The sequence below is a fragment of the Cryptomeria japonica genome, chromosome 1, assembly GCF_030272615.1.
Source record: "Cryptomeria japonica chromosome 1, Sugi_1.0, whole genome shotgun sequence".
Classification (NCBI taxonomy): Eukaryota; Viridiplantae; Streptophyta; class Pinopsida; order Cupressales; family Cupressaceae; genus Cryptomeria; species Cryptomeria japonica.
In genome coordinates this window covers 263854578-263926666 of record NC_081405.1, presented here as the reverse complement: position 1 = coordinate 263926666, position 72089 = coordinate 263854578, and positions in this window count along the sequence as shown.

Here is a 72089-nt window from a genome sequence, read left to right as displayed (position 1 = left end):
ATACTAGATATGCTAATGAAGTTGCATAGGATACCAAGGAAATTGTTTAAGATGAGGAAGATGAAGAAGAAATGTTGAAAATGTAAAAATGTTGAAAGATAGTTCTAAAATTTGTAGAGGAACTAGGATTGTGATATGCTAATTATTTAGATAATCTAAATATAGAAGAATCAATTGATGGATAGATTATCTGGAAGACTATTTTGAATACATGAAGAATTTATACAGATGATCCATAAAAAGTTAGATTTGCTAAGACCACGTTATGGGGACATGATACTATTTAGTGGAAAGAGGTATAATTGGAGAAAAATAGGAAACATAAGAAAAATAAGAAAAATGGGAAAGGATGGTTGCAAAAGTCTAAAAAATAATAATTCACACCTTATTATTACTAGTTGTGATTGCTAAAAAGATTTCAATATCTAAGACAAAAGGAAAAGATTGTGAGGGATTAATTGATGAATTTTACAAGTTGATCATTAAGATTAAACATAGTGAAGTAGATATAGAAAAAGTGGCAAGACATGCCAACAAATTGAGATGATCTATTCAAGAAGAACCAAGAACTATAAGGATGCAAAGATAGACAAAGAATTATATCCATTTTCGTTGATGACATAAGAGAAGCTAAACAAAATATTTGATCTCAAATATAACTAGCAAAGAGGAAGAGGAGGACAAATCCAAATAGGTAGAAATCAATATAGTAAAAAAAGATCATGTATGAAATATGTTAAATTAGGAAGAATCACTAGTTCATACTATAAGGAAAAAGATAATGGAGGATATGTCACAAGTTTGCAAAGATATTTTAGACAAGTTATTTTTAGATGTGGAGAAAGAAACAAAGAATTGAATGTTACCAAAGTCAAGGGAGCATTAGTACAAGACTTGAATGTGTTCCGAGAGTTTTATGTGTTGTTGAAGAGCCTATCAAAACATGAATTCAGGTAGAGGACCCAAATACATGTGAGTAATTAATCCAAAAGATAAATTTATTCAAACCTATTAACTAAATATGAGAAAGAACTAGTATAGACACGTTTAGTCTAGATCCAAAACCACGCTATCGTATGACTGATACTTTCGTGTTATGCAGACACAAAAACTATAGAATAGGCATAGAATGACTGTGGGACTTGGTAGAAGCAATACGGCTACTTTCCCCAGATATGTGCACAAAGATGGTGGTCAGAAAAATGGACACTACCCAAAAAAAACATGGAAAAACAAGCAACGTGTATGCGGTTCTAAATTTTGAAATGACTGCGTACACGCTTAGGTTTTTTGTTCCTGAGAGCCTAGAAAAGGTTGTGTGTATGCGCTACCTCTAGGAAAATGAGCGCATACACACTACTTATAGGAAAATGAGCACATACACACTACTTATAGGAAAATGAGCGCATACGCGCTAATAATCCCTAAAGAACCGTGTATGCGGTACCTATCAAAAAAAGTTTTTAAAAAAAAACTGGGTCTTATTTTCCTGTGAAAGGCTGTTTTTATTTTGTTTTTTCTTCATTTTCTCTCCTAAACCACAAACGGGGTGCTAGATTTCTCCTCCAGACACTATGGATCAAGGTTAGTTTTTGTTAATTTTTGTCTTTCTTTCCCATTTGTTCAATTTGTTTTACATTTTGAATTTAATTTCATTAATTTTGATTAGGTTTTTTTATTTTTTGTTTCAAAAACCAGATTCTTCTAATCCACAACAAGAACAACCAAATGCACCTCCTGAAAACCCACAAGATACACCCCCAATTCCTGCTTTTGACCACACACTTGAAACACAAGAGCAATTAATTAATCAGTTAGGAAAAAATACGTCTAAAATCAATAGACTGATTGATAAACTGAAAACATCTGAGCTTGAGCATCATCAATCCCTCGCCACTAGCCTAGAAACATTAGCTAGTGGTGCCATAGTTGTTTCCACACAAATTACCAAATGGGGAAAATTTAGGGATAGGTGTCGTCAATTCTATGCCAATGGGCTATCATACGAGGGAGTTAAAAATAAAAATATTAGTATACAAGAAATATGTGCCCTTTTCGTTATCCCAAAACTGGTTAGTCGTTACCTCTTAATGCAAAGAATTTTCCCATACATTGGTGTACCAATGTGTAGATGAAGAATATTTTTTGGCAGAGGTGGTGGATGGTCTTTGATGATCCACCTTGTAATAATTATGAGGTGCCATTGTATTTGTTGAGAAAAGTATACTATAAGTTTGTGCTTAATTTGCAGCCAAACTATTTTGACATGAGAGAGTTCCATGGTAGAGGTGGCGTCTCTGCCCAAGATAGACCTAGAGCCCATAAGCGATTACCCGTGGAGAGTCGCTGCCCCCTAGCATCCAAACCTAAGGTGCATCAGGCTATCCCAGTAGAGCTGAAAGAGTCAATGAGGCTACAGACTCTTCAAGCAGCCACAACGTTGACTGGTGCCATTATCCAGCATGGGACGTCATTAGCACACCCTATTGTACTGGATGATGAGCCATTAGTTGCTCTAGGTGGCAACAGAGAACCCATCCAGCATATGTGTGTAAGTTGCTTGGGGATATGTTCAGGGATAAATGATGCAGATGGATCCACAACTCATTCGTGCATGATTTACAGGAGTAGATGTCAGGACCGCATGACTGAGGATTTTGTGTTGACAGATGAGTTGATGGACATGGTGTTTGCCCATCAGCAATAGAAACAGGTGTGTTGATTTGAATTCATAACATTTTATTTATCAGTCACTTTAAATTTGTAATTACATAAATGAATTTTCATTTATACATCGATTTAAATTGAGACAAATAATATGCATTTCAGGATGCAGCAACGGTATCCCATACTCCTCCCCTAGTTACTACAGCTGCAACTTTGATGCCTGAGGTATAAATTTTGTAACATGTTAAAATAGAATAGTACACTTTGAATTAAAATAAAATACAAGATACACTAACTATCTTTAATGCTTGGTCCAAGTTTTGGTTTGTAGGTGTTGATAGGGGACCAAATGTCCTAGATTGATGACATCATGCTGTCAGCGATTGATTTTGGCCTACAAGGCTATATGGTATCATATTTTGTACAACCCTTTTTATGTATTGTTTTGATGGAATATGCAAGTCATTTCATTTTTCAATTTTTAAAATTATGTTTAATATATTATCTGTACTAATATCTCATGTTAATTTTGTTTTTTTAGGGTACCCCCTACACGTCTAGGGCTCATCCTAAGAAGAAGAATTCCTTGAAGACACCAAAACATGGGAAGAAGGTAATTGAACACATTTTTAGTTGTACGATTGTTTGAAAATGTTGAAATCAAGTGTTAGTTGGGGTTTGTAGGTTGATTAGTGTTTTTCGTCTATTTTACATGTACAATGACCATTGAGCTATGTGGATTTGTTGAATGCACCTGATTCGGCCGTGGATCAAGAGAGGGCGGAGGTATGTATCTCTACTTTATTTTCTCGATTTCATGATTATATGCACACGTACATGTGAACTTGTAATATATTATAATCTTATAATTTTTTCATAAAGGAAATATCGATAGCTATTTCATCAATGGTGAACCCTCCTCTGTGTACTAGAGAAGCATCTTAGGATCTGGTACACTTTTGTTTGATATATTGCATTAATTGTTTTTAACCTACAATACTTATCATTATATTAATTGTATTTAGTCTTTGATCATTTTTTGTATAGGTAATAGCGACAGTTTCTCCATCGATGGTGAGCCATCCTTAGTCCATTGGAAAAATATCTTAGGCATGGGTACGTCATTGTTATCTATATTAAAGATTTAAGTGTTTTTGATATATTTATGTTAGTACATTGTATTAATTGTACATTTAATCTACAATAGACCCCTTCGCGATACAGCCATAACGTGGATCCTTTTAAGTATGTCTTCAAGAAAACAAGAGTGACAAGGAGAGGAGAGCGAAGACATTAGCTCCTAGATCAGCTGATGAGGTAATCTACATTTCAATTGCAAAGGAATTATAGTTAAATGCATAGTTATGTTGTTAATTGTGAACTATTTTCTACAAAAGAATTCTAACTTGGCTTTTGAATTGTGGTTTTGCAACCATCTACAGAGCCGCGTACTGCATCGAAGAGGTTTGATTTTGATGGTCCACCACAAGTTTAGGATCATATAGTGTTAGTTTTGGTCATAGAATGACCAATACATGTAGATATATTCTACATTTTTATTGTATATCGATTTGGACATGGCATATGCCACATTTTTGTAATACTTGTATTGACTTGGCAAACATGCTTTTTTTTGATATATATAAATGATATTCGATCCAATAAATGTGTACTGAATTCATTATTTTATATTCGTTGTATTTTGCAGCTTTCCTTTTATAAATTTAATTGATCATTTGCCTATGTAATCAACAATATGAATATAAACAACAAAAATATATGATATAAAACATTGCAATCGTCGAATATGATTTGATAAAATTTCTAAAATGTTGAATTAACCCTAAAAAATCTCCTTGTATTCAGTTCATTTATATGTATTCACTGTATTTTGTGGCTTCCCTTTTATAAATTTAAATGAATATTTGCATATGTAATCAACTATATGAATATAAACAACAAAAATCGATAATATGAATATAAACAATAATATGTGTTTCGTGCGAGAGCACCCTCACGCTCGCAATGGTCAAGTTTTGGTTGTCTTGTACACAAACCGATGTCACGAGTGTGTCTAGGTGTGCATTTTTACGCTAGGAATGCTCCTGTTGTGCATCCCAAAGTGTCAGAACATCGAGAGTCATACCCTACAGGGTGATCTCTCAAGTGCCCCGAGTCCAAAAAATTATCAAACTTTGACAGACAATTTCCAATCCAAGACACATATGATCAATCTATTTGAACCTGTGGGGTTGCGTGAGGCTCCTCTATAATGGCCTATCTCGGTTTTTGACGACTCAGAGCCATTTTCAATTGGTAGCATTTTTTGCTTGTTGCAAAAATTGTCAGTTGCATGCAATGCAAAGTTGTAGGATAGGCTAGAATTGATTCGGTTTGGCATGTGCACAAACCAACATCATGAGCACATCCAGGTGGGCAGGTTTACGCTAGGCATGCCCCTATCATGCATCCCAAAGCATCGGAATATCAAGAGTCATACTCTACCAGTGTGATCTCTCAAGTGCCCTGAGTCCAAAAAATTGTCAAAGTTTGATGGACTATTTCTTCCAATCCAAGACACATATGATCAATTTGTTTGAACCTGTGGGGTCATGTGAGGCTCATCTACAATGGCCTATCTCAGTTTTTGATGATTCAGAGCCATTTTCAATTGGTAGCATTTTTTTGCCTGCTGCAAAAACTATTAGTTGCATGCAATGCAAAGTTGCAGGATTGGCTAGAATTGATTCGGTTCGCCATGTGCACAAACCAACATCATGAGCATGTCTAGGTGGGTAGGTTTACACTAGGAATGCCCTTGTCGTGCATCCCAAAGCATCAGAACGTCGAGAATCATACCCTAGCAATGCGATATCTCAAGTGCTCGAGTCCAAAAAATTATCAAAATTTGACGGACTGTTTCTTCCAATCCTGGACACATATGATCGATCTGTTTGAACTGTGGGGTCGCATGAGGATCCTATACAATTACCTATCTTGGTTTTTGACGACTTAGAGCCATTTTCAATTGGTAGCATTTTTTCCTCTGCTGCAAAAACCGTCAGTTGCATGCAATGCAAAGTTGCAGGATTGGCTAGAATTGATTTGGTTCATCATGTGCACAAACCGACATCACGAGCATGTTTGGGTGGAAAATTTTATGCTAGGAATGCCCCTGTCATGCATCCCAAAGTGCTAGAACGTCGAGAGTCATACCCTATCGGGGCAATCTCTCAAGTGCCCTGAGTCCAAAAAAAGGTCAAAATTTGATGGACTGTTTCTTCCAATCTAGGACACATATGATCGATATGTTTGAACTTGTGGGGTTATGTGAGGCTCCTCTACAATGTCCTATCTTAGTTTTTGATGACTCAGAGCCATTTTCAATTGGTAGCATTTTTTCGCTTGCTACAAAATCATCAATTGCATGCAATGCAAAGTTACAGGATTGGCTAGAATTGATTCGGTTCACCATGTGCACAAACCGATGTCACGAGCACATCCAGGTGGGAAGGTTTACACTAGGCATGCCCCTGTCATGCATCCTAAAATTCTGAAACGTGGAGAGTCATACCCTACCGGTGTGATCTCTCAAGTGCCCTGAGTCCAAAAAATTGTCAAACTTTGACGGACCGTTTCTTCCAATCTAGGACACATATGATCAATCTGTTTGAACCCATGGGGTCACGTGAGGCTCCACTACAATGGCCTATCTTATTTTTTGACGATTCAGAGCCATTTTCAATTGGTAGCATTTTTTGTCCTGCTGCAAAAATCGTCAGTTGCATGCAATGCAAAGTTGTAGGATTGGCTAGAATTGATTTGGTTTGCTATGTGCACAAACCAACATCACGAGCACGTCTGGGTGGAAAGGTTTACGCTAGGCATGCCCCTATCATGCATCCCAAAGTGCCAGAACATTGTGAGTCATACGCTACCGATGCAATGTACAAGTTGCTTGACAACTTTTTTGACAATTTTTGCTCAAATTGTATCTAGTCTCAATCTATGACCCCTATGAACCGATAATGACTCAAATAATTCTCCATGATTATACAAGAATCAAAAATTCTCATGATTGACCTTATCACATCACATATACTAAAAACATAGTCACAAAACATTGACACAAAAAATAGTTACAAAACATTGTCACATATTATTCAAAAATTTGCCTCTAAATATGGTCAAATCAACTCTTGGCTATTTGATTATACAAAAAAATATCTTACAAATCATCTCATTGGCTTTTATACAAAATTTGTCATTACAATATGTGCGATTCAGCTCATCACCATTTTAATATACAAAATTTGGCATGTACATATGTACAAATCAGCTCATTGCCATTTAAATATACAAAATTATGCCCCTAAACATGTAAAAATCAGCTCATAGGCATTTATATATACAAAAAATGAATATAGAATAATTCGTCGATGATTTATACAAAATTCTCAAAATCATTCTACTCTGAACCTTAGAATCAATCAAGTGAGCCTTCAAGATCGACTCTAACGTGTATTGTGTCAAGTATTGCCTCGTGGTCAGATTCATGAACTTTCCATAAAATCTTGTTATGAGGTCTACCATGATACTTCATCAAATGAATATTTTTTGCAACAACAAGGTTAAAGAAATGAAGAATATGTCTATGTGTTTTAAAGTCCTTGAACAACCAAACATTCAAATTCCTGATAGAGTATCTCCGAAGCCATGTTCCTGTCACGACAACAGACCCTATTGGGTACTCAATACCCTCTCCATCAATGATTGTGGCTGTCAATTTTCTTTCTGGCTCAACACAATGACACAAATAGTAATCCATTCCTTCTTAATTGTTCTCTTCTGCAACAATTGCATACACATGACCTGCATTTTATAAAGTGTTAATTAATACCAAAAATAAAGTATGATGTACAACAAATTGAACCTAAAAGAATACTTGCAAAAACATTAACTCAAAAAATCACCTAAATCCACTAGGTCGGACACATGGTCAAAATCCACTAATGTCTCCATTTAGCTCAATTGTAGTGCTCTGGGAATTTGATATGTATCAATGGGAACCAATGGTCTACAAGACCATTTGTCAAACCACTCTTGTGATTCACATTCTTCCCACAAACAATACATGCATGAAGAGAAAAAACATAACATCTGGTCTTGTATAAATTACGAGTGAACTTGAATTTGAACTCATAAATGAGTGCATGCCACTCGATCTTGCAACTGCACAACAATCTAGAAAACTATCAATGTTAGATTCAGTGATCAACCAAAAATATCTACAAACCATTGACGTACCTAGATTACCTAGACCCATCGTAGACTTACACCATCGCACAATTGTTTCTACATCTATCAACTCAGCACCACCTTCGTACTTCAATTCTTCTCTAGCTAGGGCTCTTTTCACACATGATCTTGCACCATCGTGCTCTCCCTTACCATGTCCAACCTCAGTGAAATTCCAAAAATGCTGTACACCACTTTTCATATGCATCCTTATCAACCAATAAAACATCCTTGCATTCTTGAATTGTGCGGTGCAATTATTTGACCATATTAAGTGTTAGTTGTATCGGTTGTATCCTTGTACAAACTCTGATGAATGAGTACGATCATCACTTATGTAGAAGTGATACTCTCTTACAACCTTTCTATCCTCCTCTGTGCTATCATCTGCATGCATGAATGCTATGTGTACAAAAATAGAAACTTGTGTAGAGTGATAATACATAGATTGCACTTCATTTTGAGGTTGTAGTGTATAATTTTCAGCGAAATCAATGATAGAGACAATGGTGCCAAGAGGAAATGTGTCCTTACATAACTTGAATTGCTCATCTAACCATCAAGCTCCATGTGTATGCATTATGTACTCACAAATTAGTTTCTCTTGAAATATTTTCATAAATTCAGTTACACATATATCATTTTTCATTAGCTCACATCTCTTAAATCTTTTCCATCTTTAACTCCATATGTGTCTGTCTTGTATTTTCCAAAAGAAACTAGTTTTGTTCCAATTTCACGTGTGCTCTCCAAATGTACGCATCTTGGTAAACATTGCAAACCACCACATATAGCACAAGAACCTTCCAAACAAGACATCTTATAATAAATGCAACCATCATGTCTATTACATAGCACACTTGAAATAAATTCTCTTACTGACTTAGGAGGTGCTTGTATATTGTATTCCTACAAAACATCGTTAGTGTGAAAAGTAGAACAAATATGATGGAAAATATCATAGTGCACGAAAAATTCAATATGTATCCTACAACAACACGTGGTGCGTACATGATTAATCTTAATATAAAAAGGTTTTGCCATTTCAAAAAATCTTTGATAAATTCTTATTTGAGGAAACTTTTGAAGGAATCTTTCATAAAATTTAGTTTGAGTCATATCCAAATAGTGTTTGACATGTGGCTCATGATTTGTAGACCCAATTCGCGTTCTAACAACATCTCTTTGGTTGGGCAAAACTCTTGTGTTGTCATGCCAAAATTTTCAATTAATGTTCTTAGTGCATCAACAATAACCTTGTCTTTGCGTGGTAGTCTATCCGAGAATGCCCAAAGAGAATTATTGTTAGGTTCCTCTATTTTTTTCCACCTCTTTAATGCTTTAGTTAATGTTGTTCTACTAATGTTTAATGACTTACTTGTTTTGCTTATCAAATGATCTTTTTTTATTTTCTTGCTCATTATGGTTGATGTAATGACACATCGAGTAGCATTAGAATATTTAGTACGTGATTTTGAACCAATAGCTTGATATGCATCGAATATATTTACCACAATAGTTCTTTTCCAGTTACTTTTAGATGATCTTAGGCCTAGAATTTTCATTGTCTCTCTAAAATTCAAATTTTTAATCATTTGAACAATTAATTGACATCTTGCGGTTTGATTTAAGTTTTCAAAATAGTTTTGCCATATTATTTTAACCATTCTCCTATAAGTTTTTTCATTCATTTTATTGGGCATTGGCTTCAATATATTCTCATCAATGTCAATTAGATACTTTGGTTTCCTACAAATGATTCTAGGAGGTGTGAACATCGGTGCATTATGTACATTCAATTTTTCAAATAGAGAAGGTGTATGTTCATCATTTAATTGATTATTCAATGTGGTATCTTCTTCAATTGAATTAGGTTCATATGGTAAATAAAATGTCTCTTCTTCAATTGTATTAGGTGCATTGTGTTTGTTTGGTAAGTCGAATTGAGTTGTTGAGGATGACATACCTTCTTCTCCCATTGTTCTTATGTCACATAATTTCTTCATACGCTACCTTTGTCTTTCCTTTTCAGCTACTTGTTGTTCCATCATTCCTTGCTTGTCCTAAATAGAATCATATTACATATATATGTAAACAAAAGTTCATAAACAAACAAATAACCATAAATATGCATCTTATCAGTATTTTTTGGAATCAAACTATTAAACAATCACAATACTATTGACAAAAATAATAAGAACAACAGTTCAATCATTTGAAATAATTGAAAAATAAAAAATTCACTTACTTCTATGTATAAAAAAGTGATAGAAGTACACACACAGTTCCAGTGGGACCTTCAACGACCTCAAAAACTTATTCTAAGGCTGTTGACGCTCTTGGGCAACTAAAACTATGTCTACGTACCACATACGCGCTACATTAATAACCGCGTGCGTGCTATTAGTCCATAAAATGTTGGCAAGCCCAACGATATTTTTTTCCCCATTTTATACTAATAAGTAGTGCATATGGGCTCCTAAGCCTAAAAAATATTATGGCAGGGTAGTGAATAATAGGCTCAGTACCCTGTACATGCTTATAAGTAATAAGTACCGTGTATGCGCTCCTATGCCTTAAAAAAGTTATGTCAGGGTAGTGAACTAATAGGTTCAATATTTGATACACACTATTTGTAGTAGAAAAAATGTGAATGAAAAGGGATGGAGGGAGAGAGAATAGCACAAAATAGCCCAAGAAACACATCTTCCAAAAAACCAAAACATCCAGGTGTAGACACCTAAAATTAATATTTAATTAATTTAAGCTTGTCAACATAATTAATTGATTGTGTTATCCTTATTCTCCTCTGTGTTAATTAAATCCAATTTAATTAATCCTGTCACTATTGTCCAATAATTAATTTATCAAATAAATTAATTGTTCTTGTATTCTTCTAAAGTCCCTCCAATAATTATTTCCTCTAAACCAACCGAGTTAATTAATTTTAATTAATTAACCTAGTCATGTGACTCCTACAAATCACTTTTCCTAATCCCACTCAACGTAATTAATTCTTCTAGAATCTCTCTTAATCCCACTTATCATTATTTCTCCAATTTTAAATTCCAACTCATGTCACATCAACATTGAGCCTCTCAAAGAAATTCAAATTTCTTTGAATCCCTCCATGCATCCTTTATTTTGGAGTTTTTAATTCCTCTCCCCTTTCCCCAAGGAATTTTATATTGTTGTTTATTTTTCCAAGGCATCCTTGATCCATTTCAATCATTTCAAATCACTTTCAACCTTCCATAACCAAATCAATCTTGGCCCTTCATTGGCCTCCTCCAATCTATAAATTGGAGGATCATTTCCTCACAAAGGGATCCACTTTCTCTATAGAATTCACATGCTACTAATTTTCTCTTCTTCTATCATATCCTTATCATGTCCTCATAATTGTTCAATATTCTAATCCAAATCTATCCAATCCATCATAATACCGAACTCAAATCCATATCCCCAGTCTTGTTGAGAAAAGGAGAGAAATACACATCCACATCAATAAAGGAGCACATTAAGTGGAGCATCAAAGGGGCGCATCTTACACTTCATCAAGCTCAATCTGAGAGAGAGGTGAAAGAAAAGGTATAAAGTTGGTTGTTTTCATTTCTCTTGTGTCTTCTCTGATTTCTTTGCATTCTAACATGCTTTGTCCCTTCTTCTTCTTCTTTCATCTTTTTCCCCTCTTCATTCTGGCACGCCTGACGGGACCCACGTCCTTGAATTTAATGGTTTTTGTGGAGTTTTTATGAAGTTTTAGTTGTAGGTGTCGAAACAGCGCGAGCGACTACAAACTAGCACGTCCGCCACGGGATTGGCATGAGCATTACCTACTTTGGCGCGTGCACACGCACTTTAGCGCGTAGTATTTAAATTTGAAAATTCTAATCTGCCTTTTTTGCAGGTATACTAATCAGCGTGAGCACTGTGGGAACAACATGTCCACCTACAACATCATCCCATCCATTCTCCTCTCTCCTATTCTTTCACATTCTATTTTGTTCCATAATTAGTGATTAAAAACACACCAACAAGGCAAAAAATTTTAAAAATAAAAAAAATTAGTTAGTTTTTGCGTCTAACTATCTTTTTTTATTTCGGAAGTGTCTCTTTAGTGCAAGCGCTCTGCAAATAGCGTGGGTGCTCTGACAGAATCCTGACCATTTTAAATTTTTTTAAATTTGAATTTTTTTGTTGTTCTAACCTGCTTTAGCGCGAGTCCATGAATTTCGATGCGACTTGCATTAGAACAACACGTTCACCTCAGGTATATTCTGTATTTTTTTGAATTTTGTACTTTTCTGCATTTTCCTATTTTCTCTTTTTGGGCCCCACTACAACACGTACACAGGTGTGTTGTCACTTGCACGAGCACTTCAACACAGGTGTTTGCAAAATAATGCGAGCACTATTTTTGCAAAATTTTGTCTATTAATTAGATTTTTGAGTTTTATAGGTCCTACCTGAGTGGCCCAAGACATAAAACAAAACTACTAATCTGATATTTTGCAGGTTGCCTATGGAAATCCAACCAAACATTGTGTCTTTCTTAATCTTTTTATTCTAGGCACCTAGATCTAATTAGGGGTGAAAGAACAACTTGCTTTTTGTGTTTGAGGAAAGCGCAGAGGTAGGAGAGTATGCTCTTGTCTACATAGACAATCAAAAATCCAGATCCTCAAATCTTTTCTTGTTTGCTTGCATGCTTTTACCCTTAGTGGACTTGCCCTCCCAGTTTAGTGAGAGGAGAACGACCCAAGTGAGTATGGATAAAACCCAAGCATTCCAACTCACTATAATAAATAGGCCTCTTGGGATGAAAATTCTGTAGGATGGAGCAATTTTAGAGTTCACTCTCATATTGAGCACTTTGTAGGGCCCCTTGAGGTCTCAATCACGCTTGCGTGACTACATCTTGCTTAGTACTTTGTAGGGATATACGCTTCAAATGGAAATCCATACTAAGAACCTTAGGATTAGAGACCACCCGATTCACCTCTGAAAGGTGGATAATCTTTGTGCAAGGGAGATAGTAATTCCCCCAAGAGACTTGTCATATTGTGACCCCATTAGCATTTGGAGCCAGCTAATATGATGTTGGGAATCCGTTACGCGAGACTTAGCAACCATATTCTGATTAGATATTGGGTGTGTACCTGAGTCAACAAGCAAAGGTTTTCCTCCTCATCCAACTTCCTAGGATAGTGCACTATGTGGTCAATGTGTATTCATTGCTTGATATCTCTTTCCAAACCCATCCTTAAACTAATCAATCTTTCCTCTTTCAATCATCAAAACAATCCCCAATTAATCTATCCAAGTAATTCTCCAATCCCCAATCCACTTCCATCTATCTAGACAATCATCCTTCTTCAACCAATATTTTTGTCCAAATCATTTATTCAACTTTGGATTAGCCTCCCCCTTTATTCTTCCTATTATCTATTTATTCTTCCATAATCATTCTCCCTCTTATCCAATAAAATCTCCAAAATTCCAACCAATCAATCAATCCATCTTTCTAATCCGGTTATCCAATCTCTCATTAATCAATCATCCAATCCTTTAATCCAATCAAATCCAATCTATCATCAATTCCTATCTAAGTCCTAATCTAAAGGCTAAGGTGTCATCCTAATCCAATCCAATCCTAATCCAAGGACAAATCCAATCAAACCAAGTCCTAACCCAAGGACCAATCCAATCAAATCAAGTCCAATCCAAACCAAATCCAATCAATCCTCAATCCAATCTATCATCATTCAAATCCAAGTCCTAATCCACATATTCATCCAATTCCAATCTAATCCTTCATTCTCAACATGGCTACCCAAAATTTCAAAGCTTAGTATGAGAAGATGCTCATGGAAGTTCACGAACCACCTAAACCTGCCTACCAAGTCAATCCCATAATTTCTCATCCACCTATCATACCTTCATCCATCCCACCTCAATATATTGCACCTAATCCCAATCTGTATCATATCTCCTATCTTTCCTCTACCTTTGACAAGGGAAATCCATCTTATTGCCTATCTATATCTTCGTATTATCCCTCATCCACATATATACCTTCATCTCTCCTCCCATCTACATCCCAATCCCCATCCTTTAACAACACATTCATTACCTCTACTCCCCATCCAAATCCTTTACCCCATCATCCTCCAAGCATTAATCCTAATTCCCCAATCCATTATCCTAATCCTCCATTCAATCCTCATCCTCCATCTAATCCTAATCGTCCAAAATCTGTATTATCCATGTCCTCCAAGTCCATCATCCATAATCTTATCCAAGACATGCTATCAAAGGAGACAAAATCTTCTCAAAAAAAAGTTACCAAGTCTCCTCAAGTCCTCCATCCACCCCAATCACCTCCACCTCAAAAAAAATCTCAATACCCCACATGTCATGATACCCCCACTCCTCCATCTACTCACATCGAATCTTCCGTATCCTCCTCCATCACACAATCCCCACAACTCCAAACATGTCAAAAGCTTGTTCCAAAGTGTGCTAGCATAGAATCCTCTCCATCTCATGGTGCATCTCCCTCCACTCCATTTAAGGCTCCCATCCCCTCCACTTCCTCTCATGACCATATTATTCCTCTATCCAACCCTCTCCCTCCATCGCATGATCCTCTTCCATCTCATGATCCAATCACCCCTCCCTAATCAAGATAAAATTATCCCTTCATCTCCATGTCGTGATCCTAATCCATCTAAAGATTCCAATCTTCCTTCCACATCTCACCCCCCTCAAAATAGACTCGCATCTTATTTCTGAAATAATAATGGTCCTCAAGCTAATTCTCAAGGTGTTGGTACATCTCATATTCCTCCTAAATCCAAAAATACTTCATGCAAATCAAAATCCCGTCATCCCTCATCTTCCACATCCAATTTGGGACCCTATATTCCAAACCTAAATCCTCCATTCCTTCCATCCATTCTAGGTCCTTACGTCCCTCCATCCACCCCTCCATCACCTCAAATAATCCCTAAGAAAGATCAACAAAGGCACACATCATTGAATTCCTCCCAACACTCTCCTTCCATCATCCCATCATTTATAAAATCTTTAAGTCGTTCATCCTCATGCACCCGTCCCATTGCCATTGGAAACAATTTGGATGCCCAATCTAAAAAGCATAAAGCTCAAAATCAACAAAAATCAAAGGATCAACATGTCCCCTCAAAATGACATGCTCAAAAGAAAAATATGATCCGAAAGAAAGAAAAATCCAAAAGGCCACAAAGGCCCCAAAATAAAAAATAAAAAACTATGTGGATTCCCAAACTACTCAAATATGTAATGCATCTCAAAGTAAAATCCAAATCGACATCCAAACTTGCTAATCCAAAAGCTACATCCATTAATAAGTCCTCCAATCCTCCATCTAACACTCCATTTTCAAAATCCATTTTAGGTCCTTATGTCCCAAAATCCACCATCCCAACTCCATCACCCCCCTCTTCTATTTTGGGTCCACATTTCCCAAAATCCACACTTTATCCTCCATCTAATTCAAAACACTCTCCTCCACTACTCCACCACCCTTTAAGGTGTGTGCCAATGTTGATCTTCCATAAATTTTTCAAAACCCCATCCATTATCCACCATCCATTTTTCATAATCCCATTCTGTTAGTCCAATCCTGTACAAATTCTCATCTTCCATCCCCTATCCATTTTATCTCCCCAAGTATTGTTACCAACATCTGAGAGCATACCTCTAGTTTAAAGAAATACTAAGGGATACCATCCATGGAACTAGATGATTGAGTCCTACCTTCCTCCTTCACAAACCCACTATCTTCCATATCCACTCAACCTCATCCTTATCCATCCAAACTATTCCAAAAATTCAAAAATTCAAAAAATCAAAAGATAAAGAAAAATACAAAAAAAAAGAAAAAAGAAAAAGAGGCAAAAAAGAAAAAAGAAATTCACCCAATGGTGAAAAGAACTCCTTGTGGCACCTTGGGTAAGTACCATGATGAAAACTTGGCAAACAAGTGTCATGTGTAATCCCCTCATCCTCTTTCATTCTACACTTGGGGGAAAGCTTCATCCATGCAATCCTACCATCCATCTGCATCCTATCTAAGTCCATCCTCCTTCCTTATCTTTGATCTTGACTATCTTATCCATATCCTCCATCTCATATCCCTCATCCTATCCAAATGCAATTCTTCATTCTTATCTTTGGTCTTGATCATGTTATAGGCAAAATATTGTATATGCATGCTTCAGAACATACAAGCCTTAATCCCCTACCATCCATATCCATTACACATTATATTTCCACCTCACACATTATTATCCACTATCTTTCCTATCCTTCATTCCACTACCTTTAGTGGGGAATTTTCCTCCTTCGCAACATAGTCCTTGGGTCTCCATCATCCTACCCTCCATCCTTTATTCCTCCATATACCATCCATATCCATCCACTTGATCCATCTATCTCCTATCCAGACAATATCTCCCTCCCTCCCTCCCTCCATTCTCTTACCAATCTTTGGTTCTCCCTTGTTATTGGTTCCAATCAATCAAATCCTATCCACCAATCCACCCCATCCTATCCAATTTCTAATCCAATCCTATCTCATCCAATCATATTCTTGATCTCTTCCAATTCAATCATTAATCCCATCCCCAATCCAATCATACTCAATCATCCATCCCCTTTTTTCATCCTATCTAATCATTTATCGTTCTTCCATCCTATCCAATCCATCAAACCAAGCTTTTCCCATCTACCTAAGCTTACACTGACTTGTGCCTAATCCAAACACCCATCCACCCCATGCTAATCAAATCCAAGCAACAATCCTCTCATCTACAAACCTTACACATCCAACTTGTCTTTTGTCACCCATCAATCTATCCACCCCTTGCCCATCGGGATGAATCCTTCCCATGTCTGGCATTTCATCCAAATCCATCACTTGCCCATCGGGATGCATCCTTCCCTTGTCCGACAATTTATCTAAATCCATGTCCTACTCTTGGTAAGAGATGTCAATTGGTCATGTGCATGTTGTTCTCATGCTTGATCTTTTCCCTTTAATTTTCATCTCCTGTCTGAGGACTATACTTGTTCAGGACTGCCTTGATCATCCTATATCTTGGTACGTCTTGGTTGGTGTATAATGGGGTATAGTATTTATGGCATGGTGTGTTTGAAGGTTTTCCTTGTATGAACCGACAACCTTGCATTAGTGTTTATCAACACTTGCATGATTGTGTGTAAGGCATACCTGTTTGACTAAGCACCAGTCCACACATCAGATCTTCATATCATCTTGGTTCTTATAATTAGTGGTGTAGACTATCCATGGAAATATCAAACCTAGGCTTTCTCTCTATATTTTCTCAACAAGAAATCCCATCCATTTATCGTCTCTTTATCTCATTTCATTCACAAGACTCCAATCCATTAATTTATTCCCTCTTTCATCATCTTCATCATTTCATCACGTCATCTTCTCATCCTTTTCGAGAGCACACCCATGTTCTTTGAACCCATATTTTCTCTCGAGGGGGCATACAAATACTTCCTCATCATCCTTCCTCCTCGTCATTCTTCCTCATCTTATGACTAGGGAATTATGCTACTAGTCCTTATCCTTTTATTACACTATGTTTTATTCTTCTTTGATATAACATCATTTTACGATGCTATATCAAAGAGGGGAAAAATGTAGTCACCTAAAATTAATATTTAATTAATTTAATCTTGTCAACACAATAAATTGATTGTGTTATCCTTATTGTTCTCAGTGTTAATTAAATCCAATTTAATTAATCCCGTCACTATTGTCTAATAATTAATTTATCAAATAAATTAATTGTTCCTATACTCTTCTAAAGTCCCTCCAATAATTATTTCTGTGTCGACTTGAATTTCATCCTCAGAATGTTACCAAAAGTTAGTTTCACAAAATACAAATGGAAATGCATACAGGAAATCCAAATTCAACCAATGAAACTACATGAAGTACATATGAAATAAAATACTAATATTACCTTCATGGCTTATGTCTCATTGTGTCCTAACTCCACTATTCCTAGTTGTAGATGGTGTGCTCTCAAACAATGCACTGATGGCTTCCAAGATGGCATATGAAGAATGGACTGATAACTTGTAGTTAACTAATATTATGATATGCAAATACTACATGGTTATGCTAAAATGATTATGCTAAATGATACTATATGATAATTGCTATTTGTTATTTGCTATTTGCTTCAAAAACTCAAGGATGCATATGATTGATTTGAAGAATAACTCTCTCTCAATTGAAGCTCTTGATTTTATAGACCTTGAGAGGATTAGATGATGTGGCTCAGATCAATAGTCCTAATTAGATCTACAGATTTGAATGGCTGTGAGAAAAGGTGAAGGTTGAGAGAAAGGGGGAAGGAGAAGACAAGTGTCACTCATCTCATCTTGATTGGGTTGCTGACTGAGGGAATCTAGGGATGGTTGGAGGAAATTTAGGCATGAGAGGACAAGTGGACTCAAGTCCTTCCTAAGATGTAGGGGGGTGTTGAAGAGAATATAGGAGATGGTTATGAAAAATGTGTACATACACAATATTCATTAAGTTTGGAGGTTGGAGATAAATGATAAATTAATATTTAAGAAATATTAATTTTCTTAGCCACATGTTTGATGAGTTGGCAAAGGGAAGATGAAGTGGAGATGGAAGGTGAGTTGGAAAAGGGATTTAAATAATATTGAGAATTATTTAATATTTGAGACTATAGGATAGGGGAATAACTATTAAATATTAGATATTTAATTGTTTGGAGGAGATAATTAAATATTAGATATTTAATTAAATTGGATAAAAGAATAATTAAATATTAGATATTTAATCAATTAGAGGAATAGGATAAATGAATTAATTAATAAAATATTAATTAATAGAAAGACATGAAAATGAATTAAATAAATTAATCTTTTCAAATTAATTATTTAATAGAAGAATGATTATTAAATAAATATAAAATATTTATTTAATTTCTCATAGCCAATTTTTATGTGTATACATTTTGCCCCTCTTTGAAATGATGTCGAGACAACATTGTTTCAAAGATTAAATCAAGTCTCAATAGTGCGTTTGATAGAGATGAAAATCTTGACATTTTGCCCCTCTTTGAAATGATGTCGAGACAACATTGTTTCAAAGATTAAATCAAGTCTTAATAGTGTGCTTGATAGAGATGAAAATCCTGATTGTGTGCCCCAGATACTGATTTTGGATATTGATTTGATGATGATGCCCCCTCGAGAGATCATTTGTGCATTAAAGGAATGAATGATCTCTCGATAGAAGAATACTGTTATATGAAAGATAGATGAGTGAATAGATTGTAGATTGATCAAATGAATTAGATTTATAAGACTGATTGGATTGAGATCAAGTCTGGTTTCCAGAAGGACACATCCCATATAAGACAAAATATGATCAAAACGTCTGGTTTCAAGAAAGATACATCCTGTATAAGACATGATAGATGATGATTAAAATGTTTGGTTTCAGGAAAGATACATCCTGTATAAGACATGATAAATGATCAAAACATATGGTTTCAGGAAAGATACATCCTGTATAAGACTTGATAGATGATAGTTGAATGACTGATGAAGATATTTAATTGAAGAATGATTCCATTGGATGATGATGCTGGTGTAGGTGTTGCAAGTGATCCAGTTGTTAGACCCATAGGCTTGAGAGGCAGTCATGATTCTTGACTTGATTTGTATTGATGAGGCACTTGTATTTTTGATTTGATATCATTGTATACTTGGAATTTTATTGTGTTTATGATGATTCTATATGTAGACATGGATTCTATATGATGATGATTTTTATTATGCATGTTCTATTTGATGATCTATATGCCTTGATTATATGGATGATGATGATTTTTATTGTGCATGTTATTTTATGTGATGATGATATGGATGCAATGGTTATATGTTTTTGTTTTGATTTTTGATTTTGATGATCTTGGATGCAAATGAAAATGATTACTATCTTAAATGATGCAAAATGCAATGATTGATATGGAAATGTAAATGAATGATTTGATTTGCTTATGATGATGTAAATGATCTATATGAAATGTTTTTGATTTTTATGATGCAATTGAAAATGATGGGAAAAGGCAAATGCAATGATTGAGTTTTATATGTAATGCTTATAATGATTATGAATCTAAGTGCACAGATGCAACTAAATGATCTTAAATGAAATGATAATGCAAACTATAATGATGATACACTATAGGATGAATAAAATGCACTTATTTGAATGCAAACTAATTCAAATGATTTATATAAAACTAAATGAAATGGATAATGATTTAAAATGATTCTAAAATAAAAGCACCTATAATGATTAAATATAAATTATTTTTGTTTGTCCAAGTATACTCAATCTTTATTTATGACCGTTGATCTATTAATGAAATGATATGCTTATAATGCAATTGACAAATGAATGCTTATAATGCAAATGAATAATGAGGTAATCTAAAATGATCTAACTAAAAATTGTATTGCCATTCTTCATATGTTATCTTGTAATAGTGCTTGATTTCATCATTGAGCTTTAAATGTTGTAAGAAAATACAAGCAACTTGACATAATGATTCAAGATGACCTGAGTATTCTTACATGGATTTTGATATAGCAAGTTAATACAAGAAACTTGATATAATGGATCAAGTTGACCTGAGTATTGCTTGTAGAATAGACAAGGATTATCTCCTTTCATGCATGACTTGGAATGTCCTCCTTGATCTTTTGTTGATCATATCCTTAGACAAGTTCATACCGTAGTAAGAGATAAACCACATACAGCAATCAAATAAAAATAATCATACCCCATAATAGCTTCTCTAGTCATGGACATCCTTGAGTTGCATAGAGTACACGATTAGCAATAAAATCAAGATATAAACACTGAATCTTGCATGTCATTCACATGTTCTTATGGTCATTAACTGATATAATCATCTTGATGAATGATCTTTGATAATCCTTTATTACTTGCTGATTGATTCTTCATTTTCCTGAGTTTCATGATTTAGTTGTTGATAAAATGCCTTGATTTTCATTGCTTTGTTGCTTGTTATCTGTTTCAAAATCCTAGGCGTTTTTGGTTTTTCTAATTTTTTGGAATGTTTTGGGATTTTCAAATATTCCAAAGATCACCTTAGAAAAAGGAATTTGGATTTTGCCCTCAGCGGAAACAAAAATTTATTATGGATGTATGAATTGATCAAGATCCAAACCATGGAGGGATACAAATGCAGATATGATTGATGTTGATAAAATCTAGGATAGTGACTACAACAAGTATGTCAAAGATTGATAAATGTTGGTAAGCTGCATATTTCTAGCTAAATGGTTCAGAGAAATGGATGCGAAAGATGGATTGGATAAGCTAGGATATGATGGAAGCGATAGATACGATAGGATGGAGTAGATAGGTGCGCAAAGCAATCTCATAGATGAAGGAACCTATTTCTTAGATAGTGCCTGTTTACTAGGTTTTCACCATCTAATTTTATTGCAATTTTTTGGATTTTATATGCTTTTTATTTTTTTTCAGGACTTTATATGCTTTTTATTATTTTCAGGACTTTATATTCTTTTTTGGTTGATTTTTTCAGGACTTTATATCTCAAGCATAGAATTTTTTGAGATGGATAGAATTAATAGGTTCATCAAACCAATCACCTTTAGGGGTAGATAACTTGTATGCTCCTGATCCATATGTTGGTACTATGACAAAAGGTCCTAACCAATTTGGTTCAAATTTTCCCTTCTTTTCCCGGTCTTGCTGATTTCTTGGATTCTCCCTTAGAACTATATCTCCAATCTGGAAAATACGTGGTTTGATTATGTGGTTATAGCCTCTTGCCATTCTTTGTTGGTATAATTTCAAATGTTCTGTTGCATTTTGGCGACGTTCCTATATTAGTTCTAGTTCCTAGAGTTGAGAGACTCGTTCTTCTTCTTCTAGTATAAGACCATGCAAGGATACTCACAGAGAAGGTATCTCTACTTCTATAGGTAATATAGCTTCTAATCCATAGACCAAAAAATATGGAGTTGCCCCTGTTGGAGTGTGGATGCTAGTTTGGTATGCCCAAAGAGCAGGATTTAGCTAAATGTGCCAGTCTTTTCCAGCTTCATTGACTATTTTCTTCAAGATTTTCAAAATAGTTTTGTTTGATGCCTCAACTTGACCATTACCTTGTGGATAGCATGGAGTAGAGAACCTATGTTGGATATGAAACTATTTACATAGCTCTTTCACATCTTGATTTTTGAATGGTCTTCCATTATCAGTGATAATGGTCATAGGAACTCCATAGCGACAGATTATATAATTCAAGATGAATGATGATATTTGTTTTCCTGTCACTGTTGTTAAAGGCACTGCTTCAATCCACTTAGTGAAATATTCAGTAGCAATCAGAATGAACTTATGTCCATTAGAAGATGAGGGATTGATCTTTCCTACCAAATCAAGGCCCCATTGTGAAAATGGCCATGATCCCATCATAGGATACAACTCTTGTGCTAGCGCATGAATTAGATTTCCATGGATCTGACATTGTTTACATTTTCTAGAATAGGTGAATGAATCTCTTTCCATAGTAGGGCAAAAGTAACCCATACAAATAAGTTTCTTAGCCAATGCTAAACCACTTGAGTGTGTACCACAAATACCTGCATGAATGTCATTAAGAACTCTCTCAGATTCATCTTTTTCAAGACATCTCAACAACGTACCATCTAGACCATGCCTATATAGGATATTAGCAATAATAGTATAGCGAGAGGACCAGTGGATAAAGTTTCTTCGTTGATTATGAGATAATTCAAGAGGAAGGATATGATCTTTCAAATATTGGTAGGTTTGACCATATAAGGATTGACTGGTTCCTGATATATAACAAATTCGATAGGTATGCTGGGATTGGATGGTACGGGTTAAGATATCTTCCATGAGAAATTCGTAACAGTATTGATTCTCTTTATTTTGCAAGAGAGATGCCATTGTAGCCATTGCATCTGTTTCTTTATTCTCATTTCTGGGAATTTGGGTGAATGTGATTTCTTTAAAGTGTCCTTTAAATTCCTCTATCAACTGTTTGTATGGCATAAGCTTATCATTCTTTGTTTGATATTCATCATTTATTTGATTAATGAGAAGTTGTGAATCACCATAGACATGTAGTTCTTTGACATTCCATTCAATGACCATTTTAAGCCCTATAGCCAATGCTTCATACTTTGTAGTATTATTGGTGCATGGAAACCACAGTCTATATGATTTCAAAATTGTTTGTCCTTGAGGTGTGATGAAAAATATTCTTGCTCCTGATCCATATTGAGTATAAGAACCATCAAAGTACAATTCCCAAAAGTTTGTACTTACTATCAAGATATCTGCATCAAGAAATTCGATGTGCAAAGGCATGTTATTTTGTAAAGGTGCATCAACCAATTGATTAGCGATGACTTGTCCCTTGATAGCTTTTCGGTCAACATATTCTATGTCAAATTCACTCAGTATCATAACCCATTTGGCTAGTCTCTGTCAATGTTGACTTGCTCAACAAATATTCGAGAGGATTTATCTTTGCTATTAGTTTCACAAAATGAATCAACATATAATGTCGTATCTTCTGACTAGCAAATACAACTGCTAGACATATCTTTTCAATTGAGGAATAATTTAATTCATAGCCAACAAGTGTTTTGTTGATATAATAAACTGCTCTTTCTTTTCCTTCATCATCATGTTGAGCTAGGATAGCGCCTAATGATACACTTGTTGTTGAGACATAGAGTAATAATGGTTTCCCTTTGGCTGGTGATATCAATACTAGAGGACTCATAAGATATTCTTTTATTTGGAAGAAAGCTTCTTCACATTTTGTATCCCATTTGAATGGAACATTTTTATGTAGAAGATGAGTAAATGGAAGGCATCTATCGGCCAACTGAGAAACAAATCTTCTGATTGATTGCAACCTTCCTTGTAAAGATCGCAATTGACTTATGTTCTTGGGCGACTCCATCTCCATGATAGCTTTGACTTTTTCAGGATCTACTTCAATGCCACGAGCTGATATAATGTACCCCAGGAGCTTTATAGAGGTTACCCCAAATGCAAATTTCTTTGGATTTAATCTCAATTGATATCTTTCCAGCCTGTCAAAAATCTTGTTTAAAATGTTCAAATGTTCTTTTCTTGTGTGAGATTTTGTAAGTATGTCATCGACATAATCTTCCATAAATTGTTGGCATTTCAATAGAAAGAAAGATTGTTGATATTCATTAAGGATATTGAGAAGGTTGTTGAAGATTACTGATATAACTGAAAAAGGATGATAACTATCTTTATAACATTATTTTTTCATTGATGTCAAGAAATTGATTTTCTGATTCAGTATGATGTTGCCATATCTTGAGAAGATTGATTTGAAGAAAATTAAGTGGTCAGTAAAAGACACAGAAAGAATGTGATAAGAAAGAGAAGGAATAAGTTATTCAATGGGCAACTATCACTAAGTTAGACAATGATGAGATCATGATGTTTAGATTGTTTTGATATCCTACATATGTTGTTGATTGTAAGATTAATACTATACTATGTCATCAAGCAAAGAACCTAGTCGGTAAACCCTAAGGAACCTAGTCGATAAACCCTGAGGTTATCGATATCGGTTAATGAAGGCAGAATGTCTACTGAGTAAAGTTTAGTATTTACCGAGTTGCAACTGAGTTATGGTAGAGCACATTGAATGAATACAAGCAATATTTAATAAAGGACAACGATTAGCTGGAGATGTATAAATGATTGGTATGCTGTTCTTGAAGTTTGTTAAGGATCTATAGCAACGGAAGATCGACATGAAGATCTACAACATAGATTGAACCGCAATAACCTTGTGCAAGTTCCAAGAAAGGAATGCAAGTCCCTAGGCAAGGTAAAATGTTTTCAGATCAAAGGCTGCATTGAACCTAGTCAAGTTTAAAGATCTGATGGCTAAGATTGATCATGGGAAATGTGATCAAGGAGATTAAGCAGTTAGCAATTGTTTATAAATAAGAAATTATTGATGAACAATGTATGTGGGCAAGTGTAAGTACAAGGATGCTACATAGTGATTACCGAGCACAAAAGCTTGAAGACTTGTTTGAATAACAAAGTAAAGAGCCCAACAGAGGGACAAGATAAGTCCTATGACAAGATTGTTTTGAGCAAATAAGAATCTGCTTTAGCATTTTAGATGTGAAGTTTCAGATATATTTTATTACTGTTATTTTGTAAGTGATAGAAAATCTTTTAACCGAGTGGACTTAACAATCTTATTTGTAAACCCTCTAGCAAGGTAACATTCTAAATGAGTGTTTGAAATCCTTTAACAAGGTCACTTCTAACAAAGTGAAGATCCTAACAGATTTGAGGGAAATCCCTTAACCGGGTCACATCTAGCAATGTGTTTGTAATCTTTAACAAGATTTGCTTTTAACCAAGCATACCCTAGAAGAGTATATTTCTTAGTGGGTCTGAAATCCCATAGTGGTTTTTCCCTATTTGGGTTTCCACGTTATATCTGGTGTTATATGTGTTATGATGATTATGTGTTTATGAGTTTGCATGTTTAACAGTTTTTGGTTATATTGCTAAAGTATAAGTTACCGAGGTTGAATCTGTTGATTTTATGGAAGATTAAGTTTGTATGATTCACCCCTCCCTCTCATCTTGTTAGCTATTGGCATCAAAACTTTACAATTAGTATCAGAACTTAACATAAATGTGTGCATCATATCATGAAAAATTGTCATCATAGCCCTTTGATAAGTTGCTCCTACATTCTTAAGCCCAAATGACATAACATTCTAGAAATATGTTCCCCATGCACAGGTGAAAGCTGTTTTCTCTTGATCTTTAGGTACGATTCTTATTTGATTATATCCTGAGAAACCATCCATTAATGAAAACATCTCATCTCCTACTGATAAGTCCACTATGATATCAATGTTTGGTAGTGGAAAATTATCTTTTGGACATGCTTTATTCAAATCTCTGAAATCTGTACAGACCCTTATGCTTTTATCTAGTTTTGATACTGGTACAATACTTGAAACCCAATCTGGATAAGAAACGGGTCTTATGAAACCCACTTCTAATAGTTTCTTGAGCTCAGTTTTTACAAGGAGAGCAATATGCGAGTGCATCTTTCTTAGCTTCTGCTTAACAGGTTTTTCTTTTAAATCCACATTAAGATGATGCATGATAAGATCTAGGTTAAGTCCTAGCATATCTGCATAAGACCAAGCAAAATTTGTTTGTTTTTGCGTAAAGAATTTCATGTATTCTTTCCTCTCTTTTTCTGATAATGAGACAACAAAATGAAGTATTTTAGGATCTTTTGATGTACCAATGTTTATTGCTTCTGTTGGTTCTATCAGGATAGCAAATCTCTCTTGAAAATATGTAGGAAGAATGTCAAACTTTCCATCTTCTAGCCCCTCAAGGAGGTTTTCACCATTAGATACGTCCTTTATTTTCTCTTTTGATTGATCTAATGTTGCCATAAATGGTTTTCAACAATAGGTCTCTTTCCTTGTTTTATTTCACTTTTGCGACTAGAAAATTTGGCATTCTCCCGACTATGAGAAACATCACTTGATTTTGCAATGGAAGATATCTTAGGTGGGATGGGTTCAATAGCATTAAGGTACACAACTAAGTCATGATAATTGGAAAAGACATTTAGTTCGGGGCTGTCTAAATTATCCCAATCAATTAGTTTAGGATGCAGAAGGGGTAAATCATAATCACTGTCATCATTAGGTGTTTCAACATTCATGACATAATGATCATAATTTGGCATAGAATAGGTACTGGCATAGATTAAATGTTTTTGAGAATTATCTTTCTCAAGCATTTCCGAATTAATCTTAACAAAATTAATATTAGCATTTTGTAGTTCACACTCAAGTGGTTCTTCAACTGATGTATGTCCCTTAAATGAATGGATTATATCAATACACACATCTTTAACACTAAAAATTCCTTTTTGATTGACCTCATTTGTATTTAGAAGTTGACATATTTGTGCACATGGTAAAGTGGATTCTTTTAATAGATTTTGTCTCCTTTCAAACTCAACTTCTTCTGGACTAATAGTCAATCCATCTTGACTATCTCTTAGTTCTTCTATGGTTCTTCCATATCTGACTTTTATTTGCACTTCTTGTGGCATTGCTTCTCTGTCTTTGTCATTCCCTTTTTTTTTTGCATACGCCTCTTTTCTCTGAATTCTGAGTTTCTCTTGTCTTCTTTCTAACTTCATCTTTTGTTCCGCAATAGACAAGTCTTCTTTCGTGACAGTCGCTTGATCTTTATTGTGTTCCTTACTTGATGTAGTGGATAAGGCATCTGGACCCCATTCATATTCATTGGAATCTATCTTTGAATCCTGATCTAAGATTACTCCACTATACCATACTGGAATGTTGTATGGTATCAAATTTTCTCTGATTTTTGTTATCTTTATTTTTACTGCTTCTGAAATATCTTGTTTAGATTTTGCCTTTGTTTGTATTTTCAGAACTTGTTGACAAGATTTTTCTTCACCTTGGATGATAATCTCCTCTTCTTTCTTTTCATGTTCTTCTTTCTTCTTTTGTTTATTAGTTACTATTTCGGTCGCTTGATGTAGCTTTTCTTGCCAATTTTCTTCTTTAGAAACTGATTTCTTTCTCCATTTTTGCTATTGATGATTATGTTTCTTTTGATTAGAATTTAGATATCCCAACCCGGATTTATCTTCTATGGATTGTGAGTGCGGACAAATAGGTTCTGAAATACCTTGATGTTGCTTACCAATTGCTCATTTTCCTTCATATCCCATCTTTTGCATGATTTCATATCCTTTGCCATATTGTTTTATGGGAATATTGACTTCTACTATTGTTGCTATAGTTTTGTCATCCTTGTACAACCAACCAAGAATGTCTTTGTCTTCAGTTTCTTCTTCAAGAGTTCCAACACTAACAAATGTTCCTTTAAACATATGTTTTGATTTTTCTGATGGCTTTGATTGAATATCCGTAGGCTTTCCATATGACTTAGGGGAAAGTGCGAAATTATGCAAAGAATAATTTCCCATTCCTTCATCATTTAACTTGAGCTTTTCTTTAGAACTTTCCCATAACTTTGCTTGAATTTATTTGGTAGGATATACTAGTTCTTTGTTATGTGGAACTCTTGTATCTTGTGCGGGCTTCAAATTATTGCAATATTGATTGGAATTTACAATTATGGTGATCTCTTTTCCTTGATGAGGGAATTTTACACATTGATGATATGTAGAAGGAACTGCTTGCATCTCGTGAATCCATGGTCTTCCTAGAAGAATGTTGTAAGAGAGGTTAAAATATAAAACTTGACATAATGTATCCTTTTCCATAGGTCCTATCCTTATTGGTAGCACAACAATTCATTTAGAAGAACGTTCAGCTTCATCATAAGCCTTCATGGTTATTTTCTTTTTTGGGTCTACTGCATTCTTTGAATATCCCAAAGCTTTTATCAAACTTAATGCACAAATGTTCAAGCCAACTCCTCCATCTATGAGCACACGTTTGACATGAGTTTTATTTATGGAGACTTCAACATGTAAAGGAGCATTGTGAGGATGTTGTAAGGATGCGTCATCATTTTCAGAAAATGATAAGCAATGAGGAGCTATAAGGTGTCCTACCATGTTTTGGAACTAATCTACATCCAAATCTTTTGAAACTGTTGTTTCCACTAAAGCTTTCTCCAAAATTTCTTTATGCATAGGTGAAACCTTGAGAAGTTCCAAAATTGATATTTGAGCGGGTATTCGTTGTAATTTCTCTACTAAATTGTATTGTTGTGATGTGGATGTTGGGTCTTTTGCTATACCTGGAAATGTAACCTTTGCTTTGCTTCTTGTGATAACATTGATTGGTTCTGAAGATGGTTTTTCATTAACAATGATCACATTTACTACATCATCATATGTATAAGTATAATTCACTTTGGCTTTTCCTTTATCATCTTTTAATTGGGACGATTCACTTTTGTCATAATTTGGAAGTGGAGTTTTGAAAGCCAAGTGTGATTCATTTGTTTTATGGCTATCCACTGTAATGGTTCCATTATCGATTAGATCTTGGATAAGGTGTTTCAATCTCTGACAATCATTTGTTAGGTGTCCTTTATTCTTATGGTAATTGCAAAAATGATTGTCATTCCACCAATTGGGCTTGACTGGTGGTTCATAACTTCTTGCTTCTGGCAAAACAATCAATTTGTTAGCAAACAAAGTTTTTAGAGTTGACTCCAAAGATTCTCCAATGTTTGTGAATTTCCTCTGTGGATTGGAGAAAAAGGACTTGGCTTTATTGTTTTCTAGATTGTTATTGCTTAGGATTTGTCTTGATAGATTAAAAATTGGTTGTTGTTGTTGTTGTTGTTTTGTAGTACTATTATCGTCATTCCCTTCATTGCTGACATTCCTATTCTTTGACCAGAACTTGGGTTTGTCATTCCTGTTGTTGTTGTTGTTGTATGAATTATTGTAAAGTTTTAGTTCTCCTTTCTTTACCATTGCGTTCTCTATTTTTAGACCATTCTTGATCATTTTGGCAAAAGAGGGGGGACATTGCATCCTTAGTCGATAACTCATTTCGCTGATAAGATTATCAATGAATATGTCCATTTTTTCTTGATTAGGTACATCTTGGGGATATCTATTAAACATGCATTTCCATCGTTGTAAGAAAATCATAAAGGATTCACCATTCTTTTGTTTAACATTGCAAAGATCCAACATTGTTATTTCATTGCTTATATTGTAGGAGTATTGTGAAATAAACCTATTCACAAGTTCTTCAAAGGATTTGATTCCACATGGTAATCTTGAAAACCACTCCATTGATTGTCCATTTAAACTCCTAGGAAAAAGACTCATAAGGTAAGTTTCATCATGAGAAAATTCCATGCTCATAGTACAAAACTCCCTAACGTGATCTTGAGGATCAGATTTTCCATCATATTTGTCATATTTAGGAATCCCGCAATGTTGCGGAAATGGTATCATATTCAGATTTTTATGAAAAGGATATGTGCATATATCTTCTAATGAATATTTCTTGGAGCTTGTCCCATTTTGCATGTCTTGTATCTGTTGTTGTAGAGTTTTTATTTGTTGAGTAAGGTTTGACAATGGATTATCCACATAGTTTCTCCTTGTTTCTTCGTGAGTTCTCTTATCACTACGCTCTTTTATTTTGTCATCCGTCTCTTTCCTTGTTTCTTCATTGCTTTCTTTGTTCACATCTTCGTTATTTGTCTCATCTATTTTTTGGGTGTTACTTGCCTCCGCATCTTGTTTCAAGCTTTCTATGTTAAAGTCTTGTGGTAGTTTAGGTCCAGATTTTGCCAACATCAAGAGATATTTTTCTTTTTGTTTTGCCAACAATTTTTCCATTAGCCTATCAAATTTGAAATCTTGCTCAAGGTCTCTAATGGTGCTATTGACTACTTCTTCATCAACAACGATAAATCCAAGAGTGTGGAATATGGAAATATCTTCTTCCTCCATTTGTTGTTATTTTCTAAGTTGTTCGTGTTGTGCTCTAGTCCAAACTGGCATGCAATTATTTCAAAGTTGTTGAAAGTTTCAAAGGACAAAGTCAATAGGTGATTATTGGTTTAGGAAGATATACTTTGTTGATCTTACCACTATTTTTTGTTCCTCGAGATAAAGCGTCTCTTTGTTGAAAAGCACGTCTTTGCAAAATTTCACCGTCAAATTCTGTACCGCAGCCACGTAAGTAGTGACGAAAACAGTGTAGAATGTCCTATGTTTCAATAAGATCTTGCGATTGATATACAAGAATCTTATCCTTTTCTGAGTAGCTTTATAACTGGGTTTTCTTTTCTTAGGGTGATACTTAAAAGTCATATAAGCATTTGGAAATTCACAAGTTTGTTTGATTCCAATGTTGGTGTAATTTTGGTTTTGATATAACCTAGGTTCAAAATAGGAAAGATATATCCAGGATTAGGAACCTAGTATAGATTTGATCAAGCTTTATGATAGATGATTTGATTATCCTGATGAGAAACTTGACAAAGATGTTGATTTTTGCACTTAAGATGGTTGAATCGATAGCTTGTTTAAATGTTGATGTTTATAGAACCTTTTGAGTATAACCTATTGGATTGGTAACCTAGTTGTTTGAGCTAGTTTGAAAATACGTGATGGTTTAGAGACAAATCTACTTCAAGAATTATTTTGATATTGATGTTTTGACACTTTGATCTTGATCTGGTATTTGAAGTGTTGGAATGCTTTTTGTATTACTCTTTTGATCACACTTTTTCAACAATTTATTGGATTTTTTCTCTTGTAGATGATAATTTACTTCAATTTTTGACCATTTGGAACATGTTATAGACATAGAAGACACAATGTTTAATAAATGAAATGCACAAGCAAGTACAATCCCTATGGCAAGCTGAGACAATAATTGTTGAATCTCATGTGGGGTTTCCCCCAAGGCTACGCTATTCAAAGTGGATATTTAGATGCTTGACCCCACTAGCTCCACCCTTAGCACTCACTTCTTCGGGGCAGCCAAGCACCAATTTCCATGAAAAATCCCCATGGAAAAATTTATATCTCTACTAAGAACCGTATGTATGTGAGCTGCTTCAGAGGTCTGACCTCCTGCGCCAACAACTAGAAGGATTTTGGCAACTAGTACAAGTGGTTTTTAGTAAAGGCTTATGGTTATGTGGCTATACATGTGACACTTTCAGCTCTGTAAATACAGAAGGTTCCCAACCTATAGAGGTTACGCTCCATAGGGTTTATGGGGGAACATAGTGTCGATATGAACTTATCAACACATGTTGTTTGAGACTTTTGTCACAAACATGATTTATTTATAGTGGATTGGAAGGACTCGGTATTAGCCCATTTCAACTTTAGGTCATTCCGCTCTCACTGGCCCCCTCAAGGAAGCTCAAGAAGGTAGGCCCTCTAAAGGATTTGATTGCTTGAAAGTAAAGAAAGCGTAAAAGAGTGGGTTTGGCTTTTTGGTCACCCAATTAAGGGGAGAGCATATACCTACCACTTTCGAGCCATGAAATACAAGTGTTCTTTTTATCCTTTTCAAAGCAATTGTTGGCTAAGTCCTATTTGGAGATGTTGCTCCAACAAGCATGGTGTTTATTTTAGCCCTCTTAAAAGTCTATGTGCAACTATTTTTAGAGAAAATACTAAAAAAAATGCAAGTTGCATGCTGTCAATTCATTCTCTTAGTTAAACTAGATGAACAAGATATGATATGTTACTTCCCAAAACAAGACTTTTAATTAACTAGATGATGAAATGCATAAAATTTGTGTTAAACACCATCCTGCACATGCATGTTAGTAATTTGTAAAATCTATTTTCTTGGACATTTGGACCTGCAAGAAATTTTTTTGTTAGTTTGTAAACAAAAGTGCTAACCTAACATATGCGCTATCCTTTTACTCAAAAGCGCTAACCTAGACTACAAAAGCGTTGCTCTGTGGATACAAAAGCATGCTATTTTTGACATATGGGCTAACCTAAGACACAAATGCGCGAACTTGTAATGCAAATGCGTAGACTTTCAGAAAAAAGTGCTAACCTACATGACATATGCGCTAACTTGTGCTACAAATGCGCCAACCTAGAAGGCAAATGCACTAACTTGTAGAACAAAAGCACTGTCAGAATTCACACATGCGTGAATCTGCATTACAAATCTATTAATTTAACTTTTTGTAAGATTTTTAAAGGTATATGCGAGGTCCATGTGCCCCATGGTGCACACCAAAATGTGTTGACTTGAATTTCATTCTCAGAATGTTACCTGTAACAAGTTAGTTTCACAAAATACAAATGGAAATGCATACAGGAAATCCAAGTTCAACCAATGAAACTACATGAAGTACATATGAAATAAATACTAATATTACCTTCATGGCTTATGTCTCATTGTGTCCTAACTCCACTATTCCTGGTTGCAGATGGTGTGCTCTTAGACAATGCACTGATGGCTTCCAAGATGGCGTATGAAGAATGGATTGTTAACTTGTAGTTAACTGATATTATGATATGCAAATACTACCTGGTTATGCTAAATGATACTATATGATATTTGCTATTTGCTATTTGCTTAAAAAACTCACAGATGCATATGATTGATTTAAAGACTAACTCTCTCTCAACTGAAGCTCTTGATTTTATAGACCTTGAGAGGATTAGATGATGTGGCTCAGATCAATGGTCCTGATCAGATCTGCAAATTTGAATGGCTATGAGCAAAGGTGAAGGTTGAGAGAATGGGGGAAGAAGAAGACAAGTGTCACTCATCTCACCTTGACTGGGTTGCTGACTAAGGGAATCTAGGGATGGTTGGAGGAAATTTAGGCATGAGAGGACAAGTGGACTCAAGCCCTTCCTAAGATGTAGGGAGTGTTGGAGAGAATATAAGAGATGGTTATGAAATATGTGTACGTACACAATATTCATTAAATTTGGAGGTTGGAGATAAATGATAAATTAATATTTAAGAAATATTAATTTCCTTAGCCACATGTTTGATGAGTTGGCAAAGGGAAGATGAAGTGGAGATGGAAGGTGAGTTGGAAAAGGGATTTAAATACTTTTGAGAATTATTTAATATTTGAGACTATAGGATAGGAGAATAACTATTAAATAATAGATATTTAATTGTTTGGAGGAGATAATTAGATTTTCAATTAAATTGGTTAAAAGAATAATTAAATATTAGATATTTAATTAATTAGAGGAATATGATAAATGAATTAATTAATAAAATATTAATTAATAGAAAGACATAAAAATGAATTAAATAAATTAATCTTTTCAAATTAACTATTTAATAGAAGAATGATTATTAAATAAATATAAAATATTTATTTAATTGCTCATAGCCAATTTTTATGTGTATACAATTTCCTCTAAATCCACTCAGTTAATTAATTTTAATTAATTAACCTAGTCATATGATTCCTACAAATCACTTTTCCTAATCCCACTCAACCTAGTTAATTCTTCTAGAATCTCTCTTAATCCCACTTATCATTATTTCTCCAATTTTAAATTCCAACTCATGTCACATCAATATTGTGCCTCTCAAAAATGTTGTGCCTCTTAATCCCACTTATCTTTATCACAAACATTGTGCCTCTCAAAAAAATTCAAATTTCTTTGAATCCCTCCATGCATTCCTTATTTTGGAATTTTTAATTCCTCTCCCCTTTCCCTGAGAAATTTTATATTCCTGTTTATTTTTCCAAGGAATCCTTGATCCATGCCCACCATTTCAAATCAATCTCAACCTTCCATAACCAAATCAATCTTGGCGCTTCATTGGCCTCCTTCAATCTATAAATTGGAGGATCATTTTCTCACAAAGGGATCCACTTCCTCTATAGTATTCTCATCCTGCTAATTTTTTCTTCTTCTATCATATCCTTATCATGTCCTCATAATCCTTCAATCTTCTAATCTAAATCTATCCAATCCATCATAATCCCAAACTCAAATCCATATCCCTAATCTTGTTGAGCAAAGGAGAGAAATCCACATCCACATCAAGCAAGGAGCACATCAAGTGGAGCATCAAAGGGGTACATCTTCCACTTCATCAAGCTCAATCTGAGGGAGAGGTGAAAGACAAGGTATAAAGTTGGTTGTTTGTATTTCTCTTATGTCTTCTTTGATTTCTTTGCATTCTAACCTTCTATGTCCCTTCTTCTTCTTCTATCTTTCCCCCCTCTTCACCAAAAAATCCAAGAAATCCTCAAATGCTCAACACCATCGCATACATACGCTGTTGCTCAACATACCACATCCAGACCTAATTTGGCCCACAAGATTTGACATCAATGACAACATATAAAATAATGCTAACAATATCCCCCTTTGTCAATGATGGAAACATCTATCAACAACAACAAATCATCATGCAAACTCTCTCCACCTTTGACAACAATGACAAAGGTGGGGAAAAATCCCCCTATGAAACTCACTCTTGCTCCCCTAGGAGGAAGCACCTAGGCATCAGTCCATAAAAATATATGTAGGCTACTCACTGGACCAATGCACATCCAAATGTATATTAGTTCAAATTGGAAAGGGGTAATACCCCTAACTTCTATTAGAGATACTCAAAAGTATCTTTGGACAATTCCTTAGTGAATATATCTGCAATCTTCTCTTTTGTAGTTACATACTCAAGTTTGACTTTATTATCTGGCACTTTCTCTCTCAAGAAGTGGTATCGATTGAATATATGAGCTTTGTTCTAGAATGTTGTACTAGATTCTTTGAAATATTTATTGCACTAGTATTATCACACATGATTGAGATAGGATCATCAAACTCTACACCAATGTCCTTCAAATTTTACTTCATCCATAAGATCTGTGTACAACATGAAGATGCTGCACTGTATTTTGCTTCTATTGTAGATAGAGACACATAGTCTTACTTCTTACTCGACCAAGCAACGAATTTGGAGCCAAGAAAGAATGCTCCTCCACTTGTACTTTTTATGTCATAAACACTTCTGGCCCAATTTGCATCTGTGTAAGCTATCAAGGTAAAATATGAGCTCTTGGAATACCACAAACCAAACTCTTGTGTGCCTTTAAGATATCTGAAAATTCTCTTCACTGCCACAACATGTGATTCTTTAGATTCTTGCTAAAATTTGGCTACCAAAACTATTGCATACATGATATTCGGTCTGGTAGCAATCAAATATAATAGTCCTCTAATCATTAATCTGTATTGTCTTGCATCTGCCTTAAGATATTTGTCATCTTTGGTTAACTTACATTTGCTGGTCATAGTTGTACACACTGGTTTGGAATTTTCTAACCCAAATTTCTTTAACAACTCCTTGATGTACTTAGACTGAGAAATGAAAATTCCTTTATTATTATGATTAACTTGCAAACCAAGAAAGAAATTTAACTCACCAATCATGGACATCTCAAATTCTTTCTGCATTTCAATCTTCTGCACACACCTTCATTTCCTCCAAAGATTATATCATCAATATATATTACCACAATTAGGATTTTACCTGAATCGGTCTTGAAGTATAAATTGTTGTCTGATGATCCCCTTTGAAATCCTTGATCAACCAAGTACTTGTCTAGTCTTCCATACCATGCTCTAGGGCTTGTTTCCATCCATATGAAGCCTTTTTCAATCTACAAATAATGTTTGGATCATCTCTCAACTTGAAACCTTATGGTTGTTCAATGTAAACTTCTTTCAATTCTCCATTCAAGAATGCTGATTTTACATCCATCTGATAAACCTTGGTGCTTGAATGCTGCAAAGGTTAATAACATCCAGATTGCCTCCATCTGAGCAACTGGGGCATAAGTCTCCTCATAGTCAATGCCTTCAATTTGAGTATATCCTTTGCAAACCAAAATCACCTTGTTTCTTACAAATTTTTCATCTTCATCCAACTTGTTCTAGAATACCCATTTAGTTCCAATCACATTCTTGTCTTCCAGTCTGTTGACTAATTCCCATGTCTGAATTTTCTCAATTTGATCCAGCTCTTCTTTCATTGCTTTCATCCAATTCTGATCATTACAAGCTTCTTCTACTATCTTTGGCTCAGTTTCAGATAGTAAGCATAACAAGACTTTCTCTTGAGCTACTTTGCTTCTTGTGATGATACCTTTCCTCTTATCTCCAATGATATGATCCTCTGAATAATACCTCTGAACATACCTTGGGGTTTTTGATGTAGATGCTAGATCATCTTGATCATTTTTTTGTTCACTTATGCTTTCTTCTTCCTTCTTCCTTTCTCCAAACTCATGAGAATCATATCCTATTGTAATTTCTGAGTCTTTTGAAGTACTTTCATTAATTCTCACATTTGAACTTTCAACAATCTTATTCAGTCTCTTGTTGTAATACCGGTATGCCTTTCTCTTAGTTGAATAACCCAAGAATATGCCTTCATCTTCTTTGCTGTTAAATTTTCCAAGATTACCCTCATCTCTTTAGATATAGCACTTTCTTGTAAATACTTTGAAAGATTTCACTGTCAAAGTTCCACCATGCCAAAGTTCATACTTAAGATGTCTTGTCATATTTCTGTCAATATAAAATTCTTTTAAGAGTGTATGTCGTTGTATGGATTTATTCTCTCCATTAGACTCGTGATAATTATACTCCTTTTATCATTGTCCTCGCTGCCTCTTGTATAGTTCAGTTCATCCTTTCAACTACACCATTTCGTTGTGATGTCTGGGGGGCAGATAACTACCTTCTAATTCCACGCTTCTCACAGAAATCATTGAACTCATCAGAAGTAAATTCTCCTCCTCTGTCAGACCTTAAACACTTGATTTTCCTATCAATCTCATTCTCAACTTTTGCCTTGAATATCTTGAACTTCTCTAACGCCTCAGACTTCTCTCTAAAAAATGCAACCCAAGTCATCCTAGAATAATCATCAATTAGTAACATGAAATACCACTCACCTTTCAAGCTCCTCATTCTAGTTAGACCACATAGATATATGTGAACCAAATCCAGTAATCTGGTGGATGAGTATTCCTTTCCTCTGAATATGCTCCTTGTTTGATTTACCACTTGACATTCTTTGCAGATGTTGCTCTTAGATTTAGTCATTCTCGGTAAATCTCTCATTGCACTCCCTGAACTGATCTATACCAAGTTGTCAAAGTTGACGTGACACATCTTGTGGTGCCATAGTCGACTGGCATCAAATTGTGATATTAAGCAGTGTCTTGTAGCTCCTTCCAACTGATACATATTTCCATTTGTCCTTCTTCTAGCCGCAATAATGATTTCAGAATCCTTTCATATCTCACATCCATTGTCCTTAGAAACAACACTATATCCATTTTTCAAACATCTATCTAATGGTCAAAAGATTATGATGTAAACCCTTCACATAATAAATATTGTCAGTGTTATGTTTCCCATCAAAAGTAATTTAACCAATTCCAACTATCTGTACTGTCTAATCATCTCCAAATCTAACAGAGCCTCCATCATACTTTTCAAGTTTTATGAACTTACTGTTATCTCCAGTCATATGATTTGAACATCCACTATCAACCAACCATTCATTCTTATCTCTTCTAGCATAAAATGCACTAGCAACAATCATAGAAATATCAAACTTAGGAATATCCTTTTCTACTAGAAATAAACAAGCACCTTCCTCATATTCTGATTCATCATCTGAATTGCCAGCATCATCCTTAACATAATAAGATTTCTTATTGAACTTTCCTTTGATTTTCCTAAACTTTTGTCTAGGTCCCTTTTCCAAACATCTCGTAGCAATATGACCAATCTTTGCACATCTAAAGCACTTAAAGGATAACATACCTTTGTACTTGTCGGTGCCTTTCTTCAGTTTTCTCACAAAGTTTACTTCCAATTCATTCGGGCTCTCTTCATCATCCAAACTATCTTTATATTCTTTGAATGATGTCTCTGATTTGTCTTTGTCCTTTCCAAACTTTCTTACTTCAAATGTAGTCAGGGTACCAAATAGATGTTCTCTAGTGAAGTTCTTTAGATCATAGGTTTCTTCAATAGCTGAGATCTTATTATTGTAGCTCACTAGTAATGTTATCAAGATTTTGTCAATCACATCTTCATCACACAAAGTGGCTTCGAGTTCTTTGATTTCATTCACAATGCTGCCAACCTTCTCAAAATGGCTTACAATGTCTTCTCCTTCTTCCATATTTAGGTTCTCATATCTTTGCTTAGCTATTAGCCTCTTTGTCAACTTAACTCTCTCATTTCCTCCAGAGATATCTTTCAACTTCTACTAAACCTCATAAGTAGTATTCAAAGAAATAACCTTTGTTAATACAACCCTTGATAATTCATTAAAGATAGAATACCTTGTGTTTTCATTCTCTTCATAGGCTTGAATCTCATCTGGAGTAGTAATACCATTCGCCTATTTAATATACTTAGTCTTCACAACCTTCCAATTGTTGTAACCTAGAGAAACTAGATAACCTCTCATCTTCACTTTCAAAAAACTATAATTAGATCCTTCAAAGATAGGAATAGATAACTTGTGTGCCATTGGATCAGGATCTATCTCAAGCAGCTAAGCTCTATATCAAGGAACCAAAGCTTTGATACCAATTGTTGAATATCCAAGCAACTGAGAAGGGGGGTGAATCAGTTGACAATAAAATTTTCTTTTAAACTTTCATTTACAGATCCAAAATAATTAATATAATTAATCAAAATAGATAAACCATGAAAGAATATGCACACAACAGGTCATACACAAGAAACACCAGAGTTTATGTGGAAAACCCAAGAAGGGAAAAACTACGAAGAATTCTAATTATCAATATGAAAAAACCAGTTAAAGTGACACTGGTTAAGGTGATTTTTACAAAGGATGGCTCACTGCAGGTGGGCTCACTTCCCAGAAAGGTTCAATGCTGGAGGGGTCATTGCCCCAAAAAATAAAGAAAGATAAAGAGAATCCACCACTGAAACACAGTTTGCACAGTTGAAACTGCTTCCAATAACAATCTACAACACATATCTTACACTTCAACATGATTCTTTCATTCTCACATGTCTTTAACACAAAAAGCCACTACACAACTCATCCAGATCATAGTCCTATATACTATCTCTAGAAAACATAGTCTTCAATGTCGGCCAAGACAAAGATCCAAAATAGGTCACCACTAAACATTCTGGTGGTGGGAAGGAATGGGAAATGGACCAAAACATAATGTTCCTCATCAAACACATCAACACACTACTCACATCACTAAAGATAGACCCAAAATATTATCTACATGCTATACACCCGTCGTTACATAAATTCAATATTCGGACCCAAAAACCTTGACTTTCAAACCAATTTGGACCCAAGAATAACACTAAATAACACAAGCAACACATATTCCCAAAAAGCTAAAACATCTGGGAAATCCAAGAAACCCTCAAATGCTCAGCACCATCTCATACATACGCTGCTATTCAACATACCCCATCTAGACCTAATACAGACCACAAGATTTGACATCAATGCCAACATATGACATAACACTAACAATTATTATGCTTTCTTATGGTTTGACTATGGTTTTGAGAGGTAATTTATTGATATGTGATTGGGTGCATTTGATTGCAGGTATACGTTGAAGACGAGAACATGGTTGAGAAGTGATCTAGCCACTTGGTAAATAATGGTTATGATGGGAACATGTATACACACACCATATAGATTCATGTAAAAATTTCATTTGAGTGACATAAAATGTTAGAATACATGTTTAGTCAAATTCTATAATTATCATTTTCTTATATATGCTTCAAATGATATGATAAGAAAATTGAAACTTACTTTCTTTGATTACATTAATATGTTCATGTTTCATGTTTGCCCATGCTAAAAAAAAAATACAAACTTTGATATCAAGTGTATAATATCTTGTTTTTCAAAGAGCCATATATATTATATATACATAGATACACTCATAAATATGTATAACAATATATCCACACATATATGTTATTTAATTGTATATTTTACCAAACCTCATATATGCTTCGGAGGTCAATTTTTTTTAGAAAGAAGTCTCACATATTATAAGCTATCCTTTACCATTAATTTATTGATATGGTTCAAACCATATTATAATGTAAAACATTTTTTTTTATCAAACTATTGCCTCTGTTATCAATGAAGACACAATCAATTGCATTTTGTCTGAGCAATGATAAGAACATACTCTCCTATTCACCTTTTCACATGCCTATTGGTTGCACAAACTCTCCTATTCACCTCTACACATGCCTATTGGTTGCACTCATTCTACCTTTAACAAGGGAAATCCATCATATCTCCCATCCATACCTCCCTCTTATCCTTCACCTACATACACTCCTCATCTAACATCTATACTTACATCAGCCCCTAATCCATAATTCTAGAGTTAATATTTTATTTAATATTAATACTCAATTTTATCCTTGTTCCCTAATCCTTCAATATCCAGTCCTAATACTCCATATAATCCTAATGCTCCTTTTAATCCTAATCCTTTGAGCGATGATCATAAAAATCCACATAATCCTAATAATCCATAATCCTAAATCCCTCCATTTAAATCCTATAAATCCACATCATCACCATGATTCTCTTGTTGGGATGAAGATGTCTCAACATTTGGAATCCTAGCATTTAGATTTGGTAATTATTTATTTAATTTATCCTAAATCTTATTTGCCTAATTATTTAATTTTAGGTGTACCCAATTATGTTACTTGTTAGATTGACCGGTTGAGTCAAACATATGAAGTGGCTTGGGTGACCCGACTCCTATTTTTTAGGAGGTAGGCATCCCACTTTGTGTAAGTGGATTAAAGTCAAATTTGATAGTTATCTCATGTTGCATTGTGAGTTACAACTTACAATTTCTATTTTTGAGGAGGATTTAAATTTGGGAGTTTCTATTACATCTAGAGTTATGCATGTAGATAATTTCTATTTTGTTTCTATTCTTGCATGGAATGTGAGTGACTTGAGATGTAGTTACAAATTTCGCAAGTGCAAGTGTGCATGTGCAGTGTTTTTGGCATCTTCCATGTTGCATCTATAGTCTTGGGTGATTGATTTTGGATATGTCAATTTTGTGCATTGCAAGATCCTATATAACAAGCACTTGTATTTTAGAGCTGTAGAGCATTGTTTGCTAGAGTAATATAATGCTACTGAAATCACTTTAGAATCATAAGTGTGAAAGACTCTTGTAGAGATTTGACTCTATAACATTGCATTATAACTATTTTTGTTATTGAATAATACAATTTATCTTGGTGTTTTGGAGTGTGATTTTTTTTCTTGAAAGGGTTTTCTTGAACGTAAATCACAATGTTATAGTTTTCATTGTTTATCTATTTTAATGTGTTCTTTGAATGCGAATCCTTTTGTAACTACAATAGTTTAAGGGTTTTAAGAAAGTTTTGCAACCTATAATTTGCGAATATTTTTATCATGTAGTAAATGCCACTCATTGTATTTTTTTATTTTGTGGGTTTAGGTAGAGTGCTCAACTCAAGTAGACTATGAAAATGATAGTTGTCTCCTTTTTAAAGGATCCTTATCATTGTATGAGTGTATACATATTTACTTAAATAATGCTAGTTGATAATATCTATATAATTTTAACTACATGCTCATGTTAGATTCACACACACATTAATGTGGGTTGAAAGGATAATTAGGAAATTAACATATCCATGTTATATCCCATTTAATCATTTTCCACATTAATAGAAATGTCATAATGCAATAGCATAACACGTGGCACACTCTTGTGTTAGGTTTGGATTATAATCCTATGCAAGTATGTATCCCTATTCATTTTTATCTCACTTTGACTTGAACTAATTATTAGCTACTCATTTCCCACCTTAATATAAACACTTTGTTCAATTAGATAATTTATAAGTGGCATGTGTTTGATGTATCTCAATTCCTAGGAGTGTAAAATAGACCCTTGAATCCCATGTTACTAAATTCAAATTAAAAAAAAATCACCCCATTTCGTGTTGACCTAACACAAATGTTGTGAAATGTTATCTTATGGTATTTAAAGAATTCTTTGAGCACTTAAACATAGATATGAATAACATAATGATATTAGATAATTAATCATTTTAAATACAACCATTGTTGCTAGGAGGTTTAACCTAGGAGATTTTATTTGTCTATTGATTAGGCAAGATCCTCAATAGTGTCTCTAGAAACCTCCTTGAGAAATTTTGATATCTAGAATGTGAAGGTGAGAAAAATTCTTAGATGTATTTTTTTCATAAATTTTCACGTGTCTTGGATTAAATTTGCATGTCAAATTATGTTTGTAATAATGATGATTGATAATGTAGGGCATGCCATCAATCTATAGAGGGTTTTATGCTAGTTTAGACTCTAAGATATTAATTACATAGATGCAGTTAACTTTTAGACAGTGGCAAATCATTCTTGGATAATATTAACATCATATCTCAATCATCAGTCCTAGAGATAATATCACATGCCATCTTATTTAATGGTCATGATCTTTTGCAACTATTAATTTATCCCAGCTCTAGACATCTACATTATTTTCTTGTCAATTGCAATTACTTAATTAATTTAATTAAAAACCAATCCATTTCCTTTACAATTTTTTGTGAGCTTGAGAGCTTGCATTTTCAATAATTTTTTTACATTAGCATGACATTATCCAATTTGTAATTTATTTTACAACATAGTCAAATGTAAGGCCAAACTCTTCTTTGATAACCACAATAATTATTTAATTTTATATAAGACATAAGCCACAAAAAAAATTGGTAAGTGATATAATATCATAATGCTTGTACAAAGAAAATCCTAAATCCTTTAACTTCTTAGTCGAATTCATATTTAAACATTCATTTATAATTTTAAAAAAATAAATTATTTATATTTATATTTAGAAAGAGAAAGATGAGTTAAATTTATATTAATTGTTGTGAGTTTTTTTAAAAGTACTATAACAAATATATTCATTCAAATTTGCGCAATTTAATCTTCAAAATCAAAATATTGTAAGTTATTTTTTTACTATTATGTAATATTATAATTTTAATATCAAGATTTAATTGCATATATTTTAAGTCAAGATTATTGACCCATATTTTATGAATAGTGGTTTGCATGAACTTTTGAAACTTTTTGAATAATCATTGAATATACAATTTAAAAAATGTACACCATCCTTCAATTTTTTTTATTAATTAATGTGTTATCAAATATTGAAGAAAGGAATATATTAGATGGTCAAGCTATTGGAAACCCAAATTATGGTAACACATTTGAGTCCCTTGGATTTACTTTTGCATGAGTGGAGGGTAGCTCATATAAACAAAGTTTATAGTAGTGTATGCTATAACTTTGATTTGTGAATCCCACTAGGTATTAATTCATTGGCTATTTTAAAAAGAATAGAATAAAGCTTGTTAATTTTTCAAAGCACAAGAAAAGAGAGAAATGCTTACTAAATCTATAATTATTTTAAAAAGAAAAGTGAATATATTTCGGTATAACAAATAGAGGAGATTATGTATAAAAATATGAGAAATATCAATCTTGAATTATTTATTTATAGAGTTATTAAGCAATTATTTTTCAAAAATATTATACCGTCTTATATTGTGACTATGTAAATATAAATAAAACTCAACTTAAATTTGATAACAATTTATACATTAAATATTTAATATTTCATAATAAACATGATATCAACATTAAATAATATTAAGATATCTTACATATATAATTGAAACATTACTGAATGAGTCATCTAGCATTGCGCCTTCTTATAATAGTATTTATCATTACTAATAATTTATAAAATATGTTTAATGTCACAAATACTAATAATTTCATCAATCAACTAAATTAACATAAGATCATAACTATAAATAGTTTTGCTTCACAACTACTATACTTGCAATTATCACTTACACCAACATATACAATCAATAAAAAATCTAAAGCCTCGGCTATACATGTACATTAGAGTATATTTGAAAGAAATCCATCCCACATATATCATACTTGTATTGCGTTAAAATAGACCAACATGCTTCCCTTCAACAACAAAAATTCTCATGTGCAAAGACTTTAAGGATAAGAAATAGGTGAATTTATTCACATATTTATTGGATCGACATGAAAAATCTTATTGTACATTATATTTTAATTTGATTGTACGTATTGAAGATTTTTTTACCTATGATTAAAAATTAAATGAAAAAACTTGAACATCCACTTTTTGGGTGCCTCTCTTTTCCTCTTATTTCCTCATTATATTTAGTGATTGCGTTTATTACACGTTTTGGTGAGTGAATAAATATCATGATGCTTTTACAAGAAAAGCCTAAACATTTAATCTCATCTCAAACCCTCATAAGTACATTCATATTAACACATAATGCATTCTAAAATAATTGATTTTAATATTAATATACATTTTGAAATTACTTTATATGAATTATGAAAAATTTTCTTTAATTTTTCAATTCAATTTATATTTAAATATTTATATACATTAAAAAAAATTAATATGACATAAATATGTACACATTGTTTATATGTAAGCATAATAAGTTAAATTTATGAAGTATTTGTTAATGAATATTAATTGTTGTTAGTTGTCTTTTTTATTGTTGTAACAAGTTCGTTCATTTAGATCTGCACAATGTAATCTTCATGATTACACTATTGCAAAGTATTATTTTTGTTATATAATATTATGATATTATTATAAAAATTTAATTGTATAGATTTTAAGTCAAATTTATTGATAGCTATTTCATAAGTAGTTGTTTGCATGAACCCATTGAAACTTTGGTGAATATCACCCATTATACAATATTAGAAATACACCATCTTTCAGTTCTTATTATTAATTTATGTGCTAGTAAATGTTCAAGTAAGAATGCTAATAGCCCTTAGGAGTACACTAGATGATCAAGTTGTTGGAAAACACATATGATGATCCAAGTGTTGAAATCAGGTTAGTAGTCGTTAGGAGTAGACTAGATGATCAAGCTGTTGAAAAACATAGATATGATCCAAATGTTGAAGAAAACATCTTAATAGTCATTAGTAGTAGACCATATGATTAAGCTTGGAAAGCATAGATAATGATCCCATGATTGAGTACCCTAGATTTACCTCTGCATGAGTGAAGAGTAGCTCACGTTCTATTGAGCCTATTATACAATATTATGATATTACTATCAAAATTTAGTTGTATAGATTTTTCAGTCAATTTGATTGATCCATATTTTTGGAGTGGTGTTTTGCATTAATCCATTGAAACTTTAAAAAAGATCATCCATTATACAATATTAAAAATACATCATTTTCAAACTATTATTAATTTATGTGCTATCAAATGGTAAAGAAAGCATTTAATAGCCCTTAAGAGTAGACCAAATGATTAAGGCATTGAAAAACATAGATAATGATCATAGATTTGAGTACCCTAGATTTAAGTCTTCAATGAAAAACAACTCACCTGCATGTGATTTATAGGTCTTGTGAAATATCACAAGTAGATACAAGAAAGAAGAATGCTTATTATAAACTATAATTATTTTAAAAAGAGGAGGAAAGGTGCCCAAGAGATTATGTGCTATCTCACATTTTAAAATGAAAAGTAGTACATCAAAACCAGATGAGCGCCATTGACATTATATCACCATACAACTAGACAGTGAAAATATATCACCATATCAATATGGACTATTACCGTAACAGTGAGGAGACACATATACTAAAAAAGTCTTGTAAATATTGGCTAGCTAATGAGCAGAAGCAACTATATAATAATTCCTAGCAAATACAAATAGTAAGGACCATATATCTAAGCTAAGCTTACATGTTGTCATAGAGTCCTTCGTTACCATGGAAGAAGAGCTCTTCTTGAGTGTCGTGAGCAACATCAGGGTGTTTAGTTTCAAGAGTGGTAGGAGTTTGGGAAGAACCTTCCATTTCTTGGGCTACTACACTGCCAAGCAGAGTGGAAGCAAATATAAGGCCTAAAAGAATACAACATGTTATCTTTGAATCAAACACCATTACTAACTCACACAAGGAAATTAAAAACTCAACTTTGAGAAATTCGAGTATGCAATTGTTTATTTATTGTTGTAACAAGTAAGTTCATTTAGATCTGCACAATGTAATCTTCATGGTCACACTATTGTAATGTATTATTTTTATTATATAATATCATGAAATTACAAATTTAATTGTGTAGATTTTAAGTCAAATTTATTGATTGATATCTCATAAGTAGTTGTTTTCATGAACCCATTGAAACTTTGGTGAATATTACCTATTATACGATATTAAAAATACATCATCTTTTAGTTCTTATTATTAATTTATGTGCTAGCAAATGTTGAAGAAAACATGCTAATAGCCCTTAGGAGTAGACTAGATGATCAAGCTGTGAGAAAATATAGATGATGATCCAAGTACTGACATCATGTTAGTAAGACTTAGGAATAGACTAGATGATCAAGCTGTTGGAAAACATAGATATGATCCAAATGTTGAAGGAAACATCTTAACAATCCTTAATAGTAGACCTATTGAAAGGCATAGATGAGGATCCCATGTTTGAGTACCCTAGATTTACCTCTGCATGAGTGAAGAGCAACTCATATTCTATTAAGCCTATTATACAATATATTATGATATTACTATCAAAATTTAATTGTATAGATTTTAAGTCAAATTTATTGATCCATATTTTTTGAGTGGTGTTTTGTATGAATCCATTGAAACTTTACAAAAGATAATCCATTATACAATATTAAAAATACATCATTTTCAACTTATTATTAATTTTTGTTCTATAAAATGATAAAGAAAGCATGCTAATAGCCCTTAGGAATAGACCAAATGATTAAACGGTTAGAACACATAAATAATGATCATAGATTTGGAGTGGTGTTTTGCATGAATCCATTGAAACTTTAAAAAAGATCATCCATTATACAATATTAAAAATACCTCATTTTCAACTTATTATTAATTTGTGTGCTATCAAATTATAAAGAAAGTATGTTAATAGGCCTTACGAGTAGACCAAATGATTATGACGTTGAAAAAAATAGATAATGATCATAGATTTGAGTACCCTGGATTTAATTAGTTTGCATGAATGTAAAACAACTCACCTGCATGTGATTTATAAGTCTCGTGAAATATCACAAGTAGATATTACAAATTTAGATATTTTCAAAATATATAATTCAAATTTAAGAATATATTCCAAATAACATATATATCATAGGAAACAACTAACATATCATTTAAATACAAACAATATATATCCTAGGAAACAACTAACAAATGAAAATGTGATGATAAAATAAATACTCATAATGAAGATACACACATTACTGGTTTATTCATATCTAAATCATATCTTGATTTCACATAGATCACAAGATATGTCTTGTAACTCAAATCACATTAGATAGAGAGTTACAAATAATATATTTTCCTAAAATGAACTATCTCCAATTAATCACTATCAAGGCTAAAACTTATGCTTACACTCAATAAAACATTAGGCATACTTGTTTCATATAAGATAGCCAAAACATAATATGTAATCCTAACATTATATAACTTAACATAGATGAAATAATTTCAATGAACAACATCAACTAGAAATATTCTTATAGCCACATGATCTTGAAACATAATTATAAAAAATGATAATCATTGAAACATAATAGTGAACTAGATGATTATAATCAAATCACATATAAAAAATGTAGCAAAAATAAACATACTAAAATATTCAAATTGTCCAAGATGTACATATCTAGATATATGAATCCAAAAGGCATGATCCAGACCCCTTGATGACAATCCACTAGAAATCTCAACAACATATGTGATCTAGTTTTAGGATAGAAAAAGGGTCCAAGCATATTATATCATGATGTATGCTTCTCATAATAAATAGTTGGACAATTGATGCCCATAAACAAATCTTATAAAATAGCTTACATGGATGGTAATCCAAAATATCACATACAATGATAAAATCTATAAACATATGTACTAAGGTACACAATCAAAACACTTCAACGTGAATACAACGCCTCATCAAAAGGTCTAGTATGAAAGATCATAAAAAATGCCAGTGGGCATTATAGATGTGGAAATGTGGTGTTTAATCTATTACTAATTTATTGAATGTTACTTTTAAAAAAAAATTAAAGCAAGTAGTATATTAAAATATTCTATGTAATTTCATATTTTAATATGAAAATAACAATGAATCAAGACTCTTCATGACAAATACATGAAATGAAGAGAGAAAGGTGAAAGATGGATTGCTTGATTTGGGTATTATGGTTGATATTGATATATCTAGAGAAGAGTAGGAAGAAAACTGCCATTGCTGAAAATATTTTAAGTATCTTATGTTCTAGTTTTTTGTTTTCAAAGAGTAGAGACGATGATGTCATTTTCAATATTGTGATGCTCATATAGACATGCCACTTTCTATTCTATGTACTCATGTCCAATATAATTGTGCACGTCCTATATACCTATAACAATGTTCTCTACAACTTTAGATAGAAACTTAAATAATCTCTAATAAAGTTGACATGTACCCATTGTACACATATAGAATGCCTATTTTAGGAAAATTGGAGCCTATGTCACATTTGGATATCTACCACAATCAGATTGTTAGGTAAAAATTATAAAAGAAAAAAATTCAAATCATTGACGAATACATTTCTAACAATTAATGTTAGTAGATTTCAATAATCCATGTTTTGAAAGTACATTTCTAACATCTCAGATAATTTTTCTACATCAAAATTAAAAATAAATAATTATAGATTTGCTTAGTTTAATTTATCTTTTTACTTATAATTTGAAACAACTTGTAACTATTAGGTTTCCACAATCTGTAATAGTATGATTTGAACTTCCAGATTTGATTGTGTATATTGTTTTTTCCATCAATAATTTGAATCATACTCTATGATTCATCGTCAAAAATAAAAACTAGAGAAGAAACCTTAACTTATTATAAAGCTAATTTATTCTTTGAATAATTGCATTTATTTGATTAGCTTTAATGCGTCTTCAGATACGGTCAGTTAATTGCAGGAAAAGCAAATTTAGTATCACTTGATCGACTCAGCATTGGATGCTTTCATCAATCAACTCGAGAGTGTCGTCTCATCAGAAAATATAAAACATGATTTTTTAAACTTTATGTTCACATCGCAGTCTATTTTGCTTTAAGCTGTCCCCTTCCTCCACAAATTTAATGGAATAATAGGCAAAGGCAAAAGTGTACGAAAAGTTAAAATGATAATGATATAATTTTGAAAAGAAAAACTAAAATGAAAATTTAGTGATTTGTTTTCACATGGTATGATTCGAAATGTGCATGTTGCATGTCATTCAGATTGCAACAATTCACTCTTGATCATTTTTTAAATGTACTATTAATTTGTTTCTGAGGTTATAGTGGAGGTTAAAAGTGAAATTTGAGCATTTTTATTTCTTTTTTATGTAATAATTTAATGTTTGATTTTGGTTTTTTTTGTTGGAATTTTTATTTATTTATTTTCTATTGGAATGATAAATTTTTAATTATTATTGGTAGTTTTAAATAAATTGATTGGTAAAGTTATACTATAATGCAACCTATATTTGTTTTAATTTATGTTGAAGTAGATTTAGAGAAAGACTTTCCTAAAATCACTAGTTAATTATATATGTGAGCGCTTGATTATGATCAATTGTCATTCAAATAAGATAAATGTGACAAGTATGGTCACTTTACTAGATATTGTAAAAAATTAAAAATAACAAAATGTGTCTTAGGCAACCAAAAGTACCCAACATACCTTTGTCACAATAAAAAAAGTAGACTCAACGTATCAAATAGGTTCATGCCACTATTGTGTTGACAAATAAGTTTTAATGTTTAGGCCCTTTGAAAGAGGAAATGCATAACGATGATAAAATAGATTTAAAGGAAGTGCAAAGAGAAGAACCCCAACCGAAGCCCTTTGGAGGGGGAAAGAATAAAATCAAGTCAAAATTGCTTTATTAAAAAGTAAAACAACTAAAAAAGAATTTAAAACTCGAAATTCCTAAAAAATAGAGAAATGCTCATCCCTTTTCTAAAATGTGTAGCTCTCTAGGTAATGTTGAAGTTTTTATTCATTCTAAAACCCTAGCTCATCTACTAATTTATGGTATTGATTTATTTTGTAAAAGGGTTAATAGGTCTAATGATGAAGATTGGTGCCTTATGCTTCTTCTTATAAAAAGTGCCTTCTTAGGTAGAAGACTAAGGATGAAGATATACAAGTTTGACATTTTTATCAACCTAACTTGTAACTTTCTAGCTTGTCCTTATTTAATTTTTCTTTTGGGTTTGAGCTCATGTCTTAGCATTGAAGTATTCTCTCATATTGCCTCTCTTTTTTATTAGTTTATAATTTCTCTTTCAAGTAGTGTATCTCTAGATTCATAAAAATATCAAGTCCTCACTTTCTAGTGTTTTGGATCTAGTCTCTAACTTTTGTGTTTTTGATCTCAAATAAAGATTATTCATGTTACCTACATTGCAAGGCACCTCCTAGCCCTAAGAAATATATATTAGTGAATAATTTACTAAGAAGAAATAAAATGGTGTTTAGGGCCACAAACAAGAGGCAATATTCTAGGGCTAAAAACTTCAAGATCATGGTTGTATATAAGTCTAGGTTAATAGAATTTAGTATTAAGGCTATATATATTTTGGGAATCAAGCACAAAAGAGAAAATTAGACCCTAGATAGAGAACAATTCAATTGTATCTATAAAATCCCCATTCATATAGATTTTACAGTAATATTTTGAATCAAATCATAGAGTATAAATTATATTAAAATATTCCTCATTGCACATAGATCTAAGAACACCTATTATTTGTTGTAAAATTGAATACATCTTTTATTACTTATCTAGACTCAAGTTTTTATTAAGGTTAATTTGATTTTATATTATTTGATTTTATTTAATTAACATAGATATTTTAAAGGATATTTTTTCTCTATTTCAATTGTATTGAAAGATTTTTACCTACTTATAGTATTTGACTTATGCTAATTTTAATGTAATTTTAAGATCTTCCTCATTGGATGTCAATATGGGTCATATGATGTCCTCAGGGGTCATCTGGTGTGCTCTGACCCCTTAGGACACCATATGGTGTTGTTATGGGTTGTATGGTGTCCTAAGGGGTCATGTAGTGTCCTATGACACCTTAGGACACCATATGGTATCATTATGGGTTGTACGGTGTCATATGACCCCTTAGGACACCATACGACCCCTTAGATGTTGTTAAGGGTCATGTTGTGTCCTAAGGGGTCATATGGTGTCATATGACCCCTTAGGACACCATATGTCCCCTTCGGTGTCATTAGGGGTCATATTGTGTCTTAAGGGTCGTATGGTGTCCTATGACCATTTAGGACACCATATGACCCCTGAGGACATCATATGGTGTCGTTATGGGCGGTATTGTGTCCTAAGGGGTCATATGGTGTGCCCTTTGGGCACCATATGACTCCTTAGGTGTTGACAGGGGTCATATTATGTCCTAAGGGGTCATATGGTGTCTTGTGACCCCTTAGGACACCACTTGGTATCGTTATGGGTTATATGGTATCCTAAGGGGTTACATAGTGTCCTATGAACCCTTAGGACACCATATGACCACTTAGGACACCATATGGTGTCGTTATGGGTCGTATGGTGTGAGAAGGGGTCATATGGTGTTCTATGACTCCTTAGGACACCATATGGTGTCATTATAAGTTGTTTGGTGTGATAAATGTGATGAATAAATGATGAACAGTTAGTACCAAACTGGTACTGAGAGGGGGGGGGGGGTGAATTAGTACAGACAAAAACACTTTCCCTGAACTGATTTGACTACAGACACTACACTTTACTGACAAGCAATAACACTGATCTAAATCAGATTACTACTGGTAAAACACAGTGAGAATGTGAAAGACATAAACTAGTGACTCTTAGCTTTTCACACAATCTAATACCTCATTTTCACTTCACCCTTATGCATAAGCAAGTAATCTATCATTAGAAATATAATGACTGCTAGTTCAACATGTTTTACCACTTTGACATAAAACACTAAACCATCACATGAAAGGCATCACACATGACACACTGATTTTTTTCATGTGGAAACCCAACTAGGAAAAACCACAGTGGGGATGAATACCCACAAGCTGTTCTTTGAACTCTTTTCAAGTCCGCTCTGTTAGGAGCCTAGCTCGGTTAAAGACTTTTACAATAGGTTCTGCTAGGAACTGATCCTGCTAGGGATCACTCAGTTAAGGGATGGCTAAATACCCGGTTAAAGGTTAGAACCCTATTAAAGGTAACCTCACAAGAGGATTTGAAGAACTCATTGAATTGAGTCACCCTGTTGAAGGATTTACACAAAAAGCCTGTTAAAGCTACTCAGTTAAGGGATTTTCCAACTACTGAAATGGTTAGAAGTCAACAGGTAATCCACTGATCTGATAAAAACACTCAATGCCAAGGCAAATCCACTTTAGCTCCTTTTCTTCTGCAATCACACTCTGTAGGTATCAACACACTTCTTTGGTCTAGTAAGAATCAAGTATCACTCACTGGGATACACACAAAACATTTGCCAACAACTTCAAAATGAAAAACATCATTGACCTTATAGGAAATAAATAGGTCAGTAGCATAAACCTTAAGCCCTGAACATTTAGGTTTTACAATTCAGTTAGTTCAATCCTAACTGTTAATCACACTGCATCGAATACAATAGTCTTGAACAGATCTGAAGATGTTCTCCAACGTTCATTCTTTGCCGCTTCAGGAAGCTGATAACTCATCATGCGCTCTCCACCATTTACAGAGACTTCGCACATTCTCAAGGTAGATAGGATCAATCTCCATGCAAGATCCTCAAGGAAATCCTTCACGCGCACAAGGCTGACGTGGCAACACTTATCTGGTCTTCATTACAATGCTAACTCATCACAAGATGTCATCGGTTGAATTGCACAATCTTGAAATGCATCAACCGGAAACCTTGAAGTTGAGACTACCAACTGGTAGTCATGCCAAATGAAACCCCGATACAAAACTTCCATTTACCGATTCTCATTCCAACATACTAGTTCACCTTTTCACAAATACCAATTTACATCATCATACCGGTTCTCTTGCCAGTTTGCTTACTACAACATACCAATTCATACTTTAGTATATTGAAATCAATGACAACATACAATATCATCATGTCATCATGCTCTGCACATATGCCAACAATCTCCCCCTTTGGCATTGATGGCAATATACAAAGATATCTTTCTGCTTCTGCTTCACATCTTCTCCCCAATACAACGATATCTTTTCTGCTTCACATGTTCTCCTCCTTTGACAACAATGCCAAAGTGGAGGTAGACACATCTATGTTCCACTATGCTACTCCCCCTAAGGAGTAGCATCCTTCAACACACCAATCCTGAAAAAGATATATCAATGTAAGACTTGACTGATGTGGAGCACACACCTTTAGTTCACCTCTTGAAGGGGCAACACACCTAATTCACCTCTCAAATAGATAAAGGTAGCCTTTGGTAGAGGCTTGGTGAATATGTCTGCTAACTGCTCCTTACTGGAAATATATTCCAGTACAACCTCTTTGTCCTGAACTTTCTCTCTCAAGAAATGATACTTGAGCTCGAAGTGCTTGGTTCTAGCATGTAAAACTGGATTCTTGGAGATGTTAATTGTACTTGTGTTATCACAAAATATACTTACCGGTTCAGATACAATAACTTTGAGGACATTTAATACATGCTTCATCCAAATTGTCTGGGTGTAGTTCATAAATTCTGCAACATACTCTGCTTCTGCTGTAGACTGAGAGATACAACTCTGCTTCTTACTCATCAATGAGACTAGTCTACCACCAAGAAAAAATGCACCACTGGTTGTGCTCTTCTGGTCATCCACATTACTAGCCCAATCAACATCTATAAACACTTTCAAGTTGAAATCATTACTGTATGGATACCATAATCCATAGTCAATAGTTCTCTTTAGATATGCAAGAATCTGCTTGACTGCTACCAAGTGGGATTCTCTTGGACTTTTCCGGAACCGTGCAGTAATGCCCACTGCATGTGCAATGTCCGGTCTGCTATGAACTACATAGTGAAATTTACCAATCATTGATCAGTATTCCTTCTCATTTATCAACACTGAGTCATCCTTTTTTGATAATTTACAACCGATCACCATCAGTGTACCAACCGGTTTGCTGTCTTCCATGCCAAAGGTCTTCAACACCTCTTTGACATACTTGGACTGAGTGATAAAGATTCCATATTTTAGTTGTTGAATCTATAGTCTAATGAAGAACTTAATCTCCCCTATAAGTGACATCTCCAATTCCTTCTTCATCTCATCTGCAAAGTCATGACTCATCTTGTCATCTCCACCAAAAATTATGTCATCAACAAATACTTCACAGATTAGAATCTAATCTCCTTATGATTTCAAGTAGATATTTCTATCTTCACTTGTTCTTTCAAATCCAATCTTCACAAGATGGGAGTCCAAGCGTTCATACCATGCTCTAGGTGCCTGCTTTAGTCCATACAAGGCTTTATGTAGCCTACACACCATGTCATTGTCTTCTGATAGGGAAAACCCATATGGTTGCTCTATATACACCTCCTCTTCTAGTATTCCATTTAGGAATGCAAATTTTACATCCATTTGATATACTTTGAATCCCTTGAAAGCTACATATGCAAGAAGCATATGAACTCCCTCCAATCTGGCTACTGGAGCAAAGGTTTCTCCATAGTCTTCTCCTTCTTCTTGAGCATATCCTTTACACATCAGTCTGGCTTTGTTTCTAACAACTGAGCCATCTTCATTCAGCTTATTTTTGAAAACCCATTTGGTACCAATGACATTTTTATGCTCAGGTCTAGGTACCAAAGACCATGTACCATTCTTTTCTATCTGGTCAAGTTCCTCTTCCATTGCCTTGATCCAGTCTTCATCTTTATGTGGCTCTTTGAATGTTTTAGGCTCAAATTCAGAGATCATGCAAGAGTTTTCTCTGACCTTTCTTCTTGTAAGAATTCCTGCATCCTTATCTCCTATGTTCTACTTTGGATCAAGATTTAGCTTTACATACCTAGGAATGATCTTGGTTGTTTCCTCTTTCTTTTCATCTTCATCAACATCAGTATCTACCAGTGTAGGAGCACAATTACTGGTACTGGGCTGTTTTACAACCGGTTCCCAGAAGGTTACTACCAGTTCATCTACCACTTGCTCATTGCCAGTTTCCTCAGGTTTCTCAGAGGTTTCATCAACTCTAACATTGGTGCTTTCAACAATTCTTTGAGTTCTATTGTTGAAACATTTGAGAGCTTTGCTCTTTGTGGAATACCCTAGGAATATTCCCTCATCACATTTTGCATCAAACTTGCTCTGATGTTCACTCCTCTTGATATAACATTTGCTACCAAACACTCTAAAGTAGCTTACTACAGGAGTCTTACCGGTCCAATACTCATAAGGTGTTTTATCCTTACCCTTTTTTATGAGTACCCAGTTCATTGTGTAGACTGCAGTGCTCACCGCTTCTGTCCAAAAGGTGTGAACAACTTTTCCTTGGATCAACATTGTTTTGGCTGCTTCAACTACAATCTGGTTGTTCCTCTCTGCTAGGCCATTCTGTTGTGGAGTTCGGGGGGCTGACAATTGCCTCTTGATGTCGTTCTCTTCATAGTACTTGTTGAATTCACCAGAAGTGAATTCTCCTCCTTGATCAATTCTTAGGCACTTAATTCTTTTACTGCTTTCTTTTTCAACCAGTGCTCTGAAGGCTTTGAATTTTCCAAAAGCTTCAGACTTGTCTTTCAAGAATGCGACCCACATCATTCTTGAGCAATCATCAGTAAGAATCATAAAATACCTATCTCCCTGCACACTCCTAGTTTTCATAGGACCACACAAATCATTATGCACAAGATCAAGTAAATTGTCCGCAGTGAAAGATTTACCTTTGAAGGTTAAGGAATACATTTTCCCCAGTTGACACTCTCTACGCAAAGGATTCTCGAATTTACTCAGCATAGGCAATCATCTAACTGCCTTGATCTTACTGGCCTTCACAATATTATCAAAGTTTACATTGTAGAGTCTCCTATGCCATATCCAGCTATCATCAAACTTAGCCATTAGACATGTACTGATATTTGTATTCAGCTGAAATAGGTTACCTTTGGTCTACATACCGGTGGCCATCAGTTCACCATTCTTTCCTTTGATTTTGCACACTCCATCTTTGAATTTCAAAGTGAGTCTATTATCATTCAGCTGGGCAACACTCAAAAGGTTCTGTCTGAGACCTTCTACCCAATACACATTATCAGCACTGCTTTTTCTATTCAGAGAGATGGACCCTCTACCTAATACCATACATAGTTCATCATTACCAAAATGAACCACACCACCATCATACTCTTCCAGAGATAGAAACTTACTCCGGTCACCAGTCATATGGTGAGAACAACCACTATCAATAATTCACTTATTGGAATTATCAAAGCAGGAGACAAGAGACTTCTTGTTTGACACATCTTCCTTAACTGCTACAAACACAATGTCTTCACTTTCTTCATCTTCTGATTCCTCATCAGTGACAGCTTCATCAACTGCTACAAAATAGTTTCTCTTGTTTCCTCCTTTGAACTTCTTGAACTTCTCTGGTTTGTCCTTGTTATCACCATTAGGATAGTTTACAACAATGTGTCCTATCCTATTGCAAGAAAATAATTTCAAAGGGAGCTTACCTCTATATTTACCAGTTCCCTTAGGAAGTCTCTTGGCAAGAAGAGCTTCAAATTCCATCAGGATCTCCTCATCATCCATTTCTCTTCTTTGTCTTGGTTCACAACTGGTACTAGCTTCTTTACCCTTTCTATATGGTGCAACAGATGCTCTAAAGGCTGATTTAGTCTTTTGAATGCTGCCATCATAATTATTTAGCTCATAAGCTGTCAACTTAGCAATGATGGAGTCTAGGGATACCTTTGTCTTGTCTATAGACCACAACTCCTGAATAGCAGCAACCCTTATTGCATAGACCAGTAATAAGGATCTTAAGACTTTGATAAAATCAGTGGAATCATCTATTTTACCATCTGCACTCTTGATGTCTCCAACAACAGTTTTGATTCTTATTCCATATTGTTGAATGGTCTCTCCTTCAACCATCCACATGTCTTCAAAATTTCCCCTAAGGATCTCTTCCTTAGCTTGTTTCATATGCTCATCACCGCCATAGATATTCTCAAGAGCATCCCATACTTCTTTGGGATTGTCTTTATCCTAAACATCAATAAACTCAATGTCAGATAGATTGCTGATTAGGGCTTTCATGACTTGCCCATTCTCCTAAATCTCTCTTTTGATCATTGGTGAGAGTACCAGTAGGGATAACATAAGTATTCTCAACATTTCTCCAGTGTTGAGCACCCATGCTTATGATCTATATCTTCATTCTGTCTTCCATATTTTAAAGTTGCTCTGTTGAACTTTGGACCTTACCTCTTCATCATTATAGTAGGATCTTTTCCTCAAGTGGTTAAGCTTAAAACACAGAGGAACTAGAAGATGCTCTGATACCAATTGATGAATAAATGATGAACAGTTTGTACTGAACTGGTACTGAGAGGGGGGGGGTGAATCAGTACAGACAAAACACTTTCCCTAAACCGGTTTGACTGCAGACACTACACTTGACTGGCAAGCAATAACACCGGTCTAAATTAGATTGCTACCAGTAAAACATAGTGAGAATGTGAAAGACATAAACTAGTGACTCTTAGCTTTTCACACAATCTAATACCTCATTTTCACTTCACCCTTATGCATAAGCAAGTAACCTATCATCATAAATATAATGACTGCTAGTTCAACATGTTTTACCACTTTGACATAAAACACTAAACCATCACATGAAAGGCATCACACATGACACACTAATTTTTTTCATGTGGAAACCCAACTGGGAAAAACCATGGTGGGGATGAGTACCCACAAGCTGTTCTTTGAACTCTTTTGAAGTCCGCTCTATTAGGAGCCTAGCCCGGCTAAAGACTTTTACAATAGGTTTTGCTAGGAATCGATCCTGCTAGGGATCACCCAGTTAAGAGATGGCTACATACTCGGTTAAAGGTTAGAACCCTATTAAAGGTTACCTCACAAGAGGATTTGAAGAACTCATTGAATTGAGTCACCCTGTTAAAGGATTTATACAAAAGCCTATTAAAGCTACCTGGTTAAGGGATTTTCCAACTGCTGAAATGGTTAGAAGTCAACAGATAATCTACTGATTTGATAAAAACTCAATGCCAAGGCAGATCCACTTTAGCTCCTTTCTTCTGCAATCACTGCAGGTATCAACACACTTCTCCGGTCTAGCAAGAATCAAGTATCACTCACTGGGATATGCACATAACATTTGCCAACAACTTCAAAATGAAAAACATCATCGACCTTATAGGAAACAGATAGGTCGGTAGCATAAACCCTAAACCCTGAACATTTAGGTTTTACAATTCAGTCGGTTCAATCTTGATCGTTAATCACACTGCATCACATACAATAGTATTGAACAGATCTCAAGACATTCTCCAACGTTCATTCTTTTCCGCTTCAGGAAGTTGATAACTCATCACGTGCTCTCCACCGTTTACAGAGACTTCGCACATTCCCAAGGTAGATAGGATCAATCTCCATGCAAGATCCTCAAGGAAATCCTTCATGCGCACAAGGCTGACGTGGCAACACTTATCTAGTCTTCATTGCAATGCTAACTCATCACAAGATGTCATCGGTTGAATCGCACAATCTTGGAATGCATCAACCCGAAACCTTGAAGCTGAGACTACCAACCGGTAGTCATGCCAAATGAAACCCTAATACAAAACTTCCATTTACTGGTTCTCATTCCAACATACAGGTTCACCTTTTCACAAATACTGGTTTACATCACCATACCGGTTCTCTTGCTAGTTTTCTTACTACAACATACCAGTTCATACTTCAGCATATTGACATCAATGACAACATACAATATCATCATGTCATCATGCTTTGCACATATGCCAACAAAATGGTCATATGGTGTCCTATGACCCCATAAGGGGTTGTTAAGGGTCATAGTGTCTTAAGGGGTCATATTGTGTCCTATGACACCTTAGGATACAATATGGTGTCGTTATTGGTCATATGGTATGCTAAGGGGTCATATGGTGTTCTATGACCCCTTAGGACACCATATGACCCCTTAGGACACAATATGTTGTAGTTATGGGTCGTATGGTGTCCTAAGGGGTTATATGATGTCTTATGACCCCTTAGGACACCATATGACTCCTTAGGCATCGTTAGGGATCATATTGTGTCCTAACGGGTCATATGGTGTGTTATGACCCCTTAGGACACCTTATGTTGTCATTATGGGTCGTATGGTGTCCTAAGGGGTCATATGGTGTCCTAAGGGGTCATATGGTGTCCTAAGGGATCATAGGACACCATAGGACCATACTGATACCATATGGTGTACTAGGAGGTCATATGGTGTCCTAAGGGATCATAGGACACCATACAAACCATACCAAAACCATATGGTGTACTAAGGGGTCATATGGTGTCCTAAGGGGTCATAGGACACCATATGACCCCTTAGATCATCTAAGGGGTCATATGGTGTCCTATGACCCATTAGGACACCATATGATGTCTTATGACCCATTAGGACACCATATGGTGTCGTTATGGGTCATATGGTGTCTTGACCACTTAGAGCACCATATGGTGTTGTTATGGGTCATATGGTAACCTAAGAGGTCATATGCTGTCCTATGACCCCTTAGGGAACCATATGACCCCTTAGGTGTTGTTAGGGGTCATATTGTGTCCTAAGGGGTCATATGGTGTCCTATGACCCCTTAGGACACCATATGGTGCTGTTATGGGTTGTATGGTGTCTAAGGGGTCATATGGTGTCTTATGAACCCTTAGGACACCATATGACCCATTGCGTGTCGTTAGGGGTCATAATATACGGGGAAAGAGAGATGAGAGACCTCGATGACAAGAGAGAGGATTGATACATATAGAGGGGGCAAGAGAGAGGTGAGTAATGAGAGTTGATGTAGAGGTAGATAGGTGGAGAAGAAGGAAGTGAGAAACCTAGAGAGGGGAGAGAGAAAGATGATGACATAGAATGTAGAGAGATAATACAAGAGGAAGAGAGAATAAAAAAGTGGGGGAGTCAGATATATATGGGAGTGTGTATGGATGGGGAGATAGAGAGGGAGAGGGGAGGGAGGGAGAAGATAAGAGATAGAAGAAAAAAGAGAGGAGTAAGAGGGGATAGATGGAGAGGTAGACATGAAGTGAGAGACCTATGGAAGGAGGAGATAAAGAGGTTAGGGGAGGAAGAGAAGAGAAGGGAGTTCATAAAGGGATAGGGTTAAGGAGGAGGGAGAGAAAGATAGAGAGGGAGAGAGAGAACTATAGAGGGGACATATAGATAGGTGAGAGACCTATATTTTGAGAGAGGAGTGAGATAGATAGAGGGGGATAAAGAGAGGTGGGTAATGAGACCTATATGAAAAGGTAGATAGGTGGAGAGGAAGGGAGGGAGAAACCTATAGAGGGGAGAGAGGGAGGGTTGGAGAGCTAATGAACTAGACAATGAAGATAGAGAATAAGAGAGGAAGAGATATAATGAGAGAGTGGGGGAAGGAGATATAAATGGAGAGGGGAAGAAAGGAAGGGAGAGATCTAGAGAGGGAAGGGAGAGAGAAGAGAAGAGATAGAAGAACAAAGATATGAGTAAGAGGGGATGGATGGAGAGGTAGAAATGGAGGGAGCGAGAGACCTAGAGAATGAGGAGATGGATCTAGGTTTGGAGAGACAAAAGAGAGGGAGAGTGTTCTTAAATAGATAGGGGCAAGGGAAAGGGAGAGAAAGGTGGAGAGGGAGGGAGAGAACTAAAGGGTGGACAATTAGATAAGTGAGAAACCTAGAGGGAGAGAGAGAGGTGGGTAATAATATATGGAGGGAAGGAGAGCCCTAGATATGGGGAGAGAGAGGATAGAAGGGATCGGTAGTGAACAAGAGAAACGAGTGGGAGGGGAGAGAAATAATAAGAGAGTGAGAGAGAAGAGAGAGGAAGGGAGTCAAGGGTATAAATTAGGTTAAAAGGAAGGGATGAAAGGTAGAGAGGGTGGGATATACCTAGAGAGGGGAGAGAGAAGTGAGAGAGACAAGAGAGGGAGAGAGATAGGTGTAGAGTTTAGGGAAGATAAAGATAGTGAGATACAGATCTAAATAATGCTAATAGGAGCATGTTGATTACTGAAATTTGACTAAGTATGAAAGTCAATATGATCCTCTAAAAACTCAAATCTAAATTATAACTCCTATAGAGTTGAAACCACTCTCAAACATCCTACCAATATATACATGAAATATAACTTAAAGTGACTTATACTTAAATATTATATTTCATGTATATATTCTCCTCTTAGGATGGGTCTAACTTGTGCCCAAGTCGAAAAATTTGCATCATAAAACCTTCAAATTGGACAATGCAAGACATTTGGTGCTCGCCAAATAAAAAAAGTTGACTTTTCTCATTTGGTGCACACCGAATTTGGCGCGCGACAAATGGGAAAAGTCAATTTTTTTCATTTGGCGAGCGCCATATTTGGTGCTCGGCAAATGGTTTGCATTAGAAACCACCAACCCTTTGGGTTGGATTGTCCTTGGGCATCCAAACCAAAGGGTTGGATGACCATTTCAAGCTTGAGACATGTTTTTAACAGAAGATTAGAAAATTTTCACATATTTTTGGCCGTGCTCTCCATTAGGTTTGCACGTGTTTCAATAAAACTAAAACAAAACACCATAGAGATCTCAATCTCTCTCTTAGCTATCCAAGCATGTAATTTTTTTCACATTTTAATTTCGTTAAGGCTTTCATCTATAATTTCTTTTGTTAGTGTGTTCATTTTTGGTCAAAAACCAACATGCACTATTTTGGGTATAGTTTTTTACACATTCATCAGATTTTGAAGAAACTTACAATTTTAGAAACTAGACTCCATTATACACAATTTTAAAAAAAAGTTTTGATTTTTGATTAGTAATCAATGATTTTAGGGGGGAGCACGTTCAAATTTCTAATTTTTCAGGATGTGTCCACTTCAAAAATTAGTAAAAAATCATATACTCATTAAAAAATTAGCTGAAAAATCTGGCATAAACTACAAGGTGTTAGCTAATTTCTCATTGAAGCAATTTTAAAAATTCAAAAAAAAAAGTTAACATTTTAGGGGGGGCCACAACAGACACTATGTTATGTTTTTTGCATAAAAAGAGGACCACTTTTTGTGGCCCCCCTTTTTGAAGCCCTTAATCTCCACCATTTTCAAAACAAATTAGTAGTTTAGATAGTAGACTCGAAGCACTCTGACTCTTGTTCTTGTTGCATCTTCAAATTTGGAGTGTAACTATCTTCAATTTGCCATTGAAGTTCAAACTTTGTTGATTTCATAAAAAAGTGGCATCTTAAGACCCCCTTTCAGTACCACAACTTGGTGCACATACCCTGATAACACGTAAAAATGAGATAAAATTGTTGTTGCGCCTCTACCCCCCAAACGTCATGATTTTTGGTAAAGGTGATGAAATGCCGCCAAGCTGATTTGATCTTTTGGTTGATTTTGATTGTCGTGATTTTGATAGGGGAAGATAGATTTGATTAGATACTCCTTATTCAATCACACGTTCTTGGAGTTGTCATTCCTAAGTCAATTGCTCAATGATTTGAGAGTAAAACATTGACTTAAGAGATCCTATGAGATAGGGAACAATGAGACACATCTTGGGAAGTTAACTTGTTTAAACTAGTTTAAATTAGTTAGCATTTGTACTCAAAAGTTTCATGAGTATGTTATCTTTTTTATTTCAATTTTAGTATTTTGATCATACTAAATCTTGCATACATTTTTGGCACCCACCATGGGGCACATCCCCAAATATACCATCAGGTTTGATTATCTCAATTTGCATGCCATATAAGATAGGATTGATAAAGACCTCATGATAGATGAGCGTCATTGAGCTCAATGAGATTTGATAGAAATCTCATGTGAGCTTGATGTACTGATAAACATATTGATTTTATAGATAGATAAATCAGGATACTAATATGATGATATGATTTGATTGCAAGAGCCCTTTAGTGTTCTCCAGTCTTGGGAGCACTCCCCGAAGACATGGATGTTGATACCTCGCCTTAGCCCAACAAAGTGAGACCACATCGATAGGTGTGGTTTATGTTCCCTTCTTGATACACCCCAACCTTTGATTAACCGGGAATTACTGACAACATTGGCATAGCGAGCATAATACCTTCCACTTATCGATCGACGAGATGACTGTTACCTCGGAGGATGTGTATCGGATACTGTGCATCCTAGTAATGGGAAAGTTGGTATATTATGATCTCAGTGAGTAGGGTGGGACAAATGCACTTCACAGAGTTTTCGATGATGATGAGATTGGTGGATATGACATTGCATGGTATGAGATGCTAGATCTAGGTTATCCATTGGATGGGGTCATCTCCTTGAGTAGTTGGTGACACAGGGACTCGATTTGCGTGGGGATCATGCATGCTAGCCCCCCTATATTATGATTTTCACCGAGTAGTATATCAGGGATCAACCAGATTATTAGCAGGGGTTACAGTTCTCTGGATATGGGCCTGGGAGAATCTGCCCATCACATGACCATTGGCAGACAGAGAGAGACCTATAGGTAGGCCTTATTTTTATGGATATCTAGGTATCATTGTCCAGCAATAGCTGGGTAGATTGGAATATTGTCGATGAGTACTAGATGATTTGGATATAGTGAGATGGAGAGCCTACAAAGATTGTGAGATCTAGCCCAAGGATTTAGTAGAGATGCCTTATGTATTCTTGACTCAGTACCCGATCGGATCTACACCCTATGTTATCAAGCGATTCCTTTGCATGAGGGTGCTGAGATAGTATGGCAGGATACAGGAGATTATAGTAGGTACAACTCACTATGCACGCAAGATACTTGATGTGGCTACTTGGTGGCCCACTATTTTGTTGGATTGAGATTATTTACCAGGTACCATAGATAGTGGGATGACTGGCGAGTATGCTATATATTTTACTGCACATAGGTTTTCTAGATTGAGGTGTCTTGATGAGCCATAGCCAATTTTAGATGAGGATGATGAGAGGCCATGATGCAAAGCTCCTAGACGGTCGAGGGATGGTGGGGGCGGAGATGATGGTGGAGATGGGGGAGATGACAGAGATGGATATGGAGGAGATGTAGGGGACTATGGTGGTGGAGATGGAGATGGGGGGAGATGGTAGAGCAGTGGCAGTGGTATCAATAGGCATGCCAGGAGCCAATAGTTCTAGATCTACTAGAGAGTTGCCTATGGATTGGGTGACCCGGGTGGTTAGATGAAGGAGATAAGGTCCAGTGGACTAGGGGTAGTAGGTCCCAGAGCAAGAGGTTCCCAAGGTTGAGCAAGTACCTATAGGAATATCATAGCTTGAGTAGCCACATGCAGAGGCACCATGATGAATCCTCATTAGGATGTTGTCTCATCAGCAACAAACTTAGATTACTAATTTGTAGGGTCAGGTACATCAGCTAGAGGGTCGACTAGTAGAGAGGGACTCTTAGATAGCCCAGCTAGAGGTCCAAATGGCATAGTTATAGGAACATGCAAAAGCACTGATGTCCCAGGACAAACACAGGCATAGACACAAATTGCCCAGGTAAAGGCTTGAATGGCCTCTCTCATGGTAGAGAGAGATGTAGTTAGGGATAGGTGCTAATAGGCCGAGGCACAGGTACAGATGTCAAGAGAGTCTAGTTCAGGGAAATCTTCCCTGAAGATTATGTGCTAGGTGGTTCAGAAGGATGAGTATTATAGGACCTTAATGTATACTGATGTTCCTACTGATTGGAGGGCTCCAGGATTTTCATAGATGAGAAGGAGGTCAAGATAGAGTCAATCTGAGAGCCAAGGAGTGATAGGGCCACTGTAGAGAGATCCCCCAGGTGGGGACCTAGGTGCAGGGGCATCAGGTGGTGTTACCAAGATTGCCGCATCAGGATAGAGTTCTACTCCATGTCCCAGTGGTCACACTGATATGAGATATTGATCAGTTGATGTATACACATTTTTGTGATGAGATATTGATGATTCCCACGATGCATATTTGTGATCTATCTCATATATTTGTGTGATATCATTGTACCTTGGACATTGATCTTTTTGATGATATGATATGCAGTAAATCCTATTCATTCTATATGACCTATGGGATTATCGATGCATTTTACTTGCTATATGATTATGCTGTGCAGTTACTTATATGATGTATGCTTTACTTTCTATATAGTTATGGATTCTAGATGATCGATGTATGCTTCATATATGATGCTGGAATATTTACATGATCGACACTTTTATTTGCTTATATGCTCATGGACCCTAGATGATGAATGTATGCTTCTTATATGATGATACAATATGATGCTATATGTACTATGTGATACATGTGCAATAGGATGCTTTCTATTTTTATGATGTTTTTATGATTTTTCCCATGCATGCCTATATGATATTAATACAATGCAATGCCATGATGATACTACTTTACATGTTTGATATGAGATGGATACAATGCAATGATCTAACTAAATGAATGAATGATTGGATGTTTCATATGAATGATGTCTTATTATGCAATGCAGTATGAATAAATTGATTATTTTTGTTAATGCCCAATGTACTCAGTCACTTAATACGAGAGATAACACCATGTTGAAGCTTTCTGCCTTGGAAAAGATGAGCCCTTGTGATCCCATGCTAAATGAAATGCAATCTACTTTTAATATGTAGATGCAAAATGAATTGCAATGCTGCGATCAGACTGGTCATTTGGTCATTGCTTTTTGTCATCATTGATTCTTTAAAATGTGGGAAGTGAGTGCAAACATCGATGGTATAATTGAACCATGATGACCTGAGCACTACTTTCCTAGGTTTTGATATTGCAAGTTATCACAAGCATTGAGGTATAATTGAATCAAGATGACCTGAGTGTTGCTTGTGTAAATCAGGCAGTATTAACCATTTCTATATGCAAATCCGAAATGTCCTCGATGATACTCTAATGATTATGTCTTGAGACAAATTTGCACATATTAATGATTAATTTATAGATAGTAGACAAGAAAATATCATGTGCCTTGTTCCTCTAGTCAAAGACATCCTTGAGTCACTCAGGAATTATGATAGTGAAAATCAAGATATAAAAGTTGAACCATTGTTGATAAAGTGTTAAAACCTTTAGTCAAAATATATCATCCATTTATATGTGTTTGCTATGTTTAGACTGATAGTTGATAGTTGATAGTTGATAATTTGATCTTGTGTTCAACATTGGATGTGTCTCAGTTTTTGCTTGACAAGTGTTGCCTAACTATTGTTCCACCTATTTGATTAAGATCAACAAATTTTTTCCCCTAGCTAGGTTTAGGATTTTGCCCCCAGTCTAGAAACAAATCTTATTATGGTATATACAATGATCCAAACCATGGTGAGAAAACACCTGTGATGCTTGTGTATGTACAAAGGCTTTATTATGGATATGAACAGTGTTGATGAAAATGAATGCAAGCAGAAGGATGCATGAACTAATATATGGAAGAGCTAGTTGACAAATAATGCCTATTGCCAAGTTTTCACCATCTATTTTTATTGCACTTTTTCTTGATATTTGATTTTTATTTTTTTTTTCACTGTTTTTGCTGTTTTTGTATTTTTTGCTTTTTCACTGTTTTTTGGATTTTCTGCTTTTTCACTGTTTTTGGATTTTCTGCTTTTAGAAATTAAAATTTTTTAGATGCATGCTATTGATGGGTTCCTCAAGTTGATCCTTGTCTGGCATTGATAACTAATAGGATCTTGACCCAAATGTTGTTGTGACAACAAACAAACCCAACCAGTTTGGTTCAAACTTCCCTTTCTTTTCTCGATCTAACTAGTTACGTGGATTTTCCTTTAGCACTAGTTTTTCAACTTGAAATTCTCTTGGTTTGACCTTGTGATTATAGCTTTGACACATTCTTTTTTGATACACCTTCAAATGATCAAAGGCATTTTGGCGTTGTTCATGGATCAATTCTAGCTCTCGCAGTATAGATACCCATTGTTCTTCATCTAGGATGAGACCTTTTAATGATACTCGTAGAGAATGTATCTCTACTTCTATTGGTAGTATTTCTTCTGATCCATAGATAAGAGAGAAAGGTGTGATTCTTGTAGGGGTGCAGATACTAGTACTGTAGGCCCATAGAGCAGGGTTCAATTGAATATGCCAATCTCTACTAGAAACATTCACTATCTTTTTGAGGATCTTCAAAATTGTTTTGTTTGATGCTTTTTCTTGTCCATTCCCTTGTGGATAATATGGTGTAGAGAATCTATGTTGGATCTGAAATTTCTCACAAAGCTCTTGTACATCCTGGTTCTTGAATGGTTGCCCATTTTCAGTGATAATGGTCATGGGTATGCCATAGCGACATATGATGTAGTTCAAGATAATTGCAACAATTTGTTTTCCTGTAATATTTGTGAGAGGTACTACCTCAATCCATTTTTAAAAATATTCTGTAGCTACGAGGATGAATTTGTGACCATTGGATGAAGGAGGATTTATCTTTCCTACTAGATCAAGACTGCATTGGGAGAAAGTCCAAGATTTTGTCAAAGCATGAAGCTCTTATGCTGGTGCATGAATTAAATTGCCATGGATCTTACATTATTTGCATGTTTTAGCTATCTATAAAGAATCTCGTTCCATAGTAGGCCAATAATAGCCCAAGCGTATGAGTTTTTTTGAAAGGGTAAGACCACTTGAATGAGTGCCACAAATGCATTATGGAGTTTGTTTAAGGCCTTTTCAAATTCTTCTTGCTGGAGACATCTTAAGAGAGTACCATTTAGACCTCGTTTAAAAAGGGTATTCACGACAAGAGTATAATGAGAGGATTGGCAGATGAAATTTCACTTTTGGTTCTTTGATAAGTCAGGAGGGAGGGTGTTATCTTTCAAGTATGTATGAATTTGGCCATAGTAGGAAGAATCATGGCCAACAAGGTGACAAATAATTTGGGAAATAGGATAGTCATGGGCAGGGTAAAACAACTCCTCCACCAGGAATTTGTAACGCTCTTGATTTTCCTGTGTCTGAAGTAGAGAAGCGAGTGTTGCCATGGCATTTGTTGCTTTGTTGTCATTTCTTGGAATGTGCTCAAAAGTGATTTCTACAAAATACTTCTTGAAATCATCTACCATCTTTTTATAATGCATTAGTTTGCCATCCTTTGTTTTATAATTATCATTAATTTGATTGATGACTGTTGGCAAATGCACACTCCAATGAGAAATTCTAGGTGATTGAAGGTTTTGTCATTGATGGCAACCTTGCAATCATATGATACCGGCAAAGACAATATACTAGCACCAACAATGACAAACTCTACACTGGCACACAGAACATTGGCAAAGGAAGGACACTGGCACCCTGGCCGACAAGAATTTTGTTTATAATGTATTTTGTAATTAATTGTAAAATCATTGTAAGCCAACATGGCAAGTTGTACTATGACTCATATATGTATGAGATCATTGTAGAACACTTTGTAATAATGTGATAGGTGAAATAAGGTAGACCTAATATGCGAATTATAGGTTAAGGCTTTATGTATGAAGCAGAGCTAAAAACGGTACTGGATCTGGCATAGCGGATGCTAATTTGAAGCAGTACAAGACATTGGATTTGCATAATCCATTTTGTAAGTCAGTGTGACTTCTTATTTTGTAATTGTGCAGTGAGCTCTAGGCACTTGGCCTTCTTGCATGTGCAGGCCCCTATTGTAAGAGTAATATTCACTTATTGGCCAGTAAGCGAATATTGTGGGTCACAAATCCCACCAAGGTTTTTCCCACACCAGGTTTCCTTGTTAAACTACTGTGTTATGGTGTGCTTTTTATGTTGTTATTGTTATTCTTGTTTACTGCGTTATTCTTGGTTTACCGGTATACAGTATTGATATGCTTTACATGTTTTAAATCAAGTAAATTCATTAACCAGTTAGATACTGATTCACCTCATCTCTCAGTATCTTTGGGAATCCTAACAATTAGTATCAGAGCTTGGTCCTCTATTTTTAGAAGCCTAACAGCTTGAGGAAGATCTTGACACCGATAGAGATGGATAACTTGAAGAAACAATTGGAAAAATCTCTTTCAAACTATGATGCAGAAAAATTAAAAAATATCAAACTTGAAGATGATCTAAAAGCTGCTCAGGATATTATTCAAGCACTTCAAGAAAATCTTACCATTGCAAGAAATAAGAGAAGAGAACTTTGTGAAAAGATGCAGAATGAGAATGATGAAAAGGAAACTCTTAATGATCTGGTAAACAAACTGAGACAAGAAAGCAATACTACAAAGAATGAAATGCAGGATATGACTATGAGATTTTGCAAAGAAATTGAAGATAGGAAGAAAAATGAAGAAGATCTGACTAGAAGACTAAATGATGCTGCAAATGAAAACACAAGACTTAGTTATGAAAATGATATGTTGAAGACAGATCTGATGCATACACAAAATGACTCAAATGAACTTATGAGACAGAAAGGAATCTTGGAAAGAGAATTGGCTACTACAAATCAACACAAAGAAAAATTCAAGAAAAGCTCAGAAGAACTTGGTGACATGCTGAAGAATCAGAAACCTAATGGTGACACTAATGGCCTTGGCTTTGAAGTTGGTGAAAGCTCCGATACTGAAAACACACATGATCATAGCAAACCGGTAAGGAAACCAAATGCTTATAAATTTAATGGCAAATGCTTTAACTGTAATAAGTATGGTCATTGAGAAAATCAATGTAGATCTAGAAATTATCAGAACACCAATACACCCACCGGTCAATGTTCTAAATGCAACAAAGTTGGTCATAATTCAGAGAATTGCATAATGAATGTAAGATGTTATGTTTGTGGGAGCTTTGGAGACTTATCTAATCAATGCAAAACACAAACTAGCATAGGATATGGGAAAGCTATTCAGAAAAATAATGTGACTTGTTATGCTTGTAACAAGATTGGACATATTGCAAAATTTTGTAGAAGTAAGGCACCACCGGCAAATAATAATGGTGCTAGTTTGAAAGGTAAAGAAAAGGTTGAAGAGGTAAAACAAGAATTCCCAAAACAATGGATCAGAAAGTCAGAACATAATGTTGATGGGAATACTCCTCCACCAGCAGAACAGAGTAACAATCCACCGGTAGGAGACTCTTCATCTAACTGAAGAAAATTCCTTTAGGGGTTTAGCAACTAAATGAAAAACATGTTATTATTCCCTCAGTTGATGGTGAGAAGTTGAGATTACTTCTTTACCAACAGATAAGTTAAGTTGTGACTTAACTGGCAAGCATTAAATGTGGTAGGTGAAGAAAATAACATTATAAAACAAGTGTTTTGGCTACATTTTCATTTCACCAAGCATTCAAATCTTCAAGAGCGTGGAAATCCCGAGCAAAGGCATTCCAAGAAAAGAAGCAAAGAAATCTATCAAATCTTTCATCTCTAAGGCAGATTAAGGTATTTATAGCTATGGCATCTTCATCTACTCCTAAATTTATTGCAAACCCTAATGTTGTTGAAGTTATTAAATGCCCTAGACTCGTATTCTAGCTAGTTCCCAAAATTGCGAAGAAAGATGATAGCTTAGGTGCATTTTCTCAAATACCTAAAGGGGTAGTATATGTTGAAGACCCTAGAATGTATATACATTGTCATATTGATGAACTAGGCGATGAGGGAATTAAGAATATGTATGAAATTGTGATTTTCTGATGAATTGGGAAATGTCAAACCTAAACATAAGATAATAGAAACGCTAGGTTTCACTGAAATTCTCAGTATCTCAGATTTCTCCAAGGATATCATAAGGATAGTATTAAGCAGAGTACATGGTGAATTTTTTTGGTTGGACTCAGTTCATAAAATCACAAAAGAAGCAGTAA